The sequence below is a fragment of the Lissotriton helveticus genome, chromosome 5_1 (genome assembly GCF_964261635.1).
Source record: "Lissotriton helveticus chromosome 5_1, aLisHel1.1, whole genome shotgun sequence".
Lineage (NCBI taxonomy): Eukaryota > Metazoa > Chordata > Amphibia > Caudata > Salamandridae > Lissotriton > Lissotriton helveticus.
In genome coordinates this window covers 909,938,705-910,010,793 of record NC_136065.1, presented here as the reverse complement: position 1 = coordinate 910,010,793, position 72,089 = coordinate 909,938,705, and positions in this window count along the sequence as shown.

Here is a 72,089-nt window from a genome sequence, read left to right as displayed (position 1 = left end):
CCAGAAGACGCGGGGTTCGCTCCCCTCTACGATCAGCGAGGGACCCACCCCTCCAAGTTGTACACCCCTTGAATCTGCGTCAGTGCGACCTCCTGCAAGATCTGCACTTCACGATGGCCTCCGGTAAGGGAAATCGTCCCCCCAACCAAAGACAAATCAACAAATTATCGTGGGACTCTAAAGGAGAGCCTAAAGACACTGCCCCTGATACTATACCTTAAACAGCGACTCCCCCTCCGCAGACGAGGCCCCCCTACCCTAGACGATGTCATGGAGGCGATCGCTGGGTTCCGGTCCTCATTAGAGACCCGTATTGACTCAGTGAACATAGAAGTGACGCTGTTACGCGTGGATCTTCGTAAAATGGATACCAAAGTAAAAGATATAGAAATCAAAACCTCAGCACTTGTTGAAGATACCTGCACTCTACAGCAACAAGTGACTCAACTTCAGAAACAACAGCAACAAATGGAGATGCTCCTTGATGATTATGAAGGACGCGCAAGACGCAATAACTCGTATCCTGGGTGTTCCGGAGCGTCTTGAAGAGCCGGCCGGCGATCTCTTTGTGGAGAAACTGGTCTTACAACATCTCCAACCAAAACAACTCTCCAATTACTTCTCCATAGAAAGAGCACATAGGGTTCCCGGGGGCAGGCCGAAGCCGGGCGCTCCCCCCCGCCCTATCGTCGCCCGTGTATTTAATTTTCGTGACCGAGATGTCATCCTCCAGACGGCGCGAGCAGGGCCACCACTGCGAATTGACAACGCACAGATCATTATCTTCCCGTATTTCACTGTAAAGGTACAGGCTCGTCGACGCAGCTTCCTAGAAGTGAAGAAGGCGCTTCGTGCTCAGTCCATCAAGTACTCCATGCTGTTTCCCGCCAAACTACGCATTGAATCGGAGGGCAAGACTTGGTTTTTTTAATCCCCTGCTGAGGTGTGGGATTGGCTTGAGGGGTGGCGCCAATTTATTTATTTATTTATTTAGTATTTTGTAGAGCGCGCAGCTACCTCCGACGGAGGTGTCCCGGCGCTGAAGACATTATCTCAGAGGGGTCGGGGGAGAGTGAAGAGTGAGGTGGGTTTAGATCTGGTAAAAGAACCAGATCTTTAGTTTTCTTCGGAACAGGGGTTCTGATGTCAGGAATCTTAACTCAGTGGGCAGCTGATTCCAGAGTTTGGAGGTGACCACTGCAAGGGCCCTTCCTCCCGTGCGAGCAAGACGAAAACGGGGGCATATCATGAGGCGGAGATGGTTGGATCTGAGGTTGCGTGGTGCCTGTGAAAACTTCATTCTGCGCCGTAGATATGTGGGGCCTCGGTCATTAAGGGCTCTGAAAGCCAGAGTTAAGGCTTTGAATTGGATCCGTAGTCTTATTGGGCCAATCTGCGGCCACTCAGAATCGTTGCAGGAAATCTGCAGATCGCTCTGACTCAGAGATACTACCTGAAAGTCAGGACCTGTTCACGGACAATACTCAGGGTGAGCAACGAATCACATGATTAAGACTTATCTAGCAATTGGAGCATTCTTGTTCTAGACCGTCTACGTTTGCAATGTCTGTTGTGTTGTTCCTACTCGTCATGCGGTTCTTTGCTGGCTCCTTGGATGAAGACCCGCTTCTCCATTGGTCCATCATGACACTGTGATACTGTTAAGACTGTCCACGCTGATTGGAGCTACACTGGACTACTTTATCTCGACTCCATGGGCGTGACCTCCTCAATATTTCAAGCCTCCAGATGTTACTCCAGATCGCCGCCATGAACCCAACCCTTATCTTTCGTGACCCTCCTATCCTGATTGGACTCAATCTTACGGACTGCAGCCCATCCTGATCCATATATATCCTTTTCCTGGTCCTGATGTAATTGTGCATTTTGTTCCGTTTGATGTTTTCCTATGACCTGTGAACGATGTTATTCTTGTAGATTGTTCTAGGATATGATAGACTAACTCACCTAGTACTCTTGCAGTGGAGGCGACTCTTGGCCCTCTGGGCGGCTTATCGATGGGTGGGAGGGTGATGAACACTATGCCTAATTGGAGAGAGAAGCACTACAGAACTTGACTATCTGGATCCTGTTAGTTGTTGCATCCTGTCCGTATACATTAGTTATTGCTACTGGACACTGTCAAATGCCTGAACTGATGTAGATTGGGCCTCCAGCGTGGGGCCGACCCGGGGCCCACTGGGTGAAACCCACTATTTGACTCCGCATACCCTCCTCTAGCTCCGGCCATTATGGCCTACTCAGATTGATTTGTTAATATTTTCTACTATGTGAATGTTGTTCCTGATGCAAGTTGCTTTTAACCGCACTAGACGATATCATCCTGTCAATTGCTAGCGAGGGCACCTACGGCTCTCCACACACCCCATCAATGTTCGGGAGGGCGACAGGCACTCTGCCTAGTTGGGGAGTGGATAGTTTCAAGTCTGCGGGCAGGGAGGGGGGGAGGGTTTGGGGGGGGGGGGAAATGGGTAGTTGGGAAGTTTGCTAAGATACTGTTATTGTTTTTGTCTTTGTTTTTGTTTGCACACTGCAGAGGTTTTTTGAACATGGAACTTACTACACAGCACTACGCGCCCTCACAAAGCATCCCGTACTTAATATTAGAAAACACCGGTTCCCACCTGGGAGGGAGATGGATGGTTGGGAAGTCTGCTCTGATGTTGATGTTATTTCTGATTCAGTTTCTGTTTCCACGCTGCAGAGGTTTTTCAGACACGGGGCTAACTACACAGCACTATATGCCTTCACAAGGCGCCCCGTACTCAACATCAAGATACACCAGATCTTTCCAGAATTCCGCCATAGACTTTATCAGGGCCGCTATGTACTACAGGACATGCTCGGTGCCCCAAAGACCTATAATCCGTACATGCCTTCCATTCTTTGAGCCACCATGACACCCCCAATTACTACGTCTCTCTCCCTCATGACATGGAATGTCAATGGCCTAGGCAGTAGAATAAAAAGAGGGTTAGTCATGCAATATCTTAAATGTCACGCTCCAGACCTGGTTCTCCTCCAGGAAACACACTTGATGGGCAACACATGTCAAGCACTGCACCGGGGAGGTTACAAACTACTAGTACATGCAGGCTTCACCTCCGGCTCTAGAGGGACCAGAATCCTGGTTCGTAAAAATGTTGCACTGACATGCACGAAGACGTGGGCTGACCCTCTTGGTCGTTTCGCTGTACTAGAGGCCACCTGGGAGGGAAAACCGTTGAATGTTATCTCAGTCTACATCCCCCCAACCTTAGGCACAGCTGCTCTGCAGGCCCTGCAGCGCATAATATTAGATCTCCCACAAGGACCCCTACTTGTTGGGGGTGACTTCAACATGACAATGAATAATACCCAAGATCGGCACCCCCAGCGTACGTCACACAGACAAGGCTCTGATCTACTTGATTTCACACAGACAATGGGGCTCGAGGATTTATGGCGTTTTTGTCACCCGACCACTTCTTACTTCACACACTATTCAAATGCCCACAATAGTAGCTCTCACATAGATTATCTGTTCTCCCCCACAACTGATATGGAGCTTTTTCGCCACCCTAAAGGGCTCCCCAGGGGAATCTCGGATCATTCCCCACTCATTGTAGAATTCACACATCACCGCCAGAGATCCCGCGGCCCCATAATCATAAACCCCTGGCTCCTCAAAATCCCCGACATAAAAGACTGCCTGCTAGAACACACGGAATACTACTTCGCAGAAAATGTCGGATCCGTGAAATCGGCTATAACTATATGGGAGGCCTATAAGGCAGTACTCCAGGGTAAGACATTAGCTCTCAAAACTGGCTACATACACAAACAGAGTGAACACCTAATTCAGGTTGAAACGGACCTGACCCACCTGGAATCACTCCACAACGCGAACCCCTCAGACGAAATGGCAACTCGCCTCCGCTCGAAACAACTCGAATATAAAGCGCGGGCCTTGGAGAAAGTGCAGGCCAAACTCTTGAAGACTCGCCATCGTGTGTATGAACTGGGGAATAGGGCAGGTAAACTGCTGACGTGGCTCGAAAAACGCGAGCAGGGATCTCTGTGGATCCCAGAGTTGACCATATCAGACCATTCTACTGTCACAGACCCTGGTGAAATAGCGGAGGCCTTCGCCACCCACCTAGAGGGAATATACACAGCCAGAGCACAATACAGCGCCGAGGAGTCTAAACTGCTCCTGGCCAAGATGAGACTTCCCACTCTTTCCGAGTTTGATGTGTAGGAATTGGAATCAGACCTCACAACAGAGGAGGTTGGCAATGCCTTGTTTGCCATACAATCAGGTAAAGCTATGGGCCCCAACGGTGTCCCTGTCGAGTTTCTGAAGGGCATGGCAAGTGAGATCCTCCCGCACCTCAAGGCAATGTTCGAGGAGAGCCGGGATGCCGGATGCCTGCCACTGGACCAACGGTTGGCATCAATAGTTGTCATTCATAAACCTAACAAACCGGCTAATGATTGCAGCTCCTACCGACCGATTTCCCTTATCAACTCCGAGGTGAAAGTTCTAGCGAAACTCCTCGCTACCAGACTTATGACAGTCCTCCCCGCCTTGATCCATGAGGATCAGTCGGGCTTCTTGCCAGGCCGCAACACAGCGCTTAACCTCCGACGGGTTTACAACGTAATGAGTAGGATACCACATCTCCAAGAGGACGCAGCTATCCTCTCCCTTGACGCTACGCTTGCCTTTGATTCTATAGAATGGTCATACCTTTTCGAGGTCCTACTCCGCTATGGTTTTGGTCCCAATTCATCCAGTGGATCCGACTGCTCTACACTGATCTCTGGGGTCAAGTCTATGTCAATGGACGTACATCCAGGCGATTTCCCCTACACAGAGGTACAAGACAGGGGTGTCCTCTGTCCCCATGGTTGTTCACACTCACCCTTGAACCTCTGGCTCATTGGGTCAGGACTGACAATTCCATCCGTGGCCTCCGATGGAATGACGACACGATTGACAGGATCTCACTCTACGCGGACGACATCCTCGTCTACGTCTCCTCCCCCAAATCCTCTCTTAACAGTCTACTACACGTCATCACTAATTTTGGCAAATACTCGGGCTTTTCCATCAATTGGTCCAAATCAATACTATACGTACTACAAGGCCCACCCCCTCCTCTCCCACAAAGCTACTCAATCGAAGTGGCCCTGGCTGGATTCAAATACCTAGGCATCTTTATCACCCCAGACCCAAAAATATTCTATGACCGTAACCTAAAAGGCCCACTTCAAAGACTCCATAACGACATCTCTCACTGGAGATCACTCCCTCTCTCTCCCGGGCAGAGCAGCCCTCTTTAAAATGCTTGCACTCCCTCGTTTTTTGTACGCCCTGCAGAATTGCCCATTTCCCATAGCCGACTCTTATTTCAACACGCTTGAAGGAGACCTCCACCACCTCTTATGGGACGGCGGCCCTCCCCGCATTGCTCTCCCCTCGCTTACACAGGGGTGGTATGATGGTGGTATTGCCTTGCCAAATATTCGACACTACTATTGGGCTACTCAATTGACTGCCACTAACTTCTGGATACATGGTTCACCCACGAACCCTGCTTTTCACCTTGAGAGATACCAGACGGGCCGCGGGGGCTATCTTGAGGCTTTGTATGGTAAACACTCTCGCACCCGTTATATAGGCCCGATGTCCCACACAATAACAATCTGGCACCGTGCGAACAAGCGACTCGGTTGGTCTGACACTCTTACATTATCCACCCCACTCTGGACCTCACATAAGTTAGGCTCCCTCTGTCACTATCAGGGCTTTGACAAGTGGGACACATTTGGCATCTCTACCTTAGGAGACATACTTCACAAGGGCAAATTACTGACATTCGAAGAGCTCCAGAAGACACACGTATTAGCCTAATCTGAAGCCTTCCGCTATCTCCAAATCAAACATGCCATACTCGCCAATGTCCCTGACCTCTCTTCTCTTCCACAATCCTCGCCCCTCAAGGACAGACTCTTGTCAGAACCCCTCCTGGCCAAAGCGATATCCTATACCTACCGTAAATTATGTAATAACATGCCCAACACCTTCCAACTTCTACGGACAAATGGCAGAACGACCTCGGAGTCATGGATGATGCCGAATGGCAGGCGGCATTGATGTCCCTGCGCGAATCAGCTATCAACCACAGATTTAGACTTATACAATTAAAGATATTGCACAGATCATACATGTCCGCTCCCCTCCTGGCCAAAATTGGTAGATGCACATCTGACCTCTGTCTCCGTAACTGCGGACAGATTGGTACCTTCTACCACACTATCTGGGAATGCCCGGCGATTCAGGACCTGTGGGAGCGTACTGCTCGCAAAATGACTGATGCTCTAGGAAAACCCATCCCTCTGACTCCCAAAAGCGAACTCCTCAATGTGTGGGACCCCACAGATCTAACTGCAATGGAACGACAATGGGCGGCTCTGGGCTTCCTCTTACTGAAACGTGAAATAGCAATGCAATGGGGTTCACCATCTAAATCGCTCTTGATCAGGTGGGTTGCTGCAATGGATGTGTGTATGCTGTCCGAAAAAACGATCTACAAGGTCAGGGGGTGTCCTGGAACTTGGGATAAGAAATGGGGACACTGGAATTGTGGAAAAGTAAATTTTGCCATGTTCTGTGTCCCTACGTGTCATCCATCATATGTTATGTGTGCATGATTAAATATGCATATGCATTCCCCATGTTCGATTAATGACGCAATTACAGTTGTGTCCACCTCTAGTATGCCAGTTTCCAGTCCTCGTGAATACTACGAATATCAGGCCTATGTAAAGCTACGTTGCCACGTTTCTCAGTGTGCACGTTATTCTATTATAAAGTCCCCGTTTCTAGGCCTCAAAAGGGCCTGGACACCAGATTCAGCTCCTGTCTCCTGAAGCCTCGCTGAGGAGCGATACAGCCCCCACCTGTATCCTCGACCCTTCACTTACTTCCTGCCTCGCAGTGCCCGGCCCAGCCTGGCTCAGTCTCTGAGTCTGCCAAAAGTATGTTATGATTCCAGTTATCAGTTCAGTCCTCCTTCTCTACATTCCTAAGCTACTGAACTGCATCAATAGTTTCCGTCATTGTCTAGCCTTCATGTCTCCACGTTAGAGAAATACTGCATTTAATGGTCATTTAATATTCTTCATCACGCACTACATGTAGAATAATGCATGGTCCAGTCTTAGAATCAAGTCAGCCTTTCCTCTCCTGACTTCTAGTTTATATCAACATGTTCTCTAAACATCAGATACTAGATACTGTTTAGGTACATGTCGCCCTGACTCTCCAGACTTCAGTCTCTGCTCCTAGCACAGAGTTCATAGCCCCAGCTTCTCCTAGTGATACGTCATTGCTAGTTTGCGCGCACCATCAGGTTAGAGGTCCCGGCTCCTTAGGTAGCCCCCTCCATGGTTTCCGCCCCATTCATGACATATTCTGTTACGTTTGCATCACATGTCTATGTATACGCCCTGTTACACCTCTTTTCCCCCTTATCTTTCGCGACTGCTACGCGTCACGCCTTCTGCTCCACCCACTGCTACGCCTACTGCAATGTAATGCTATGTGTTTGCGTTATGTATATATGCTCATGTATTGTTATTAAAAGTCAGCGCGCTCATCCCAGACCCAGCCCCAGCAGCTGCTGGGCCCTGTCATCCTATTCCTATGCAGGTTGTTCTGTTCCTGTCCTTATGCTGTATTAAACCTGCAAAACTCCTACTACCTCGAATCTTGACTCTTATTTATTGAGCTATCTGTTATGATATATGTCTAGTCAAAAAGAGAGGTATTATTTATTTATTTACCACATAATGGCGCCGGAACAGGGACTTGCCCTTTCCCCACGCGTCGGTGAAGCCACGCCGACCCCCTGACCCTCTGCAGTCGTGACGGAACTCTTCTGTGCACCGGCAGATATTTCTGCTTCAAGTATCCCTCAGGCCCACGGAGGAGACGGAGGAGGCGGTCCAGCATCCAAACGAGACGGTGGAGGAACGCGGCGAGTCCCGACCAGAGCCCAAGCCAAGAGTTCAAGGTCCGAGGTATCCGGAGGCCCACCCGTAACTGAAGTCCGAAGTTCGTCGTCCGTCGTCGTAGCAGTCCAGTCCAGTCCGAGGCTTTCCGTTCTTGCTGCCCGGTGAGTACCATTACTGGGGTAGTATCTAGACAGGGTCAATCTAAATTGACTCTGGTCCGTGGGTTGGTGGTACACAGACTCACAAACGAAGTGTTCACCTAGGTGGATACGGGTCTTGATGCGTCCCTTTATGGGACCGGTATGTTCCGTACTGTTTCAGCAGTACATCCAGTAACTCTAGTCTGTTCCGTTCTCGAGAATTTCTTGTGTTTCTGTTCTCAGTATTCCAGGTAATATTCTGTCCGAACTGTTATGTTATGATGTTGTTCAATGTATTTCCAATGTCGTGGTATGCCTGAATTGTTCTCCAAATTGTTATTGTTTCTCGTGTATTGTATTGTGTTCCGATTCAAGTTTACAATGTCTCTCTTTTCGAGATTACGTCAGCTAAAAACTAGAAAGGGTTTGTTAGAAGAAGCAGTTCCTGTTCCGCCGAGGGACAGTCCAGGTCACTTTATGTATCAGAAGCATGGCATAAGCGCCATATTGTATCTAGATTTATGGGTAGAGTATACCAAACAGTTAGAAGAAAAGTATAGATGGCCCGTATCGGGTACATGGGATGCCGAGTGCATCATGCGAGTAGAAGAGGCATTATGGAAAAAGAAAGCCAGACAGTCACAGAAAGATGCCATTGAGTTATGGCGTAAAGAAGCTCATAAAAGAACTGAAAAGGAAATCAGAAAGTCAGAATTAAGTAGAGAATCCTTAGAACGAGCACAAGAAAAAGAACTAATCGAGATAGGTGAACAAGTCAAAGCCGAACAGTCAGACAGACAGAGGCATGCCCTTATTAGGGGTATGTATCCTCTCCTTGCCGAGGGCTTGCCAAAAGCGACCCCAGAGGCATCCAGTAATTTCCCGCCACCATTAGTTCCGACCAAGCTACGTCACAAACAGACCGCAGCTGATATTTTCATTTCGTCCTATTTGGACGACACAGTCCCAGAATATGCAAATCCTGTTCGCGCTCCACCAGTCCCTGTAAATCAGGCACTTCCCGCTCCTCCAGACACCGGAGTACCTGTTACGGTACCCCCGGTCCAGCCCGCCATACAAGTCCAGCCTACATTTCCATTTCCCACTCTGCCAGGACGAAGAGCCTCAGTAGACCTAGACTCCAGTTTAGGGGCCGCAGGGGGAGGTACTCCTCAAACCCCGCCGCCACACAAGCGTTTAACGTTAGCCGAATTACATGCACAAGCGTCACAGCGTACGCCCAGACATCAGACTGTAGCAGAAATAAGAAAATCCCTTGCCGAATGCGGCTATGATCCAGTCCCAGGCGAGGATAATATGGTTTTATATTCATTCCGCGTAAGAAAGGTGGCCGAGTATCTAGTCACCTTACCGAATATGAAAGAAGATCTAGACAGAATATATCGTTTCATCCGTACAGGGGATGATCCAGAAAGTATTAGCGAGGCCATGTCTCAAAGGAAAGCCGAGATCCAGCTCATGATATTAAAGTTTCTGATCAATTGTCTAATAAGAGAACAAGATTACCCGTCTAAAGATCCGGCCGAAATGAAAATCCTGACAAGGTGGAGTGATAATATAGCCGAGGGTAAGCACAAGACCGTCGGTGCTATGGAGAGTATGTACAAGAAAATCCGTAGAGAAATAATAAAATTACACGAACAGCGTAAAGCAGCACAAGTAAGCGAGAAAGAAAGTAACTCTGATACTGAAGAGGTAGAGGACGAGAATCCCGTCAGAATAGCGTATGTAGGAAAATCTAGATTTCCAGATCGCCATTTACGCCTAGAACACAAGTCTATTTTTCATTCTCCAGCACCAGAACAAGGTTCACTAGAACAAGTGTTTCAAGCTACCGATCACATTCTGAAATCACGAATCGGTTACAGTGAGTTAAGTACCATGCATGAACAAGAACTAGCCCGATCAGCAGTCCGATGGATTACTGATTCTACCACTTTTCCAGACGAAATAGTGGCACAAATGTTTCTGAAACTGCCCCCAGCCGAGCAACGACTGGTGGGTATGTATATGATCCAGCACCTCATCACTTTGTATGAGGGTCAACACTCTGATCCAGGTCCGTTACATGATGTCCTGAACGAGTTACTCCAGTATAGATGGAAAGGTCTAGGTACCGATTTAATTAGTGTCATTCTAGAACAGCGTCACAAATATAGAACGTTTCTGAACCCGCATTTTGTTCATGCCTCACCCCCAGAAAGTAAACCATTTTATATGGAGAGACAGAATCCGTTACGAGAAGTCCACCCAGTTAAAGGAACGGGTGGCGAAATGCAGCGAGTGTTTGTATACACTCCAATAACAAAGATGGAACTCCTCGAGATGAAGAAATTAATTCCCTGTCATGACAAAGATCCAGCAGGGTTCCATAGAGAATTAAAAGACATGCTCCGTATGGGAGAATACACATACCCAGATATAATTAAAATGTTAAAGGTTCTGCTGCCCGCAGGGGTGTATGAAAAGCTCAAGGAAAAAGAATGGGAGGTGGGAGAGAAAAAGATCGATTGGGCAGTTCTAGAAGCTGAAGACAAGGCACGAGTACCAGGTACCGGTCTTGGAGATAAATGTAAAGAATTACCAGAATTATTAATACAAGTTTTACCTAGATTATTGACAACTAGAAAAGAAGACTGGGATGCAATCTCAGCCTGTAAACAGAAACAAGACGAGGATATTAGTGATTTTTATTCTAGATTTGAAAAATGTTTCAGTATCAACAGTGGCCTCAAGACAAGTAGTGAGTCATACCCTCACCTTTTTGTTACTAAATTAGTCGAGAATTCAAGCCCACCAATTAAAAATCGAGTTTTGAAAGTCGAAAGTACCTGGCAAGCTAATACCCCGTCCCAGATGTTGCAAATGCTTCAATACCACCAGAACAGAATCAGGGAAGAGCAAGAACACGAAAGAAAACGTATGAAAGACACGAAAATGAAAGTACTAGTTGCACAATCTGTTCCTCAAGACAGTCAGAAGAGGGGTCCGAATCAAGCCAGTCATCCTGCAGCTCCCGTTAAAGGGAACTGCAATTATTGTAAACAGCCAGGTCATTTCATAAATGAGTGTGCAGTTCTGAAACACAACATAGCTACTGGTAAGACTAAAGAAAGACCACGTCCGCCTAGACAAGAACAAGTTTCACAGACTCCTCAGCCACAGAATGCACCACAGACAGTTACCGCACCGCAGCCTATCGCTGCAACACAGCATGTTACATCGCAGATGTACCAGTATGCACAGTCTGAGTATCCAGAGTACCAACAGTATTCATGAAACAGCCTAGAGAGGGAGGTAGGCTTGCCTCTCATCGAGATACCTGTAGATCAAGAAGGTCCCTATGTTCACAGTCAAGTATTAGGGAAAGACAGAAAGTTTTTGATCGATACAGGGGCAAGTAGGACCACAATTAGTCACGCCGAAGTTCCAGGGGCTCCGCTCTCAGGCTCAAGAAATGTTTCCCTTGGATTTTCAGGAAAACCTATCGTAAATGAGATTTCAAAGCCAGTTACTCTAGAAGTAGGTCCATTGTCCCGCACTACTGATCTGTTACTTACTAAGTCATGTCCAGAAAACCTATTAGGCATTAAGACACTGAAAGAGTTAGGTGCAGTTATATGCTGTTCCCCAGAGGGAATACGATTGTTCCTACGTGACTTTAAGGGTCACTATGTATTACGAGATTTTGATTCAAGACTGTCTAATGTCCCGCAGCACTTATGGGCGCAAGGTCCAACTGATGTAGGTTACATGCAAATCACACCCTATCGTGTGACTCTCAAGCCAGGTGTAGTGTTACCACGAATCAGACAGTACAGATTGCCACCTGAGGCTGTAGCAGCCTTATCCAAAATTATTGACGAGCTCATGGCTCAAGGAGTGGTTGTAGAAACTGACTCCAATGTATGTAATTCTCCGATCATTCCAGTCATGAAACGTACTGATCCAAATGCACCCCCAGTATATCGATTAGTGATTGACCTACGAGAGCTTAATAAATGTATTATTCCTCAGTACCCAGTTGTCCCAGACATCTCTTCCCTATTAACGGCCATTGATTCCGAAGCCACGTTCTTCACTGTCATAGACCTCAAGAACGCATTTTTCAGTGTTCCTATTCATCCAGACAGCCAGTTCCTTTTCGGATTTTGTTTAAATGGAAGGAGCTATATGTTCACACGAGCTCCTCAAGGTTTCACAGAAAGTCCTAGTATTTACAGTCAAGCACTCAAGAGACAACTAGACAACATTCACATGCCAACTGACACTGCCCTGCTCCAGTATGTCGATGATCTACTGATCACAGCCCGCTCTGAACGTGCTTGCGAGCGAGCATCCCTTACAGTCTTGTATTTCCTAGCCGAGATGGGGCACAAGGTGTCCCCTTCTAAGCTTCAATTCTGTGTCCAGCAAGTGGTCTACTTAGGACACTTACTGTCCAAGAGGGGTAGGCAGTTGACACCAGACCGTATCCAGTTAATAGCGAGTCTTCCTCAGCCCAAGACCCAGAAGGAGGTACGTGCTTTTATCGGCCTCACTTCTTACTGTAGACAATGGATTCCCCAGTATGCATTTCTAGCCAAGCCACTGATACAGTTAACGACACAGGAGGCAGCCGTATCGACTGTCCTCCCTTGGACATCTGAACATACACTTAGTTTCAATGAGTTAAAGAAAGCCCTATGCCAAGCACCAGTTCTAGCAACACCGAACTACAGTAAGTCTTTTACACTTTTCGTTACTGAACGTGAAGGTACAGCATTATCTGTTCTCACACAAGATCAAGCAGGACAATACAAGCCCTGTGCTTATTTTTCGAGCACATTAGATCCTGTAGCCCAGGCTCTGCCTGCGTGCCTCAAGTCAGTTGCAGCCACAGCACTAGCTATCAGACAAAGTGATTCCATAGTCTTAGGACATACCTTGACAGTACAAGTTCCACATTCTGTGGAAGTTCTTTTAAACCGAACACAAACTCAGCACTTGACAATTGCACGTTTAACAGGTTATGAATTGACACTGTTCCAGCCACACATAGAAATCAGACGCTGCAACATCCTGAATCCTGCTACACTGTTACCATCAGTTAATTCAAATCCTGCCACACACGACTGTGTGGAAGTAGTTAACATTATGACTAAGCCAAGACAAGATCTGACAGATATTCCGTTATTAGATCCCGACCTGACACTTTATGTGGATGGTTCATGTATGAGAACTAGTACAGGAGAACTAGTCGCCGCGTATGCAGTGACTACTGACACCGAAGTTATTGAAACACACCGTATTGATACCCTGTCCGCTCAAGCAGCAGAGCTAGTTGCTCTGACACAAGCCTGTATACACGCCAAGAACTTGAAAGTTAATGTTTACACAGATTCACGTTACGCATTTGGAGTTGTACACGACTTCGGAGTGCTCTGGCAGGAGAGAGGTTTCATGACTTCTCATGGAACCAAGATTCAGCATGGTCTCCTTATTCAAGCTCTGTTAGATGCCATACACTTGCCGACATCTATTGCTATCATGAAGTGCAAAGCACATACGAAAGTTACTGACATTATTTCCCAAGGTAATGATCTAGCAGATCGCACAGCCAAGCTTACAGCACAGACTCCAGACATTCAAGTTAATCCGACACAGACACATGCTCCAGATCCGACTACATGTATGACAGTTAAGGACCCTACACAAGATATCATAGATATCCAGTTACATGCTACTCCCGAAGAAATCAAGAAATGGTCCGAACAAGGAGGGGTCCAGACAGATCAAGGATGGTTAACGAAGGGTAGAGCCACATGGTTTCTCCCCGACTCTATGGTTCAAGTCATTATTAATACCGCACATAGTCCAGCACATTTAGGAGAAAAAGCTATGTTAGACAGTATCCAGAACATTTGGTTCAACAAGCATTTACGAGCTGCAGCCAAGCAGAAAGTCCGTACCTGTATGATATGTTGTCAGTTTAATCCAGGTAAAAGTGTCCCGGTGGAACAAGGTGGATTCCAGCCCCCTGACCACCCTTTTGAAGTCCTCCAGATGGATTATATTCAGATGGAGCGATGTCGAGGTTTCAAGTATGTCCTTGTAGTTGTATGCGCTTTGTCCAGGTGGACAGAAGCATATCCAGTCCCAGATTACACAGCCGCGACCACTGCCAAGCAGTTGGTTCGTGAGTTCTTCCCTCGTTATGGACTCCCTAGAGTCGTATATTCTGACAACGGCCAGCCATTCTCATCTGAACTCATGAAGCATGTTTCCCTTTTGCTAGGGTACCAGTGGAAGTTTCATTGTGTACGCCATCCTGAAGCAGCCGGTCTCGTAGAGAGACACAACCAGACTCTGAAAATCCGTATTGCAAAAGTGTGTAAAGAAAAAGGTGTGGACTGGCTAGTAGCTCTGCCAGTCGCTTTGTTTTATATGCGCATGGTCGCACATTCCAGATCAGGTCTGTCCCCGTATGAGGTCGTTTTCGGCCGCCCCCCTAACATGTGGGGTACTCCTAGACCCCGAAGTATTACCGATGTTTCAAGTAATATGCTGACAGATTACCTAGCTTCCTTGATGTCTGCCCTCAACTCATGTCGTTCACAGGTTGCTGCCGCATTTCCAGACAATACCGAGGTGGCACCGCACGAAATCGTTCCAGGATCCATGGTGATGGTCCGCAACTTTGACAGATCAAGTCCGCTGGAGCCTCGTTGGAAAGAGCCCCGACAGGTCCTCCTCACCACCCGTACAGCCGTGAAGTTGGAAGGACGCAAAGGCTGGGTGCACCTTTCTCATATTAAACTTTTTAATGGACTGAAACCCGTCTTAAAGAACATTTCCCAGGATTTGAAGGATTGCCAAAATATTGTTCTCAAGGACTGTCCCGCAAAAGACATTGCTACAACCCCTCCCCTGATAGAGAAAACTCCACAACAGGAGTATAAGCTAAAACTCCGGTCTAGTAAAATAAGTCAGTCAGTTTGATTGTCTAAGTCCTCCCCTAGGTGAAACGGTTAGACTGTTTCTGACATGTATAAAATAGACCCCCATAGTGAGAGAGTTAGTCAAAACTCAATCCGATGTATCGTTTTTCTATGTTTCATATTGTTTCTCAGCCTTATGATTTCCTGCACCAGTTATGCATTTTACCTGTATTTCCCAGTTCTTCATGTAAATAAGTCTGCTAATGCTACAGTAGAGCACACGTTTAGTGATCTGCCTCCTCATGAACTCTCTTACCGCCTCGCCATGCGAAATAACTCATTTATCCGCATGTTACATTACTCACACCAGACCAGCAATGCCACTAATTGTTGGGTGTGTGGTCGACTCCCCCCTTTCTAGACACCGAAGGGAGTTCTGCCACTTTTTCCTTATCCATTTTCACATAATGGTTCGTGTGGAGCATGGTCCACGTTAACGTCATCCTCAACAGATATGTCTTTTCTTAACAGTACATGTTTTCCAGACAAGCAAGGTCTCTCCCACAGAACAGGTTTAGATCTAGAAAATGAAGTGTATAATTTAGGTAATTATTCGTCGAATTTCATGGTCTTGAATGTTCAGTCTGATACTACTCCAGACTTACCTGCTATTTCAGTACTACCAGTCAAAGGCGAATTATGTGTCCGAAATAATGGTTCCGTACATGTAGGACATAGTGATTGTACTACTATTGTCAAGTATAGTGACAGTGGGAAATCTATTTTCAAAGCTTCACGTCATTCTTATTTTATTTGTGGTCAAACCGCATATGTTCGTCTGCCCCTCGATTGGGAGGGAACCTGTTACATTGCCTTCCTACTGCCACCAGTTTTCCTAGCCCCACCTGATTATCATAGAAATACACATCTAGTACACATTAGACATAGAAGGGAGTCCCCAATTGTCGATTATACTGAAACTGCTCTAGAACAGTATACAGATTTCAACAAAGGTTTCTTTTTCTTTATAGGACCTATCCAGAATAGTAAGCTAATCCGTAGGTTAACCAGAACCCTCGAAGCTGTAGTAAATGAGACTGCCTCTGCTCTAGGTAACTTAACCGAAGAGCAATCTGCTATGAGATTTGTCGTTTTACAGAATCGTCTCGTCCTTGACGTCATACTGGCCGATAGGGGCGGGGCCTGTAGAGTCATCGGATCTAGTTGCTGCATTTTCATTCCAAATAACGCGCCGTCTGTTTATTCAGCTATAACCAGACTCCATAAAATTGCCCATCTGATACACCAAGATCCAGGCACCTGGACATGGTCCGGTTGGTTCTGGAATATAATTTCCGCCTGGGGATGGAAAGTCTTGTCCTTTCTAGGTATTGCAGCAGCGATCATATTCAGCTGCTGCCTCTGTATACAATGTGGCCCTGCGATTTGCGGCATTTGTGCTACCTCTTGTATTCCTAGTCCCAAGCCCCGTTCTAAATCCCGTTCCAGGATAATTCGAGACGAGCAAATGATACTGTATGAAATAATAGACGGTATCATGAAAATTGATGTTTCCTGATGGAAACGTAGTGACAAGGAGGGAATGTGGAAAAGTAAATTTTGCCATGTTCTGTGTCCCTACGTGTCATCCATCATATGTTATGTGTGCATGATTAAATATGCATATGCATTCCCCATGTTCGATTAATGACGCAATTACAGTTGTGTCCACCTCTAGTATGCCAGTTTCCAGTCCTCGTGAATACTACGAATATCAGGCCTATGTAAAGCTACGTTGCCACGTTTCTCAGTGTGCACGTTATTCTATTATAAAGTCCCCGTTTCTAGGCCTCAAAAGGGCCTGGACACCAGATTCAGCTCCTGTCTCCTGAAGCCTCGCTGAGGAGCGATACAGCCCCCACCTGTATCCTCGACCCTTCACTTACTTCCTGCCTCGCAGTGCCCGGCCCAGCCTGGCTCAGTCTCTGAGTCTGCCAAAAGTATGTTATGATTCCAGTTATCAGTTCAGTCCTCCTTCTCTACATTCCTAAGCTACTGAACTGCATCAATAGTTTCCGTCATTGTCTAGCCTTCATGTCTCCACGTTAGAGAAATACTGCATTTAATGGTCATTTAATATTCTTCATCACGCACTACATGTAGAATAATGCATGGTCCAGTCTTAGAATCAAGTCAGCCTTTCCTCTCCTGACTTCTAGTTTATATCAACATGTTCTCTAAACATCAGATACTAGATACTGTTTAGGTACATGTCGCCCTGACTCTCCAGACTTCAGTCTCTGCTCCTAGCACAGAGTTCATAGCCCCAGCTTCTCCTAGTGATACGTCATTGCTAGTTTGCGCGCACCATCAGGTTAGAGGTCCCGGCTCCTTAGGTAGCCCCCTCCATGGTTTCCGCCCCATTCATGACATATTCTGTTACGTTTGCATCACATGTCTATGTATACGCCCTGTTACACCTCTTTTCCCCCTTATCTTTCGCGACTGCTACGCGTCACGCCTTCTGCTCCACCCACTGCTACGCCTACTGCAATGTAATGCTATGTGTTTGCGTTATGTATATATGCTCATGTATTGTTATTAAAAGTCAGCGCGCTCATCCCAGACCCAGCCCCAGCAGCTGCTGGGCCCGGTCATCCTATTCCTATGCAGGTTGTTCTGTTCCTGTCCTTATGCTGTATTAAACCTGCAAAACTCCTACTACCTCGAATCTTGACTCTTATTTATTGAGCTATCTGTTATGATATATGTCTAGTCAAAAAGAGAGGTATTATTTATTTATTTACCACAGAATGTTTATAGAGGTGAACTTTGTACTTCCCCTTCAATTGACATGGCGATGGCTAGGACTGGTCCCCCTCGTAATCGTACTTGTGATACACTGCTGTAATGTATGCATTCTATGTCAAGTTTGTAATTCATGACTATCAGCTTATTATTACCTCTGCTTTTTAAACAAAAAAAAATCCACTTTTTCTGCCAATTGTTGCGAACAGGAAAAATAGTCTAACCGTATGTGATGATAAGGAAAAAGTGTACCCTGGGTCCCTAGATCTATGTCTAAACCATACATCTGATAAACCGTGTTCAATGACCATGCCCTGTAGTGCTTTAAACACCTTAGTCTTGCGACCAGGATCTGTTAAAGAGCTCAACAAATTGAAATCATGATCTATGTGAATATTAAAATCGCAGCATATTACGAAAGGGGATGGCCAAGTAGCTAATTCAATATTAACAAAATAGCGGAGTCGTCCAGATTCGAGCCATATATGTAACAAATTGTAAAAATAGAAGCCTTAATATCTACCTCTAGAATTACCCATCGGCCCAATTGATCCTCTTTTTTCCGTTTACAAGTGATAACCCCCTGTTTTGCTAATATGGCCACACCCCGTGTATTGGTCCCTTGGTGAGTGCATGCTAATAAATCAAGACCAGTGTCTCGGAGCCAATTACGATTACACCAGAAGATGTGTGTATCTTGCACACACAGCACCTCTATTTGCATATGTTTGATTATTTTGGCAAACATCCCCCTTTTTTTACGATAATTAAGGCCGCAGATATTAATAGAACATATCAATAATTTGTCCCTAGCCATATTCCAAATTGCATTCCACTCCTTCTACCCCCCCACCCGTGTCCCCTTCCCACCCAGAAGCCCCCTCCCCCCCTTCCAAAAGGCAAAGGGAATTAATTCCCTGGTGATGTGGAGCTGAGGACCTTCCCCCCCATTGTGAGCCAAATCTTCCCCCCTCCACTAAATCAGACTAATGTGGGGTAGGTTACTAAGCTGCTTATCATTATTAACAAATTCCAGGAGAAGCGAAAAGTACCAACACCTCCAGCAAAGTCAAGTCATTTGAATACTCCTGATCTGGTCCAATAATGTACCCACCCCGCCGAGTGTTAGAAAACATAAATTAATGAACCCCCAAAATAAACCTAGGTAGAAGACAAAAATTCCTGACCCTGAATCTCGGACAAAAAAAAATGCGCCTGCCCTTTGACAATAACTTTTAATTTTGCTGGGTTAAGAAGAAAAACCTGGGCCCCCTTGGCTTGAAATGCCGGAATGAGTTGCCGTAAGAGCCATCTTTTCTCTACCGTACCCTGACTAAAATCAGGGCGCACAAAAAAATCACACTCTTTGCATTTAAGCTTTCTGTCTGGTCTGGCTAGGTCATAGAGAGCTTCCCTTGCTAAAAAATTATTGAGTGATATAAGAATGGCCCGGGCCGCAGGTCTGTCTGACCACCGGTTTTCTTACGAACATTAAAAGGAAAACGATGTGCTCTTTGGATTTGTGTTCTCTAGTCCCAATGTTTAAGTTCGGGGAATGCCTCATCAAAAATCTCAACCACAAATCAACGTATGTCTCCATCTTCTCTCCCCTGCGGAACACCTAAAATACGAAGATTGTTCCTCCGAGAATGATTTTCAATGTCCGTATTCTCCGCTCCGTATCATCTCTGATTGATTTTATCGATTCCGTAAGATTTTTTGGGGCAGTTAGCTCATCCTCCAGCTGAGAGATTCTTGTTTCTGCTTCTCCCATCCTGGATGAGAAATCAGCGCATGACTTGGCAACTCTTCCGATTGAGTTTTGGAGTTTCCGATAGGCGCCTTGGGTTCTTGAGCTCTCAGTTCTTGTTTCTTCCCTTAAGGCCAGGATAGTTTGATATATTATAGGAAGTGTAATTCCCTCTGGATTTATCTCAGCATACTGAGTGACATCACATGGTTTACTCTCGGTCGGAGTGTCTTCATCATGCAAATCGGTTGGAAAGGAGTAATCCCAAGTCAATGAACCTGCTATCTCCTTGGATTGACCTGCTAAGTTGGTCCTTTAATGCTGACTGGTCGTAGTGTTTTGGCCCAGTGCGGCCCCCGGGGGAAAGCAGGTCGGCAGACCAGTCTTTTCCCCGGGGTGTTCGCGCGAGGGCATGACGCGCAGGAAGTAGCTAGGGGGTTTAGGTCAGGGGTGGGAGGGGTTAGGAGGTGTATTTAAGGGGACAGGAAGGGGAAGGACTTCCTCTTTCTGTCCCCGGTGCCTCAGGGAAAGAAGTTAGTTGTAGTCGGCGGTGTGTGATTTAGTGATTGCAGGCGTGTTCTGGTGCCCCAGAGCGACTTATCAGGCAGGTTTCATTAGTGTAGGCAGGTGGGCAGTCAGTTAGGCGAGTTTACAGCGGGTGATTTGCTTTTGTCCCGGTGCGGCGCGCGGCGGTGCCGAATACCACGCATCTCGCGGACGGGCCTGGGTTGCCAAACCTCACGCATCTCGCGGACGGCCTGGAATTGAGGTTGCCAAACCTCACGCATCTCGCGGATGGCCAGGAACTACTGTGGGAGGTATGGCAACACCTGATGCAGAGGCAGTGAGGGCTGCACTGCTTGTGCTGGGCCGGGCGGGGAGGACGGACCTCCTGCAGCCTGGTGTCCTGGACCAGGCATGGGTGGGGATGACCCGCACGCCCCGGTCGGCGTCGGCAGGGGTGGCTGCAGTGGTCGCAGCCTGTATGGATGAGCCCGAAGGGGCTCGGGAGGGCGTGCCTAAGAAGGCTAGGGGCAAAAGACAGCAGGAAGCGCCCAAGAAAGGGGGGAGGCGGCTGAGCCTCCCGGCCAAGATCGAGGCCAAGGAGGCGGTTTCCGGTGGGGATGGCGGGGCGGCCGGGACTCCGCTGGCACTGCGTGCCGGGGGGTCGGGGAGCGTGGGCCAACTGGTGGGGTACGATGAGAGCAGTGAGGGCAGTGGGGGTGAGGACCTGGGTGAGTGGGAAGTGGCGGCTGGTGAGGATTTTGCGCTCACCCTGTCTGGGGGGAGTCTGGTGGGGAGGAGGAGTTTACCATTTTGGAGCAACCGGTTACCTTTCGGGGGGCCGGAAAGGGGTTGTCAAGCAGCAGGGTTCCAAGGGCAAAGGCCCTTTGAAGGCGCAGCAACAGAGTGGGGCGGGGGGTGCTGCGGCACCTGCGCCCGGGCGGGGAGGCCTGGGGGAGCCTGGGCGGCTGTCCATGTACAACAGGTGGGAGCGCATGACCGAGGAGGAGAGGGCTCGCGACCAGCGTCGTGTCATTGCTGAATATGAGCAGGAGTGGCAGCGCTTATGCGAGGCCAGGGAGGCGAAGGCGGGCGGAGTGCTAAAGGGCGATGGGGCCCTAGCGCCCGCGTGGGGCAAGGGGGCAGCCGGGGGTAGAGGCAAGGGGGCGCCTGGGACCCGTGGGCAGTGGGTCTGGGTGGACAGTGCAGGGACTGCCTTGACGGATCAGAGACCTGTTGGCACCGGGGCCTCCCCGAGCGCATACGGCTCGGGGGGGGGGGATGTGGGACCAAGCCGGCGGGGCCAGCTGGCAGAGGCCGGGGTGGGCCGGCGGGGCGCATGACGGCCTCCAAACGCCGGGACGAAGAAGCAGGGGGGTCCGCGGCGGCCTGCCCTCCATCGAGGGAGCGGGCGCCAACGATGCTGGAATGCGAGTTTATGCCTGGAGTGAAAGGGAAGGGAGCCAATAGAGTGGTTACGGAAGTGGTGCCGTTGGATGTTCAGGATGAGTGGTTGGACTATGAGGATGAGGAGGATGAGTTGGAAGAGGGTGAGTTGCACGAGTCGGAGGGTGTGGACAGGGCTAAGGTGGCATCCGCCATGGTCGGTGTTTCCCATGAGGCACGAGATGGCGCCAGTCGGGCCACCAAGGGAACCATGAAGCCGGCGGATGCACGGCGACGGGAGACGGACGCTCCTGCAACCTTGTCAGGTGAGGGCTCTTGGTGGGACGCATGGACTGAAGGGGGGAAAGGTGGGAGGAAGAAGCCCTGCCAGTCGGTGGGGGTGGGGGATGGGTCTGTGCGGACGGGGGCCCATGTTGGGGCGGAGCCGGTGGCGGCTGCTGGGGGGAAGCAGGTCACGACGGCCAGTGCGCAAACCGACAAGGTGGAGGATTTGGGGGGTAAAGATGATGGAGTGGGGAAGCTCCCCAAGAAATTGCCATATATGGGTTTGGCCGTGCCCCTGGGTTCGCAGCTGTCCGAGAAAACAAGAGGGAAGATTTGGAGGCACGAATATGTGGATGTGTTTAAACTGCTACATAGAGAGATTCAGGCGAAGGAAGGGTCTAAGGAGGAGGAATGGGAGTTGACCAGACGGCCGAGGGTGGCCGGTTACGATGGAGAATTGGACGTCGGCTTTCTTGATTTACGCGAGTATATATTGTGAAAAGCATGGTGATCGGGCGATTGCTCTGTTCAAGTATATGGACGTGATTAGGAAGGCGCAGCTGCATTTTGGGGGTTTTGCTTGGCTGAGCTACGACGAGGAGTTTAGGGCCAGGATCAGCGTCAATCCGGACAAGCCATGGGGGGAGGTGGACCAAGAGCTTTGGATTCAATGGATGTCTTCGACACAGGCGGCGGCTTCCACTCATACGGCTAGCGGTCTTCCGGTGACTTATCGGTCTTTTCAGTCGCGCCCCGCCCAGTCTGGGGCGGGTAGCCAAGGAGGTGCAGGTAGTTTGGGAAACCAGGCGGTGTGGTCCGGGGCTGCGGGACAACAGTACAAGCCAGTGTCTTCGGGAGCCTGTTGGGGTTTCAATAAGGGCTTCTGCAACCGCCCCTCTTGTAAGTTCAAGCATGAGTGTTCGAAGTGCGGGGGCGGCATGCAGTTACACAGTGCCTCACGTTGGCTTCGCCGTCAGAGCAGTGGAAACTTGCCAAGGGTAGGGGGCAGCCTGGGCCGAAGGGCCCATACTCCGGTTAGGTTGGAGGCCATGTGTCCATGGCTCTCACGGTACCCTGATAAGGAAGCGGCGTTGCGATTATACTGGGGGTTCATGGAAGGTTTTCGGATTGGCTATCAGGGACCGAGGGAGAGACGTGGGCTGAGAACTTGCGGTCCGCCAAGGAGTTGCCGGTGGTAGTGGTGCGTAAATTGGAGAAGGAGGTTTCGGAGGGCAGGATTGCGGGTCCTTTTGCAGACTGGCCGATGTCGGATCTCATTGTGTCACCTCTTGGGGTGGTGCCCAAGAAAGAACCTGGAGAGTTTCGATTGATTCATCACTTGTCTTGGCCGGTAGGAGGGTCGGTGAATGATTTCATTGCTGAGGAGGACTCAAAAGTACTGTATGCGTCGGTGGATGATGCCATAGGCTTGGTGAGGTCCTGTGGAAAGGGGGCGGAGTTGGCCAAATGTGACATCAAGTCGGCCTTTCGCCTCCTCCCCATTCATCCCGCGGATTTTTCACTGTTGGGCATGCAGTTTGACGGGTCCATCTTCGTGGACATGGTTCTACCGATGGGTTGTGCGATTTCCTGCGCGCTTTTCGAGACTTTCAGCTCCTTTTTGCAGTGGGCCTTTGTGGACCGCAGTGGACACCGGCTGGTGTCTCACTATTTGGATGACTTTCTGTTTGTGGGCGCGGGTCACTCTGGTGCTTGCGGCGAGGCTTTGCGGCAGTTTCAGTTGTTGGCACAGGATTTTGGGGTGCCGTTGGCACCGGAGAAGACTGAAGGGCCTAGTTGTTGCCTGACTTTTCTCGGGATTGAGTTGGATTCGGTGGTTTGGCAGGCGCGGCTACCGGTACGGAAGGTGGCGGAGATGCAGGAAGCTTTGAGAAGTGCGATTGAGGTTCGGAAGCTGGAGTTGAGGTCCGTGCAGCGCCTGTTGGGGTTGTTGACCTTTGCGTGCAGGGTGGTGAGGGCCGGAAGGACGTTTTGCAGGCGGCTCGGCATGGCCATGTCGGGGGCAGCCCTCCCGCATCACAGGATCAGGATCACGCTGGGGGTCCGGTCGGACTTGCGAGTGTGGCTGGTTTTCCTGGAGGACTTCAATGGTGTGTCCTTGGATTTTGCGCGTGACCGGATGGTGTGGCAGATTCAGCTCTACTCTGACGCGGCGGGTGCTGCCGGTTTCGGAATTTTCTGGGACGGCCGCTGGTGTGCAGAGCAGTGGCCGGCTCATTGGCTGCGACAGGGCAGGAGCATTGCGTTTTTGGAGTTTTTCCCCTTGTTGGTTGCTTTGCTGGTGTGGGGCCCGGAGTTCAGGAACAGGTCGGTGTTGTTTCATGTGGACAATATGACTGTAGTGGACTTGGTGAACAACCAAAAGGCGAGGGACCTGCGGGTGCTGCGCTTGCTGCGAAGTTTCATGCTGCTGTGTCTGCGTTACAATGTGCTGTTCCGCGCGCAACATGTGCCAGGCGTGAGTAACGAAATTGCGGATGCGTTATCTCGTTCGCAGTGGCAGCGCTTCAGGGAGCTGGCGCCGGGAGCGGAAGCTTGCAAGACCAAGGTGCCGGAGGGTATCTGGGCCTGGGGGGAGTGAGAGTGGTTGGGTTGGTTGAGAGGTGGATAGCGGAGTCCACTAGGCGGGCGTACAGGTTGGCGTGGGCTGAGTTTGGGTCCTTGGTAGGGGGAGAGAAGGGAGTGGGACGATTGTCCAAGGAAGAGTGTGAGCGTGGGGTGGTGCGATTTGTGTTGGATTGCATGGATAAAGGGCTGTCGCAAACGACGATTGCTGGCAAGTTGGCGGGTGTATCTTTATACAGCATGGTATATTTGGGTTTTGATCCGGCTAGGGCAGATCTGCTGAGCCGAATGTTAAAAGGTTGGAGTCGGGTGAGGGCGGAAATGGGTGGGGGGGGGGGAACTGCCGCGGGAGGCGGTCACGTTTGATTTGTTGGTGCAGGTTTTAAGGGAGTTGCATTTCTGTTGTTATGACGGGGAAGAGGTGGCACTCTTTCGCTTATGCATGATTTGGATGTTTTTTGGTGCATTTCGGGTGTCGGAGTTGCTGGGGACACGTGGGGCGCCGGGTCGAGTGTTTGGGGATGTGCGTGTGGATGGGGTTCGTTTGGGTATATGGTTGGGACGTTCCAAGACAGACCAGTTGGGTCGGGGCAAATGGGTGTGGTTGTCGGAGAGTGGGTGTGAGGGTGTGTGCCCGGTGCGTGAATGGCTGGGGTTTTGTGGTCGAGTGCGGAGCTTGGAAGGGGAAATTTTTGTGCATGCGTCGCGAAAGCGCTTGACGTCCTCTCAGTTGTTGGCGGTTTTGCGGATGGCTTTGCGGAAGTTGGGCAGGGACCCGGCGCATTTTGGCACGCACTCGTTTCGGATTGGGGCGGCCACTGCTGCGGCGGGTTTGGGTTGGTCGTGGGAGGAGATCCGGAGGATTGGTCGATGGCGGTCGCGATGCTGCGAGCGCTATGTGCGTAAATGAAGGGGTGGGGCGTGCTGCTTGGCCGGCTGCACTGTTTTGTTGTTGCTTCTCTTGTTCTGCTGAGGTACTAATCTCTTTCTCTTCGTAGGTTGTGTTCGTGGGCCGGGGGCCAAGACGGTCACCTGGGTCGTTGGGCACTCTTTTGTGCACTGGGGGGAGAAGTACGCTGCCAGGCGGGTGTACGGCCATAACCTGGGCCTGAGGAGCAGCCATCACGAAGTACAATGGTGGGGTAAGAGCAGAATGCGTTGGGGAGAATTGCTACCATGGCTCACAAAGAAAGTGGCGCAGCTGGGGCTGCCCGGACATGCTCATCATCCACTTGGGAGAAGAATGACTTAGTGAAGCAATCAGGGGTGTCACTTTTGCACTTGATGCAGAGGGATTTGGAAGCAATGAAACGCAATCTGGCTGGCGCCTGTATTGTGTGGACTGAGTTTGTTCCACGAAGGATTTGGATGGGTGCGCTTAAGCCTGCGGCAGTCGAACGGGAACGCAGGAAATTGAATAGGGCTATGAGACTCTTTTGTGCAGATAAAGGGATCAGCGTGCTGGCTCATGTCGGGCTTCAGCTGGAGCAGCCACTTCTTTTCCGGGACGACGGCGTGCACCTTTCTCACATGGGGAATGCCTTTTACCTGATGGAGTTGCGCGACCTGATTAGCCATCTGTGGAATGAATCTATCTAGTGTCCGAGAGTATGAGTTCGAAAGGTGCACGCTTGGTGGGGCAGGTAACCGCCCTCCGGGGTTCCCTGGGTGGCAGGAACTGGGAGGGGTGGGGAGTCCATGACGAGCAGAATCACCCTTTCAGGGAGGGGGTTACAGGTGCAGGATGGGGGGGGGTGGTAGACGGGAGTGTGATGGATGGAGATGACGGAGGAGTTGGAAAGTGAAAGGGGGAAGTGAATGAGATGCAAAGAGGTCATGGTGTGAATTGGGAGTGGCTGGTGGAACACGTGAGTGGATGATGGGGTGAATGGCAGGATGTTGGGGGGATTGTTCAAGTTAATGTTGTTATGTTTATTGCTGAACGTCATGCCTGTCCTAATAAATGGCCTTTTTTACGCTAACTGATGCGTGGAGTGGTTATTGCGCGATGCGGCCCCCGGGGGAAAGCAGGTCGGCAGACCAGTCTTTTCCCTGGGGTGTTCGCGCGAGGGCATGACGCGCAGGAAGTAGCTAGGAGGTTTAGGTTAGGGGTGGGAGGGGTTAGGAGGTTTATTTAAGGGGACAGGAAGGGGAAGGATTTCCTCTTTCTGTCCCCGGTGCCTCAGGGAAAGAAGTTAGTTGTACCACCCACCCACCCTACAGTTACAAAGGGGTGCCGTGGGCGTTTGTGAAGTTGTCATGTTGGGGCAACGTGCCAGTTTAGGACAGGATGGCAAGATAGGGGTGCTGACGGGAACTGGGAGGGGTGGGGAGTACATGACGGGCAGAATCACCCTTTCAGGCAGGGGGTTACAGGTGCAGGATGGGGGGAGTGGTAGACGGGAGTGTGATGGATGGAGATGACGGAGGAGTTGGAAAGTGAAAGGGGAAAGTGAATGAGATGCAAAGAGGTCATGGTGTGAATTGGGAGTGGCTGGTGGAACACGTGAGTGGATGATGGGGTGTATGGCAGGATGTTGGGGGGATTGTTCAAGTTAATGTTGTTATGTTTATTGCTGAACGTCATGCCTGTCCTAATAAATGGCCTTTTACGCTAACTGATGCGTGGAGTGGTTATTGCGCGATAATGTTTTATCATTCTCCTCCTCCCAGTGCAGGCTGCTATTATCGCTTTCTTCTGCTGCCCAATCATTGACCGAGTGTTCCTCCTCCGAGGAATTAGAGTATTCTGACAGTGAATACAATTTATCGACAACCTCCTCGTCTTTATCCTTATCCTTAGGGGTTATTGAATTACCCCCTCCGGAGCATCCTGCGGATAAAAGGTCAACGGGTGCATTGCTCTGTATGTGTTCTAAAGAAACTACTGGTCCCATCATACAGCAGTTTGGTTTCGCAACTGAATCAATGCTATCATCGACCGCAGGAGGATTACCAGCCAGAGGGGGGTTGATTGCGGGCTCCCTGGGTTCCAGAATGGGGGTTTGAACCATCTTCTGCACACGTCACGGTGCTTGATGTCCCGGGGGGGGGGGGGCTCCTCCTGTAATTTTGCTGTGCCTTGGGAAACAGAGATAGGTGCTATAGAGGTAGCAGCAGTAGTAACAGTCAATAGCTTTACTTTAACAGTGCCTTTGAAGCTAGCAGGGGGCTCCCGTGATGATTTATTTCTCTCACCTTGTTGATTAAACAACGCAGGTACCGTTTTGCTGGGTAGGTTCTTCTTCTGTTCCCCGAAGTTTAAGGAGCCGTCAAGCGTACCAGCGGAGCAGCGTTTTTTCGTATCGATGCTCACCGTCGCCATAGTGTCAGGAGCCGGCTGCTGCCCAGCGGCACACCCAGGAGGAGCATGGCTCTTGAGGTTCCGTGTTCAGGCCTGCCAAGTATCACGCAACGGGCGTGACACTAACGCATTTCAGTGTGGTGTTCCGCAACACCGCACTGAAATGCATTGTCACGCATTAAATGGCATTGTCTCTCTGCTGTACCAGCTGCGCTACCGAGACTGCTAGCGCACGCCGGTGTTCCGTCATTTTTCACTCCCCGTCTGAATGCCCTCCCTCATTGCTTTTGCGCATGTGTCATCGTATGCATGCCTACTATGGAATTCGATGTTTTTTTAAGCTCCCCTTGTTTTTCCGTTTTAGTGCGAATGTGTGTTATTGTACACATGCGCACTAAGCAGTTTTTCATTCATTTTGCTCTACGCGGCAGCAGTACTTTCGGATCTTTCCTTATGGTTTGCGGGTACCCACCGTCGCAATGATGGCACTCGCAGCACTGTCTGCCTGCTCATCAGACGTTCATCTTGTGAGCCCACAGAGGAGTCGATGACCGGCAGTCTGTCACCGGAGTGCAGCAGACTCTGAAAACAGCCCTGAACAAAGGAAGTAGGTTGGCGGATAACAACCCCTAAGTACCAGCCACCCGAGTTTTGAATCGCGCCATGCTGCTGCAGTGCTGAGAACTTTAAACCCGTTTCAATTACAGTTGTTCCCTTTTATGAGCTGTAGTTTCTGTGTTTTGACAACACTTGCCTCCGATATTCTTTGTCTGTTTTTGCTCTTACAATGCGAACTGCACCAAAGAAGCGCTTTAAAGTAGCACCTGTCACATGGCACGGGACACAAGTTTTTTGGGCCCGGCCAGATTGTGTGATTTGACCAGAAATGAATTACGGAATGTTTTGCAGGTCCATCCTCATGGGTGCATTGTACAGACTGGGTCATGATGCCAAGGCCTTGAGATTCAGAAAGCTTAAGGTGCTTTTCTCTGGGCTGATTAGTAGAGTTGTGATGCTGCGCAGCTACAGGTAAACAAAAAGATGAAATATTTAAATAAGATAGTTTGAGAGGAGAAGGGTTTTTACAAATGTGCTTTTTATCGTTTTACAACATCTACAGTGAGTACTTTGCATGCTCTATGAGGCTTCAATCAGCCCGAATTTCTATTGCATATACCTTGCCACAAATTTGAGGTGAGTAAAATATGCATAGATGATAACAGACCCTAGGCTACTCAGGCCAGAGACGACTGATTTGTGAAGCCAAAATGGCATCATTGTACTAATAGTTTCCTGCCTACAATGCCTCTGCTTTAATAAGGGAGTGCCGGATCATAGGTATGTGTGTACACATTTAGAGATAATCCTGTGTGTGTATTGTTGTACACGGGATGCCATGTGTGCAGGTGTACATTCACAAGATACAGAGAAGGTGCAAGTTTCGTGGAAATCTCACATGTGCAGCGATGGCAGGAGTACAAATTCCTTAATAATCTCAGGTGTGTAGACTTCGATGCACACATTTTTGTCTGTGAGTACATATACATTAGAGAATGTAAATTTGGTGCATGGCAGGTGAATGAGCACAGATTACGAGTGCAGACAGTGAGTCCGCAGCTGCAAGTATCATGTGAGCAGAGTTGACTCCTCCGCGAGTACACTTTAGTTTTCACCATATTATACTTTGCCCCCCGGCCTCGCCCAGCCAACAGAGAAATGCCACTCTCTGTGTGCTGCCAGTTTGCTGCCTGTCTTCATGGTGAACATTGGAGAGCAGACATCTTTTACAGTCATCTCTGCTGAGGCAGGATCACAAAATATCTGACTGCCTCCAGTACCGTGCTAAAAGTGCCAACTTTTCAGTGCTTAAAAATAGGCCCTCTTGAATTCCAAAGGAGGAGGGAGGTTGTAATTTCTGATATTTATGTTTCCCTCATCTTATTTGCTTCATTTTGCGCGCGAGAAAGTGTCACTCATAGTTTTTCAAATGTCACTCATAAATACAGTGACATTATGAAAATGTCACACATAGCAATCTGAAACCTTGGCAGCTATGCGTGTTCCTGTCTTTGACGGCATTATCTCCGCCAGGTAGGCGCAGCGTACCGATGGAAAAAGTGCACCGGGAGTTTTCCACGCCGCCAGTAGACCCGGTAGCGGCACTCCCCATGACCAAGATCGAGACCACCAAAGCATGCGGGAGGGGTCGGCAGAGCTCCGTGAGTTCTACAAATTTTGCTGTGATTCGGGGGTCCGGAGTTGGAGAGGAGAGGTTTTGGCAGCGGGGGGACGCGGCGGTCAGCTCATACGGCCGCAGTAGTGGCTGCCATCTTTGCCTGTGTCCCTCTTGAATAACCATTGAAAAGAGAAGTTTTGTGGGTAGGAGGAGGGGAGACAGTAGGTGGTGGTAAGGGAGCAGGAAGAAAGCGTGGGAAAATGTGTGTGGACACCGTGTAGCAATGCATGAGGAAGGGAGACTGAAGGAAAGGGTCTATTTATTTTGTTTAACTTGGTCATCTGGCTACTCTTACATAACACTTAAGTGGTTAAGCATTTAAATATTGCCCCAGCAAGAATTTTGTAACGGTGCCGTGCAAGCAATCCATTCTAATATAGGTGCATTGTACACTTTGCTGCTATTATTTGAATGCTGATCTATATACAAATATAAAGGATATAACTGCAAGTATAAAATCTGTTCCAAATGGAAAACTCTTTTTTTCCTGAGAGTTTTATTCTCATCAATAACTGTTCCACAGTTTCAACCTTCAAAGCAGCTGGCCCTGTACTTTGCGCCATTCAATGGCACATTGCCCTGTCCATCACTCCTTATACTAACTTGCAGTGAGGCAACTTTTCTATTGCCCTCAAGATTCTCCAGTCTCCTAACTAAAAAGGTATCATTGCTTAACATTATGCTTGTTTCTTTCACAAATTGCTCACAGCATCAATAATTGAGCATAATGTGAACATGCAAATAGCGTTCATGTGCCATATCTGCAAAGGCATATTATATTGCCCACAGGGAATGAAAAGTTACTTTTAAAATTACCATGTTGTACAAGCATAGACAAAAAGAATGATCTACAGATGGCAGAAGTGTTGTATTATTGTGCACAGTTGCACACCAAGAGTATCTCTAATTAAAGGTTTGCCTCCTAACCACGCCCATAGCCCCACCCCAGCCATTAAAGTTAGTTAGCACCTGCACTTATTGTTCTCCATTTAAAGCACTTGACATGGGTGCAAACCGGCACATTAACAGGGGCAGTGTTTCAAATCTAAGTATTCTTCTCTTCAGAACTGGAACTTTTCCTTCACAGTTTTGTAGCAGTACAGCTGTTACCTGGAGGCATGGGGCAGGCCTAAGGAATCCATGTGGATAAATGCATGTGGATGAAAGTATGAAACTTGCTGCTATGCTGTGTATTGTACAGTGCCTTTTTCCATGGAACATGTGTTTTTCTGTCCAGATGCCTTATAGGGTAAAATATGTACTTTGAAATTTTTTTCCCTCTTGAAAGTAATGGGGGTAGTTTTTGGAAGAAGTTAGCTAGGCAGATTTCGTTATTGGGTAAAACTATTTCTTCCTAAAATTGAACGCCATGAAGATGTTGCTGCTCCAGCACTTGGGGGGACTATCCTAGTTATTCAGTATGCAAGTGACATCATGTCATGTGCCATCACAACCCATGATGTCATAATGCATGGCATTACATGTGGCAACACAGTGACATCACAAGAAGTGACATCAGATATTAAGATATTACACATGTTTTTATTAGGTATATCAGCGAGTACATTTAAGCGCATTATGAGATTTCACAGATGAGATTTTGCTTTGCGGTTGTGCTAAAAAAGTAATGCAATCCTGATGCAAAATCAGGACCTCAACTCATTTTTAAAACCCCGCCACAAAGAAACTGGCAACACAGAGAAGCATGGTAGTAGACATTATGTTTAATTGGTTGCAAAGTCTGCACATTCAAATATTTTATGGGGTTAAGACATCTGCTACAGAGGTGCCCAGTAAATATCAGGGAATAATAATAATGGTGAAATAACTCTGGAGGTTAAAGTATGTGTGGGAGAGATCTGTGTTTTGTGTAGTCCCAGATCTGAATGAAAGTGGTATAGAAGGTTAATGTGTCTCCTGCAAAGCACATCATATAATATGCAGATGACAGATTCTTTTTTTATTTAGCTAGGTAAGTGGGTCACTGCTTTGAACATAGATCCTTTTGTTACTTGCAGTTCATAAATTGTAAGTCTTCTAATATAGCACAGTGAGCTAAGTAGAATGCGACTGCTGCACCTTTTAACCCTCACTGATTGATGCAACGCATCTTGTACATTGATTTACACACTTGTATGATTTATTGTCAATGTGTATGTTATGTAAAGCACTCTGACACCCTGCATTGGGATGAGTAGCACTATAAAAGAAATACAATAGTGCTATTTAAATTAGGTGTGTAAATGCTGGGACAGACCAACACTTTGCACATTCTTGCAGTGCATGCAGTTACATAAAGGGACTGAACAAAGTAAAAAGCATGCCTCTCTTAAGTACCTGTGAAGAGATAACAAGCTGTGTGCTTTTGTTTCCCCTCCGTCGCATTTGCATTTAAGTGTGGGGTTCCAGGCCACGTCCAGCTAGAATACTCGATCAAATGGAGGCCTAATGGGCCTTTAAGTTGGCCATTATCTTTGGCCCAACTGTATGTGAAAATAACAAGCTGAAGGTGTCCCAGTGTCTGAAAATGACACAGGGACAAGTTCATCATATTTCTGGGGCACCCAGCTTCTTGGTAGGGTGGGCGGTGTTGACCCTGTGAAAATAGTGGGTGGACGCCGTGTATCTGCATGTACCCTAGACCTGTGCCCTGGTTGGTGTCTTCCAGTGGCTGCATGGTTGTTTCAGTCCGAGTCCTGGCAATTCACAAATAGAAAGTAACCTAGACTTTTAAAGGCACATCTGCTAATGTAACAGACAGGGTGAAGCCCTGAGTAGGAAATCAAATAACTATTTGTACAACATCCGGAGTAGTAATTCTTGCAAAATTAATTCGCATAACCTTTTGGACTTTGGAGTGTATTTTTGTCCAGGGCTAGGGGTTAGTAGATCGGTGGCTCTGTCAATTTCTTTTGGTCATAGAAGTTAAGGTGTATGAAAGGACAAGGTCTCGGATTGCTTGTTTACTACATATATTTTGACTCTTTCATCTAAAGATTTTTGCATTGAGACAAGCCATTTCTAATATTATATTTGCTGATTTTCTTTATTCAGTACATATACTCTAACCAGTGGCATTAGGACAGGTGCTCAGTTAACCCCTCCCACTATCTGTGTATTGAATAGAATGTATATTAATCCTTAAAATGGTGTCTGATGACTATTTCTGCATAATTTGAGAGTTGCTACCAAGTTAGGCAGTCAGCAAATTGCTGCATGACCCGTGCCATCCATAGCTGCCAAGGTTTCAGATTGCTATGTTCATAATTTCAGTGTGGTTATGAATGACATGTCAACCACTATGAATAACACTTTCTTGCGAGCAAAAATAAAGAAATGAAGATGAGGAAACATAAATATCAGAAATTAGACCCATTTGAGCAACGAGAAACTCTCAGAAGATCTAATACTGCTGCAGACGCATGCTGCAGCTGACTATAACTAAAATGACAGCTATGGACATCTAGAAAGCAGGTCACATAGCTCCACTAAGAATTAACACCAAAAAGAGCAAGGACCTGCGGTTAGGCTGTAGAACCACTGGATCGAGGTAACTATTAGCGGCGATACTATGTGTCTCTCGGACTTCTTTCAAGTGCTCGCCGTCCTATTTCCCCAGCTCCCCTCCCCCCAGGGGTGGCAATCTGAGGGATAGCCCCGGGCGCCACAAGCTCTAGCTAGGCCTGGAGACTGTCGGTTGGGCCACCCAAGGCCATGGAGCTCCAGGTGCAGATGTGTCTTTAGGCGTTGGATCTTCTTATCAGCTCTTGTCGTGGTCAGTGGTACTCCTCAGGTTGAGGATGCAGGTGTTGGTCTTCCACTCAAGGTAATGCGGGGATCACCAGCTACGGATTGCTGGAGAGACCTCATCGTGGTGTTGGGCTACTCAGGGCGTGGGCATCGGGTGCACAGTGGTGCAGAAATGTGTAGCCGCCTGGATCCGGGTTCTGTATTGGAGTCTTTTAGTTGAGCAAATCCGGTGCTCACAGGAGACCCTGTCTTTTAGCTGAAGGCAAGGCAGATCCTCTGAGTTCAGGATAGCTGCTGGACATGCCGGGGTTTCGTTGTGACTAGGTCGGAGTCAGGACAGGCTGGTAGGACTGGGCCCATAGCAGTTGGTGTCCTCTTCCTGGGTTAGCAAGGCTCTTCGGTCCTTCTTTATTCCTCGAATCTGAGGAGGCAAGGTTCAAGGTTGCCCCTAAGTACTAAATTTACGGGTGATACAGGGATGTACAGGTCATAACTAATAGGTCCCTTCCTTGGGGTGGGTACAGCCCCTATTATGTCACCCTCCAGTGGGAGGGGGACATGAGCCTCTCTATTTGGCTGTGTCCCTTCATCTTCAAGATAGAGGGGACTGAGATGTGTGCTTCACCTCGCCTCCCCACCTGAGGAGTGGGGTAGGCAAAGGTGGGCACACCTCTCGTCCTCACTTGGTTTTCCCACCTGTTCTCCTGCCCAAAGTGGGGGTCAGAACCGGTGGGAGCCATTTGCTGCGGGTAGCAAAAGGCAGGGTCAGCTCACAAAAGCAGCAGGGCTTTGAAGCTTCCCCATCATTGACCCAGCCCATCCTGGGAGAGGAGGCATGACACTTCTGCCCAGGATGGACTTTGTTTCTGGTCCCAGAGAGTGTAGGCCCTCTTCCCAGGGTTTCAGTAAAGCCATTATGGAGCTGTGGAGTTCGTAGTGACCAGCTCTCAGACTATATACTCTTTATGGCTTTACTGCACTTACAATGTCTACAAATGTACTTCGACAATGAAGGGGTACAGTGCTCTTGCACCTGTCCCCTCACCTGTGGTTTAGTGCACCCTGCTAGAGGGGTTAGTGACCTAGGCCACAGACAGTGGATTGCAGGCATGGCCCACATGGGTGTGTGCTATGTCAACTCTTCACTTTTTTCTTTGTACAAAATGCGCATCCTGCAATGGCAGTATGTGGGTGTTAAGGTGCAGGGCCTCTAAGGGTGGCACAATAGGGGTTGCAGCCCTTAAAGGCCTTCCCTGGTCACAGTGCCATTGGTACCCATGGTACCTGTTACAAGGGGTATACCTGTGGCCAGAGAGATGCCAATTGTGGGTACAAAGGTACATTTTCTGGAAAGAACACAGGCCATGGGAACCTGTTTGGCAGGGACCCATGGTACATCATGTCAAAGTGCATCAAGTGTAAGGCAAAAAAGTGGGGGTAACCATGCAAAAAGGAGCACTTTCCTACACCGGTCCCCACTGGTATGTTAATAATTATATTCCCTCAAAAGGAGGCATACATTCCCAAAAGTAACATTATACTTACCCCCTCCATTTATCTGCATTTCTTAATTTTCATAGAAACAATAGTTCATGGTCAATTTCTTTTTGCAGATTTATATATTTAATTCACATCCAAAAACGCACACAACATGTTTCGAGGGTAAACCCCCTTCCTGAAGACTTTATAAGATGGCTATGACATAGTTTTAATATATTTACTCAATGTTTGTTTCATCAATTGCAATATTTTGTTTCAGTTGCCCTTTATTTGGTTGTATGATGGAAATACTTATGCAATCATGCATGCCTTTACAATGCACCCCTTGACATGCAAATGCCTTTACCATGCATTCCTTTGCCACGCAAAACTTTACAACACATATGACTTTACAAAGCATGCCTTTACAACGAAAATGTAAATATTAAGCAGTTAAATTGAAAGTCATATATATATATATATATATATATATATATATATATATATATTTCAGCTCGGGTTTGCACCAAAAGCGACGGGGCACTGATGGTGGGTGCCGCTAACACGGTGGTGCACCGTGTATTAAATACCGCTCCGAATCTCCTCCCCAGCCGGGAAAGAAAAGGCAGCACTCACGGGGTGTTTTGTCAGCTTGTTCCAAATGTATTTCAAGCGCTCTTCACAGACGCGTTTCGGGTCAAGCCCTTTATCAATGTGTCAACACAAGTGTTACACGGGAGCTAGTTTTAAAGTGCAGCATGCAATCTGAGGGAAAAGCGAGGTAGGACTACTCGTCAATATTGTACGAGCGCCATCTTGGAATGTACAAATTAGGCAAAACCATATACATACAATTCATAATCGATGATCGAAATGTTTCAAACAATAATATCAAACATGTCAAATGATAATACATTAAGCCGTGGATCGGCCAACCCGGTTCCTCATATTTGGAGCTGTGGAAGACATCTCCCGATCAAGCCGTGAATCGGCAAAGCTTATTTGATACTTATTACATATGTTCAGAAAAATTTCAAAATTCAGATAACATTCTTAGAATTCGTCTTAATCATTGACAATTTCATTTCAAGACTTTAGACAATATCATCGTAAATATTAGACACATGTAATTAGCCTCGGAATGTTGACATTGAGTAGTGGTATATAATTGCACAGCCTAATATCAAACACATCTCCATTTGTAAATCTTGCCGTGGATCGGCTATGGCGGTTCCTATCACTAGAAACCGCAGAAAAACCTCAAGGTAATGCCAAGGTTGGCAATATAATTCCCTTAAAGATTAATGTGGTGGCCCTGGTAATGTATCTATGAGCTTATTTTCCTAGGTGGATGGCCAATTCTTCCCCACTGTTGAGACCTGTTGGAATTTTGGTTTGCAGGTCAATGATATAGCGGGATTCAAGGCGTCTGAGTTTGGTTAGTCTGTTACCACCCCTTTCATGTTATGGCACCTGGTCAACCCCAAAGTATTGCAGAGCATCCCTGTTACTGCGATGTTTAATCGCGAAATGCTTTGCTACTGGTGACGTCATGTCCTTGTTGGCTATTGCACGCATGTGCTCAAGGATTCTTAGTTTTACACTTTTGATGCTGCTCCCTATATATTTCAACTTACAGGGGCACATATAACAGTATACCACGTATGATGTTTGACAGGTGATGAATGAGTTGATGGATCTACGGTTTTTAAGGCCTGGTATTTCATAGCCTAAAACCCTCTTGCTGTATGCACAGGCTTTGCATTTTCCACATGGGAAAAAGCCTTTCATTTCTGCCACGGTGTTAACTCTCGTTTTAGGAGTGTCTAAATGACTGTGTACTAAGAGATCCATAAGGGATTTTGTTCTCTTGAAGGTCACAAGGGGACCACTCGGGATATCCATCCCAATGATCGGGTCGGTTTTCAAAATATGCCAATTCTTGCGTAAAGTTGCCTTCAGAAAATTGGCACCACTAGAGAAGGTTGTGATTAGACGAAATTTTCCATCCTCACTCTTCTTATCTTTATTCTGCCTCAACAACTCATCCCTTGGTATCCTGGTTACCTTCCTCAGTGTCTGACTCAGGTGAGATGGACTGTAGCCTCTTGCTTTAAATCTTTCAACGCTGTCTCTTGCTGCATTTTGAAAGTCTTCCTCCCGGGAGCAGTTGCTCTTAAGGCGCAGCAACTCCCCGTAGGGAATGCTTTGTTTGAGGTTTGTGGGATGCCCACTGTCAGCATGTAAAATGCTGTTTCCAGCAGTTGGCTTTCGATACAGAGATGTGGTCACCTGGTTGTTTTTTATGGTTATCTGGAGGTCGAGGTAGCTCACTGCCACTGAGCTCACCTCTCCAGTAAATTGCAGATTGACATTATTGTTGTTCAGGTGAGTGATGTAATCTTTGGCACTTTCCGTCGACCCCTTCCACACCAGAAAGAGGTCGTCTATGTACCTATGCCATTTTACCACATTTTCGGTCCACACACGATTACCTCCGGACCAGGCCACCTGCTCCTCCCACCATCCAACGAATACATTCGCGTAGCTGGGGGCGAAGCAGGTGCCCATCGCGGTCCCGGAGACCTGTCTGAATAAGTCCCCCTGAAAAAGAAACATGTTATTAAGTAAACAGAACTCTGTTAATTCCATAATCATGGTACTGTGTCCTGCAAATTTCAAAGGTCTTTTGTTCATAAAATATTCGACTGCTTTGAGACCCTGAGAATGCTCAATGAATGATTATAAACTAGTAATATCCTTAACAATCAGGACATAGGTGGAATCCCAGGCCAGTTCTTTCAGATGTATGATAAAGTCCTTGGTGTCCCTGATGTAAGAAGACAAAGTCAAAACTGATTGGAACAAAAAATGATCAATAAAGGTCGACAAGTTCTCAGTTAAGCTGCCCATTGAAGATACTATGGGTCGGCCTGGTGGTACCTTGAGATCTTTGTGGATCTTTGGTAAATGGTGGAAAGTCGGAATGACCGGATGATTGGATCGCAGAAACATGTATTCATCGGTGTTGAGCATATTCTTATTATGCCACTTCTGAATCAGTTTATCATATTCATACACACTGTCCTGGTATTTTTTCTTGGTGGTACGTTCATAATGTTGTTGGTTCATTAGCTGTCTTTTGGCTTCCCCGACATATAGATCCTTAGCCAGTATAACGACGTTGCTGCCTTTATCCGATGGTTTGTAAATTACTGTGGGATCAGCTTGTAAATTTCTCAATGCCTCTCTTTGTCCTCGTGTTAATGGATTTTTAGTTGTTTTTTTGTTTTTTGTTGTTCGAAATTTTACCAAATCCTTTAACATGGCTTCAGAAAAGATGGCAATGGCATCTTGTGCCATTTGAGGAAGGAATTGAGAAGTTGGTTTAAAAGGACTGCAGGGAGCCTCTTGATCTATACCCACCTGTCTACTTCTCTGTGTGAGGCTTTGTTCACCTGATTCTGTTACTGGAGTTTCAGATCTCATTTCTTCCAGAATCTCAAGGGTTTCCAGATCACCTAGTTGGATAATATCAGTCTCTTTGATCTTGTTTTGTAAACATCTGGTCTCATGTACGGTGGGTTTAGGTTTTTTTTTTGTTTTTTTTTTTTAAAACCTTTATTGTACAAAGAAGCTCACAAATACGGGCCTACAACCCACCAGGGCTGGCCACCACATGGTAGAAAACATAATAACCGAAAATAAGTTCTTTACAGGATACGATATCAGGAGCATAGGAGAGACAATAAAAGACATCGAGCAATCAGAAAGAACAGGATAATAAAAGGTTAATTTTCTAATACGGGGCGGGGAACAGAAGAGCAACGGGCCGTGTAGGAAACAACCAGGGAGGAGGGGCCGCGGCAAGCCGCCATCTTAGGAACACAGAATGAAAAAAGAAGCCATACAAACATCGCTATCAAAAAGTATAAACAAAATCGGAATATAAGGAAACGAGAATGGCAACAATCAAACCGCGCCCATCCATCACCGCCCCCACCCAAAGTGAGGAGGCATGATCAAAGGGCCCCCATTGTAAAAACAATACGATACGCACCCCGACAGAAATAAAAGGACCCTCATAAAGGAGGAAAAAGGGGAGAGAGAAAAAGGGGATAAAAGAAGGGACTCCCACCAAACCACGCACCCCCCGGAGATAAAGCAGGATAATAGAATCCGGCCAGCAACGTATCAAAAAGTCGATATCAAATTACCCAGCGAGCCACAATCAGACACCCACCGGATTACAAAAGTCACAGAAACTCCCCAGGGGGACACAGGAGGAAACGGAGTCCCGAAAAAGTGAACACACAAGAGCCATAGAACAGAAAAAGAGAAAATAAGGGAGGAAAAAGACCCCCCAATGCAGACAGACCCCCCCAACCCACCCCTAAAGCCCACCCTGCACCCCTGCAGAAGGCTACGGCCTACCCCCCCGCAGCGTGCCTGTCGCCCTAATTAGAACCCGAAATATAGCGGAGCAAAGTTAAGTCGGAATCAAAGACAAAAATGGGAAGGGAGGGGAAGGGAACAAGGGATGGGAGACACACACACACACATATACGGGGGAGGGCCGGGAGACAGGAGTAAACGTACCCCATCACCCGCCTGAATGAAGAACCAAGTACCCGGGAAGCCAAAGATCATCGGGTAAAGTCCAGGAGCACCAGCCAGTCATACATAACCATACCGGGACATGTTGACCCTCCAAATCAGTGCAAGACTACCGCACACAAACGCCAGCATACATCAGCCCTGTCCTTGTTTGTCCAAAGTGGAAACGTCCCGATCCAGCGAGGACCAGGCCACGAAGAACAGGAGACAGACAGCAGGAAGATCCGACGGCAGTCCAGAAAAGACACGTGAAAAGAAACACGGAAGATCCAGGAAAGTCACTAAGTGGAGCAAACGATGCAGGCACAAGTCCAAGGATATGTCCAGAGAGACCGACCCATCTGGGCCAGCGCAGGAGACATCGCCGGGCAGCGGCGGCCGAAAGGAAGCGGGAGAGTCATGAAGGTCCGGCCAAACAAAATCCAGCTCCCGGGCCCGAGAAAAAGGAGAGAGCGCAGGAGGAGGAGGCGCCATCAAGTCCCACACATCCGCAGACGCGGTCGTGACCGGGGCCAATCCCGCCAGGATAATTCCAGCCGCACCCCGCGGCGGCGAAGTCACATTCAGCCGTGGGGGCCCCGGAGGCCCGTCGTGAGGAATCACCTCCAAAGCCATAACAGGCGCGGTTATACAGAGTCGCCAGGAGAGCAGGGCGTCCAGGACCTCCTTAAGTGTAGGAAAACCTTTACAGTTTCCGGCACCCGGGCCATGCGGCGGGCCTCCAGCGCTCGCCCAGGCCCGGCCTGGACACCCGGGGTCGGTCGCCATTTTGAGAGTCCAACAAGGCCGCTCGGTTGACAAACTCCGCCGGGGCGGCAGCAAGGCAAATGAAGTCCCGCCGACCGGCAACAGAGCACCCCGGGCAGGAAGGAGGGCCACCAGAAGAAAGGGGTGCGCCGGCCACCCAACGCCGCCGGTCCCGTTCTCTGAGTCCGGGCGGTAAAATCAAAATGGCCGGACCGGAGAACAAAGGGAGAGCAAGCCGGACACACGAGGAGCTCCGACAACGGAAGGCAGCGCCTCCAACATAGGCCTCCTTCCAACGGGATGCGGCCAGGAAGGACCTCCGGCTCACACGAACAACGGCCTTCCGACCACCTCCACAGCGCCCCGAAGGGGAGATCCGCAGGCTCTGTCCGGCCCGGGAGCCGGGAAGAAGATCCAGGCCAGTCCGCCCTACACTCCCCAGAACAATCGGGGAGGCACTGCACCGGAACCACAGCAGCCAGGACAACCGGAGCAAGAGGTAAGTGCCTGCAGAGCGTTGTAGCACTAGCACACAGCAAAAGGGGCTTCCCGGGGCAGGAGAACAGCAGGAGAAATGTGAAAACACAGGCGGGCGAACGGAGCCGAGCTAAAGCGCGGCCATCTCGGTCGCGAGCTAGGCTCCTCCCCGGTGGGTTTAGTTTTAAAGTATTTATGTAATTTTAGTTTTCTTGTAAACTTGAAGAGATCGATTCTTGTTTGGGTGTATTCGAGGTTAGTTTGTGGGCAGAAAGAAAGGCCCAATTTCAATACCGATTCCTCGTCCTTATTCAGCTTTTTAGAACTCAAGTTCAGAATGGTCAGGGTGTCGGCTATATTTACCGTACTCCCCCCTTCTTGGCTTTCGCTGCTTTCGTTTGATTGTTTCCTCTGCCTCTGCCTCGTCGTCTTCCGGCCCCCCCTCCTTGTTTTCCTGTGTCCTGTTCCGGGGGCTTGACTTTCCCCCCTCTGAGCCATGCTTGTCGTATTAGGTCGAATTCCTCGTGAAAAGGAGTTTTCTTCATTGGTTTTGAAGGACCTGCTAGTTCTTCTCCCTCAGATCCTGTGATCTCCGATTCCGAGGTGTCTATTGTCTCAGTTGGTTGGCCAGGGTTCTGTTTCTTCCGGATTAGTTCTTTTCGTGGGCCGTCAAACTTCTTGGCGAAGGTCAGAATTCTGCCCATTGAGTAATCCCTTTCGTCTCTATCAAATTTTTCTTCCTTTCTTTGTCGAATTTTGGTTTCATATTTTACCAGTCTCTTTTTCATTTCTACCATCAGTTCCTGATGTTGACTGTTGTCAGGATTGTTTTCCAATTCCTTCTCAAGTTTCTTGATCTCGTCCAGAGCCTTCGCCCGATCGCTCCAGGCGAATTTCACCAGTAATTGCAGGCTACCTTTGCAAAATTGTGCAGTATGTACATGCCAGCTGGGGGTCTGGGTTTTCGTAGGCAGGAATGGTGTACACTCGCAAACCACGTGGGACTCTCTCTACTTTGATGTAATTTTCGAGAGAGGTAGCTTCCCACCATTTGCGTGTTTCTCTTTCAAAGAGTCTTTCCAGCTTCAAATATTTTTGTGCTAATGGGTCAGCGATCTTCATACTACTGTCTGCAGTAGTGCGTGTTGGCCCACCCGTTTTCTTGTTAAACATTCCAGCGGCCGCCTCTTCATGTGCTGCATCGCTAAACATGAGTTTGTTTAGCTGTGGAGTACCGGTCCCGGTCTCCGTTTGGAAACTATAGTGACAAACACCCCTCACCACGCCCTTGTTCTCCGATATGTACCTTCAAGATAGAGCTTTTAAAGCAACATGCAGCTTACCCGACTCTCCTCCGATGTCGGCGGCGTTGCTATGAGTCCCTTTCTTGTCTTATTCACGGTCGCATCTGCTCATATCTTTGGGCAATTCGAGAATTTCGGCATATGTATCCAAAGCAATCCTCTGGGTTCGGGCGGTGCCTCCGTCGAAAATCAATTCCAGCTCGGGTTTGCACCAAAAGCGACGGGGCACTGACGGTGGGTGCCGCTAACACGGTGCTGCACCGTGTATTAAATACCGCTCCGAATCTCCTCCCCAGCCGGGAAAGAAAAGGCAGCACTCACGGGGTGTTTTGTCAGCTTGTTCCAAATGTATTTCAAGCGCTCCTCACAGACGCGTTTCGGGTCAAGCCCTTTATCAATGTGTCAACACGAGTGTTACACGGGAGCTAGTTTTAAAGTGCAGCATGCAATCTCATAGGGAAAAGCGAGGTAGGGTCGATAGATAGATAGATAGATAGATATAGTCTCAAACTGGCGGTTGCCAGTAGATAATTATAGGTAGGACCTAGTTTCCATAGGAAAAGAGTTTTTACGTGGCTATATATTTGGCACTACTTGGCGAATCTTCACAAACTTTTCCAAAATAGGGTAATTCGAAAAGGGGAGTAAAAAAAAATTGTCTCCCATGTTATTTCCCATAGCATTTTTTAACACTACTACAGACCGAACCGCTGTACGGAATTACACCACAGTTGGCAGAAAAGTAGCTCTTGGTCCAAAAAGCACGCTTTTTGTTATAAATCCATTCAGTGGTTTTCGAGCTATGAAAGAAAATCCAAATTTGTATATCTAGGGTCGCTTCTAATTTGCAACAAATCGAGAGTGTACGCATCAACAGGAATGCCGTGATTTGCTGGCTGCAACCTGAGCAGAAAGTTGCAACTGGCCTTTTATTTACCAGGACACGGTCCCTGAGGCTGAAAATGAAGTACAGTAGTGGTGTAAGGGGTCAGGGTAGAGACCCTGACCCCTTGGCTGGAATATAGTGGTGTTTGTGTGACGCCTTATGTATTCAAAACATCAGAAAACAGTTTTCCACCTTGTGCGATATTCACGAATGCATCGCAACGCTCAGAGCACATCGCCCCACCGCCCGTTCTATTTAATGCCCAAAAAATACACCACACTGAAATACACCACATTGGGCGTCTTTTTTGGAGTGCAAGAAAGGGTTAAAAAACGCAGACCATTTAGAAGTGGGTAAAGAAATGTTAAATATGAAAGCAATGGTTTAATTTGCTATCTTCAACAGTATTACTGAGAGCAAACGTGCAAAGGATGCCATTAATAGTTGCTATGCATGAGAGTGGTGTGCCATTCTTTTGCCTAGTTTTTACATTCATACTGAGCCTACAGTGTAACTGAGAGCCTATAAAAACCCTGATAAAGCAACTCACTTTACAGGTATGGGAATTACAGTGTAGTTTTAATAAAAGTATAAATTTAAATGTACGTTTATTGATGAAGTTACCAAACGTGTATGATATATTTTGTTTTTGAGTGTACAAGAGAATCAGTGAGTAGGTGTTTGTGTTTTGTGGGTTTATGAATGTATGCGAGTGTCTTTATGGATGTGTGAGTGAGTATGTGAGTGTCTGCCTGCGTCTGATAATAGGTGTGCAAGAAGTTCTTTAATCATGTGTTGTCCTGGAACTGTAGATTGTGTGTGTGTTGTTTTGCTGTATAGTCGAGTTGACATTAAAAATTCCTTGCTGAGCTTTAATCTTCTGTTTTACTGTGTACTACTTACCCCCTAAGGTAGGGTGGTCGTTGGGCAGGGGATGGTATGTGCTAAGAGAGTTAAACGCACTTGAAAGTCTCACTGACTCGTGTAATTTGAGACCGGTAGACAGTTAATTATACAGTCTTTCACCCATACTGCAAGTTATATACATATTCACAAAAGCAGAGTTACTTACCTTGCCTGAGATAGACGGAGGCATGTAAATATTCAGTGACATACCCATACAGCACTTATGTATGCAGCAGTAACAGGCAGTTGCAAACACATTTATACAACCCAAAAGTCCATAATAGAGGCAAGTAAGTAATATTAAAGACATTGTGACTTACCCTGGGCGTAGGACTATGCTACGTTCGCATAGTTTACGCAACTACGCGCTAAGCGAATTGCACGTCGCACAGTGCAAAAACGAGTAGCGGGCATTTTTTGCTTGCTCGCGGTCCTCAACGTCAAGTTGGCGCCCTGAGCGAGCAAAATGTCATCCCGGCAAGACTTTTTCCTCGTTCGCGATCAGCAACATCAAGTTGCCGATCGCAAGCATTGAAAATAAACTTCCCAGCGAGATTCTCAATGTGGGGAGGTCAGATTTCTCATTACGAGGTGTTTGCGGATGCTCGGGATCGCTCGCGATGAGAAGCTACCAGTCCGCATTGAGAGAACTGTTGCTCGAGTACAAATCTATTTGAGTGGCAGAAAATGACTGCTTGCACTGTGCAAGATGCCGTTTGCAGTGATTGCACAGTGCAGATAAGCATCCGGCACTGAGCAATCAGTCCGAGCAGCATTTTCCCTACCGCACTACGCACTTGGCGTAGCTACACGTAGCGTGACTACGTGAACTACGCCCAGGGTTAATTGTGACTTAGTTACGTTCACATCTAGGGACACAAACAGAGATGGACTGATACAGTTATTTAGATGTGTACTGAAGTAGTGATACTACTAGTTACTCCACTAGACTAGTAGACCTTTAAATATGTGGCCTGTTCATCATCAAAGGCTGTGGATGCAGTTTGACTGCCAGGTTCAGTTGGTATTTTAAATTACTTACTACTCATACTGTGACTAACATGCCTATTCACAAAGGTATAGAGGCACTCATCCACCCAAAGACAGAAGCACATAGACATTCAGTCACATGCCCATACAGCACTTATGTATGCAGCAGTAACAGAGCCAGTTACACACACAGTTATATACCCCAACACCAACTAATTCAGCCAGTAAGCAGTCCATACAGCCAGTAAGCAGTCCATACAGCCAGTTAGCAGTCCATACAGCCAGTTAAATACACACATAGAGACCCATAGAGATACTAAGATAGCTAGTCAAATAGCTACATATGCACTTACACATCCAGTGACACACCCAGAGGGGGACTAATACACTTATTTAGATATGTACTGAAGTAGTGATACTTCTAATCATCCGTAAAGCCAAGTAGCCCTAAAAATGTTTTGTGCCTACTACTGCAGAGCTTGTGTGCAATTTTACTGCTAGGTCGAGTTGACATTTAAAACTTCTTACCAAGGTTTAAACGTTCCTTGTACTACATATAAGTAACTCCTAAGGTTGGGTGCACATAGGCCTTAGGGCATGGTGCTATGTGCTTAACAAGTAAGACAATGTTTATGGTGTACAAGTAAAAAGCTGAGAACAGAAAAAAGGGAAAATTAATTGTTTTACTATAATGTGATATACTATTACAGCATAAGCAATGTGTTCTGTTTTGATTCTGGAATTTTGTAAATGTAATACTAACTTATGTTTATGATCTTTTTTAACAGTGCTTGGAGTGGTACATCTTTCAACATAGTCATTGTGCCACATGAATATTTCTACTACGTACACTTGAAAAGGGTCTTGTCACATAAAGAGTACTTTATGTGACACATGCTTTGCCGTCACTTTCTTTTGCCTGGAGGGGATGGTGAAAAACTACCATGCAATTGATTGCCGCTTTGCAGGGTGGTTCCTCCTCCTCCTCCAAAGACCTGTGTTCAACAGAGTGGGGCAACTGATCTTCACTGCCACCAGATGTCATTTTATTGGCAAGTGATGGAAAACACAGCTAGATTTTATTTAGAAAAGAAAGAGAGAAGGTGTTGAAATGAAGATGGTTTAACACATGCACTTATTCAACCATACAACATGTCACAGACCCATACAGCCACTGACACACCCATTCACTCATTTATGCAGCCACTGACATACCCATTCACTCATTTATGCAGCCACTGACTCACGCGTAACAGCAACTCATGAACCCTGTTACCTACCCATACAGTCACACAACCATTCACTTACTCATGCAGCCACTCACATACCCATTCAACTACTGTAACACCCACACATGCACTCACTCAAACACTTACACATCCACTTACTCATGCACCCACCCGCTCACTAACGAAGAAACTCACACATACATACATACATAGATACATACACATACAGTTTCTCTTAAACCTAGAAAGGTGGTTCTGTTGAGAAACTTTTTTTCCTTTTTAACATTTTGTATTATTATTATTATTTTTTTTAAAGAAAATAGCTACTGGAAAAAATATTAACAGAAAAAACTCAAAACTGGGGTCACAAGTGCAATTTAACAGGAAAATAATGAGCACTTGTGGTTCTTAGCTGCCTCTAGAACTGCGGTAACTGATTGTTCCTCCACCATTAGCACTTTTTTACAGTCCAAACAAAATGTCCCTATTTTTCGTAGCTCCGTGGACTTCTCTGGGACACACTGCTTAACTTCTGCAGGAATAGGCTCCTCTGACGTAATTGTGTTGTATCTGAAGTTGATGCAGCGTCTTCAGCATGGTTCTTCTGGGCTCTGATCAGTTGTTTGGTATAGTATGTTTTCAGATGACTCAACATACTTGTTGTGCCACAGGAGAGTTTTTTTTATGTACCCCTGGACCATATCTACTCGCATAACGAGCACTTCATGTGCTTCGCCACTGTCTTCTTTTCCCCGGAGGGATTTGTAAAAAGTTTCCAGGCGATAGACTGCCGCTTCACTGGGGGTTCCTCATTGAATGAATTGTGCTTCTCAGGGTGTGCCTCCTGTTCTCCACTGATTTTCTTTTTTATTCCCCAAAGAGTGCTAAATCATATCCTAATATGGGATTTAGTAGGTGCTGCAAGAAATACTTCCAATCTGAGCACTGCAAGTGTGAAGAAAAGAAAACTGGGTGGGGACTTCCTTTCTAGAATAATAAAAAGGGTCTTGGCCAGTGAAACCCCTTTATTTCAGTCATGTGATATTCACAAATGCCGATGTCTCCGTGAATGCCGACTTAGTCGCGAAAACTGGAAATGAAATAAAAGTGTTGCACCATAAAATTACTTATGAAAATCTCACTTTATATGTCAGATCATTGGACTACGGACCTCAAACATTAATTACAATATGTGTCTAGAGGTCATTAACGCCTTTTTGGCGAATACCCACAATACTGTAATATATGTAGTGCAACTTTTCGAAACAAATTCGCAAATATAAAAAGTTTTAAAAAAAAAAGCTGCCTGGGCACATCTCATTCTTGATGCAGAAGAAAATGATACTGTGTTCTTGATGCAACAAAAATCAGGACATCTCCACCAAACAAACAAGCACTTGATTCATATAGTTAGTAGAAAGTAGCTTTGTTTGGTGGAGATTCACCTCTTTGTAGTCTTGTTGTCTTCTTTATTGCGGGATTCATGTTATCACATAATTGTGGATGAAGACAAACAAGGAAACATAACATTGCCAAAACACAGAACAGGTAACAGGAGACATTTCCTCACCATCTATTATGCAGCTATGCTGTACACACCTGGCATTCACCAAACAAGATAGCACTTACTAGTTAGCCAGTATAAACTACTCCAATTGGATAGACATTTTGTAAAAACTCTGGACTCTTGTTTGATAAACAGGCATGTGATGATACTTTCTAGCCCTCATGCTCATTTCACAGAAATTAAATTTAAATGGGAAGCACATACAAATAAACATAGCAGGTGCCTCAGTTGAAGCTTCACTTCTGGAAAGGTCAATGATCCTGACTTCCTGAGCTTGACGAAGGAAATGCAAGTGTGTTTTCTCAGCAATTCCACATTGAAAGAATCTAAAATGCTTTGTGAAGGTGACTTCATTGTTGATCTAGTAGAGTTCGATCCGTAGTGACTGTGACAAGTGTTTTTTTTTGTTTTCCTTACCCATTGAGAGCAGAGTCTATGGCTCTCCCTTTAAATGACTACAAGTATACAAATTAGCAAAATCACTGGAAGCTCTGCCCGTTTGGCCCCGCCCCATTCACCTTAGTAGTATGCATTGCTCTTTCCGCTCTTTGCCGGGATGATGGACAGCTTACCAATAGGCCCACCAGCACGTTCACTTATTTTCGGGACGCATTCCTGGTGCCAAGTAATTTCTGTATATCTCCTCCAAACATAGAATTACTTACTTCATAAAGTTAGGAGGAAGTTCCCTAGTTTGGTGGAGATTTACCTCTTTGTAATCCCGCTGTATTCTCTGTAGAAGGATTCAGGCTATCACAGATTTCTAGATTAAGATGCACGAGAAACAATGACACTGCCAAAACACACACAAGGTCAATAGACATATTTCCTCCTCGTCCATACTACAGCTGTGTAGTATAGAATATGCAAAAGATCTTTACCCATCGAGGTATCACTTATTAATTAACCAGTAGAAAACACTCCAGTTGGGTACACATTTTGTGCAAAGCTGTGGATTCTTGTTGGATAAAGGGCAGGCGAGGTTCTGTTCTGACGCAGTTACTCACACAGCAACTGATGCACCCCTACAGAGACTCGGAGAGCCACTCGCACACCCATTCTCACTCTCACATCTACTCACACGCTCACTCACTGACCCATACAGCCACTCACCAACCTATACAGCCACTCAAACATCCACTCTCAAAGGTTGCAGGTTAGAGTTAGGAAATAACATTTTTAAAAACTTAGTAGAAATTCACTGGAAAAAACCAAGGTCGCAGGGAATTTATAGTTAGGCTCAGGCTTTACTCGTACAAAACCAGTGAAATTTAGCAGTTATAGTCACCTGAGATAACTATAACTTATGTCCCCGTGATGCACAGCAAATTACTTCACATATTACATCACTTATGACATGGTCAGTGACATCACTGATGGCATTATCCACAGACCCACTCACATCCATACATCCTCACATAAACCAACTCACATACCCATACAACCACTCATACTCATTGACAGACCCATGCAACCACTAACACACCCACACCCTCACCCATACAGAAACTCACCCATACCGCCACACGCTGCCACTCACTCACTGATACAGCTACTCTCACACCTACTTATGTATCCCTACAGCCTCTCACACACTCACTCACTCATATAGCGACTGTCAGTCACTTACCCATATAACCACTAACACCCACGGAGCCACTTACATACCCATTCATACATCCAGGCAACCACCCTTAATCAAACAGATGCTCACTCTCCTATACAGGTACTCCCACTCACCACACACACTCAGTACCATCGCATATCGAAGGATCATCTGGTTGTTCTCCAACAGGAAGTTTTGGCACTCTTGGCCAAGGGAGCCATCCAGTGCATTCCTGTCCCGGAAGTAGGGTGTGGTTGCTATTCCCACTACTTTCTGGTGCCCAAGAAGGACAAAGGCCTGAGTCCTATTTTGGATCTCAGGAACCTCAACCGCTTCCTCCGGAAGGAGAAGTTCAAAATATTGATGCTCGCTCAGGTCCTGTCGTCCCTCGACCCTGGAGACTGGATGGTAGCGTTGGACTTGCACAATGCTTACTTTCATATGCCCGTTCTGCCTGCCCACTGGCGCTACCTGCGGTTCACGGAAGGCCACGAGCATTTTCAGTTTGCCATGCTCCCCTTTGGCCTTACCAGTGCCCCTCGGGTGTTCACGAAAGTGATGGGGGTGGTTGCAGCTCATCTGCGCAGATCAGGGGTTCCAGTCTTCCCCTATCTCGACGACTGGCTGTTGAAGGCGGGCTCGCTCCAGGCTGTCGTCTCCCACCTCCAGACTACGGGCGACCTCCTGCATTTGCTGGGGTTTTCCATCAACATGCCAAAGTCACACCTGATATCCTCTCAGAAGCTCCTCTTCATCGGAGCGGTTCTGGACACAATGCAGTTTCGGGTCTATCCTTCCGATACAGCGAGTCCGGGATATTCGGTCTATGATTCCGTTCGTTCAGCCTCTACCCTGGGTTTCAGTCAGGATGACCATGAGGCTGCTGGGCCTCATGGCCACCTGCATCCTGCTGTTAGATCATACCAGGTGGGATATGCAGGATCTGCAGTGGGACCTGAAGTTCCAGTGGGCGCAGCATCAGGGGAACATGTCCGATTGCGTCCCGATCCCGGAGGGCACTGCACAGCAATTACAGTGGTGGCTAACGAACCAGGATTGGTTCAACAGCAGATCCCTCTCCCTTTCCCAGCCAGAGCACACAGTGGTGACAGAAGCATCCCTTCTGGTATGGGGCGGCCACATGGGAGAGGCGGAGATCAGAGGCCTCTGGTCTCCAGCGGATTCCGGGCTCCACATGAATCTTCTGGAGCTTTGGGCGATCCGTCTTGCACTCAAAGCATTCCTTACCTTTGTCCAGGGAAGAGTAGTGCAGGTGTTTACGGACAACACCACCACCATGTGGTATGGCAACAAACAGAGTGGGGTCTGATCGTGGACCCTATGTCAAGAGGCCCTCCATCTCTGGGCATGGCTGGAACACAAGGGCATATCCCTGGTGGTTCAACACATTGTAGGTCACTGAACGCCACGGCTGACAAACTCAGCCGCAGGTGCATGATGGATTATGGATGGCGTCTTCACTCGGAGGCGGTGCGGGGTCTCTTTCAGCAGTGCGGAGAGCCTTGGTTAGATCTATTCGCCACTGAAGAGAACGCGCAATGTCAGCAATTCTGCGCAATGGAATTTCCAAGGCGTCACTCGCTAGGCAACGCTTTTCGTCTTGAGTGGAGTTGCGGTATTCTATACGCCTTTCCGCCTATACCACTTCTACTCAGAGTGCTGAAGAAGATCAAGCACGACGGGCCTAAGTCATTCTTGTGGCTCCGTATTGGGCACGAAGATTCTGGTACCCCGAGCTGCTCAACGTAGCCATCGATCCTCTGATCCGACTGCCTCTTCGGTAGGATCTTTTGTTGCTGCAGCAGCAGGCAACAGTCCTCCACCTGAACCTGTCCAGCCTCCACCTCCTTGCGTGGATATTGATTGGCAGCCGTTGACATCGTTTGACCTGCCTCCCGAAATCTGCAAAGTTATCTTGGCAGCCAGACGTCCCTCCATTAAGACGGTATATGCCTGCAGATGGAACACATTTGTGGCATGGTGCACAGCAAAGGGTGTGGATACCGTTTCTGCTCTTTCTGACGTTCTCTTGTTCCTCCTTTTCTTGGCCCAGCAGGGCTCTGCTCTGGGCACTCTGAAGGGCATACCTCTCGGCCAGTTCAGTCTTCCTTAGGCTTCTTGATCAGCCTTCTCTTTTCAAGTCCGCTGTTGTAAATAGATTCCTTAAGGCCATTACTAATCTTTTTCCTCCTGTTCCCTTCGTAATGCCCCAGTGAGACTTGAACTAGGTTTGTACGTATCTTTTCTGCGCTCCCTTTCAGCCGCTACATAAATGTCCTCTCAGACTTCTCACTTTGAAAACTGCTTTTCTGGTGGGCGTCACCTCTGCACGCAGGGTGAGTGAGCTACAAGCTCTTTTTTCCAAGGCTCCCTTTCTGGCTGTCCACCCACACAGGTTGGGCTTGGTACTAGACCTTCCTTTCTTCCCAAGGTGGCTACTTCTTTCCACATTGGCCAAACCATCACTTTAGCCACCTTCTTTCCGCCTCGCATCCTTTGAAAGAGGAATAGAGGCTCCACCGTCTGGATAAAAATCGTGCACTTCCCTTCTACTTGGATCGCACCAAACAATTCCAGGTGGATGACCAGCTCTTTGTTGGTTACATGGGCACTGAGAAAGGTCGGGCCGTGCACAAATGGACCATCTCCAGGTGTGTCGTTCTGTGCATCAAAGACTGCTACTCTTAGGCAAAGAAGGCGCCTCCAGTGGGGCTGCGTGCCAATTCCACTAGGGCGACGGCAGCTACTACTGCTTTGGGACGAGGAGTCCCCCTAGATTACATCTGTCAGGCGGCTACGTGGGCATCGCTGCACATGTTCACCAAACACTACGGCCTGGACAGCCAAGTCCAGAGAAACGGCTTTGACCGTTCTGTTCTCCAGGACTTTCTGGTGTGAACTTGGTTCGTAGACCCACCTCCGGGGTTGGTATTGCTGGGGTATCTATTCTAAGGTAAGGAATCTATAACTAACTGTTTCTTTCAGATGAACAAGTTACTTACCTTCGGTAACGATATATCTGTAAGAAACATAGGTTAGTTATAGAATCCTTACTGCCCCAACCATCCTTCCCGTTCTGCGAACTGACTTTTAGGGTTAAGGATTTCTTTTCAGGGCCCTGGTTTTGTGCACCAGTGGTCAGTGTCTTGCATGGCTCGGCGCTCTCGTATGGATATTCGTGTACATAACTGACATCAGCGCGCAAGGGCGGCGTCTAAGTAGCTACCACGACGTCATCTTGGCAACCACGTGCCGACGATGAACGCGGGGTCGACCAACGCCACCGTCCGACACGCAGGGGTACTGCTGGCGAAAAAACTTTCCGAATTCAGTCTGACACCTGGGAGTAATTTAAGGTAGGGAATCTATAATTAACCCATGCCTCTTACAGATATATCGTTACAGAAGGCAAGTAACTTGTTCGACGGTCCTTGGGGGCCAACTACCCCTCCTGTTACCTCCAGTAAGTCCCACACAGTGGGTTTGTGCGGTGGGCACCTCAGGACATTGCAGGAGCCTGCCCTGGGGGGTAGTGGTACCCTGGGCAATTTTTGGCTCCTGGAGGGGGGCCGCGCTGCTCTCCTCCTTTGCTGGACACAGTTCCAGGGAGGTGATGGTCCCCGGGTCTGCTGGGGGCTGCACAGCCTCCATCCTTAATTACTTTCATTTGACCTGGGAAAGTGGCAGTCCCCAGGACTATAGGGGGCACGTGCCCCCACATTAATTTCTTATTTAGCCCCAGGGAGGTGGCCGTCCCCAGGGATGCTGGGGTAGCCCAGGGCAAACCCTGCATATATTGTAATAAATGCCCCAGGGGCGTGGCAGTCCCCAGAGCTGTGCGGGGTGCATATGCCGCCCTGCATTAATTTCTTATTTAGCCCTGGGGAAGTGGTGGTCCCTGGGGCTGCGATGGCAACCCCTGCATATATTGTAATAAATGCACCTGGGGAATGCACTCTCCCTCCACATTATTCAAATGTAAAGCCCTGGGGAGGTGATGGCCCCCAGGGCTGCAGGGGGTGGGTCCACATGCCCCGTGTTCAATAATGCATAAAGCCCTGGAGAGGTGAAGGTCTTGGGCTCAAAGGAGGCCATACGGGCCTCCCCGCACTCATTTATGACATAGCCCCGGGGAGGTGGCTGTTCCCAGCATGCAGGGATGCCACATGACCATCCCTCGCACATTTCTATAAAAATGCCCCCGGGATTCGGTCCACCTGCGTGTCTTTTTTTTCAAATGTATTTTGCCCTGGTCCACCCGCGAATTTATGGAAATATAAAAAAATGCTATTATCCCTGGCAGGGCCCCCCCCCCCTTATCTGGGGGTCAGGGTATTCCTACTCTGCTCTATGACAAGAAGCCCTCTTAGCCTGCATGTAATGAATCTCAGACTCAGTAACTTACGGGGTCATACCTCCCGTCCACACACCAAGTGGCCAAATCAGGTCAGTGCTGCGTTACAGGTCCAGACATGCATTCAAACATACCAACAACACTCTGCCCCTTTTTCTTGTTTTTCCTGTTTTTTTACTTTTTTGTGGGATTTGGCTTCAAGCCATGTCCCAAGATGGCTGCCAACACTTCCTGGTTGAACTGTTGACAGTCAATTAATTTTTAGTAGGTTCCACGAGTCCACTGCAAGGGCTTGGTTCCCAGATATCTATATTTTTTAAACTTCATTATCTTTAAAACTACTGAACGGATTTACACCAAATCACAAAAGCACGCTTTCTGGACCAACACGAAATGTAGTGTTCAAAATTTGTTTAATCCCCATAGCCATAACATGGGGAAAACGTGTTTTGGGACCCCCCCTTTTTAGGTTTCGCCTGGGCCGGAGCTCCTAGCTCCGCCCAGGAGAAATCTCATGTTCTTACAGCGTGGGGCTTAGTCCCGCCTTGTCTTTCATTGGCTAGCTCCATAAATGGAGGCTAGCCATTGGAAGACATCTGCGTCAATCACTTTCTCCCCGTGAAAACGCGATTCGGGGGCGTTTCCGTGTCTTTTTTTAAGTCACGCCCTCTCCTCTTCCCATTGGCTGGAATTTTACCTTCCAGCCAATGGGAAGGGGAGAGCACGCCCCCGAATCCCTACAGGAGTGAGTGGTGCTTGCTGCCCGAATCTGGTCCGGCATTGCCGGCACCCGCCGTCGATGCATAATCTCCCCGTGCCTAACAACATGAATTCCCCGGCTGCCATGTATTATTGGGTAGGCGCCACTTCCTATAACAGCATCTTAGAAAGGAATGTATCCTAGACTCCGCGACTCACACCATGAAGGTGTTTAGCTAAAACAATTTATTTGCCGACTATCTTAAAACTGAATCAAATGTTTTCTGTAGTGTATACATTTTTCTTTAATTACATCTATATTTGCATTTTCAATTTACCGTCTCAATGTATGAGTTATATTGGCTACGTTTTTCCAAAATGCTTATTTTCGCCTAATGTTACTGACTATTCTTGGTGATTTTTGCCGACCGTCCGGTTAAACGTCTCCTTTCCAAGATGGCTGATGTTCTCCTGTCGATGATTGGCTAGTCGTCTCAGTTTAGAATAGTCTCTCTTTTATGTCATTGACAGCAGAGGTTTATGGCAGGCCCCAGTGCAGCGAAGACGAGCTGGTTGCAAATGGACAGGAGAGGTTGTGCGGTAAGCGATGCGAGGGCATGGTAATGGTCGGGAGTGGGGCTTTGGGGGTCTCACCGCAAGTTGCACATAGCTTCTTTCAAAGGGTCTCTTTGAATCTCCCATACAATTGCTGTGGATAACTCATTCTAAGTATCCCTCGCGTAGCAGTCCTGGAGCCACATTGAATCCCGTGTTTGTAGGATTACTTAAACACATTGCGAGTGCTGCTATTCTGCAAGTTTCACGGATTGTACTCCAGAGCGCGGGTGTAGAGAAGTAACGTGTAGGTGGGACGCATGTTTCCCAGGCTGAGAAGTATTTGTTTCTTGCATCTGTTTGCCAAGCAGTAGTTTGAATGAATAGGACCCTCTTAATCAAACTAGTGGGCAGGGGTACATCAATTTAACACATAAAGTCATCATTCCTCTGATGTTCCTGCACAGTCGTATGAAAAGCGTGCTGACTCTCTCAGTGCTGTGCAGAGACTTGCATACCAGTATAGGTGTATGCGTGGTGCACGTGTAGCACTACGTGCATTTATCCTCTGCGAGGATATGTGCGCAGCACTGGATATAGCAGACTTGCACGTGTAGTGGCTGGTGAATGTTTGCTTTATGCTCTGCACATGGTTTGCCGAATGAACATGCACTGGTACAACTGTGGTGGGTTGCCGGCCAAGAGGGCATGAACAGTTGTGCATGCAACCTTAACTGCATGAGTGGTGTATGTGGCGCGCTTCCCCCGTGCATGCATATGTGGCCCATGTTCAGCGCTTGCTGCAGTTCTGGGTGTACAAAGAATTGAATGTATATGTACCACGGAGTGCATGCGCTATCGTTGTCATTGGATATATAAGTGGTGCATCTGTAGTTCTTGGATTATAGTACCATAGTATACATGAAAGTATGTGTAGTGCATGGCATGTCGAGGTGTCATTTGTCCAGCACTCAGTATCACGTTTAGAGTGCACGTCTGTTACGGGGCGCATGAGAAGTATACGTGCAGCATAGGCACGTTACATTTGTGAGTTTGGATTGGATCTCCACTGCTGGTTGTGAGCGGTGCAGTGAGCGGTGCATGTAGTGTCTGATGTATGGGCAGTAGTACCCGTCGCATGAGTTGCAAGAGACTGGTTCATGTGCTGCACTGTGGCCCGCAGACCGAGGATGAGTAGGGTCTGCGATGTGTGGGTTTGTCTGCAGCACGGGCAGTATGAGTGTTGCCGATAAATGAAATGCATTTGAAGCATGTGAGAGCAGGATTGGTATATACGCAATGCCAGGTGGAACATTCGTTCATGTTCAGTGCTTCTTGGAAGAATACTGCATGGATAGTGTTAGATTAACTAACGAACCAGTTGTACCAGCAACGAACCAGTTGTACCACCAACTACTTTACGATTTACGGTCCTAGGAGGGTGTGTGTCTGTGTAACATGTGTGCTTGAGTTGCTGGTGCGGAGCATCTGGATTTGCATGCGAAACATTGGACCATACGTAGTATGTGCAGAACAGAACACTGTGTGTGAACTGTACATTTGTAGTGTATTGTGTTTGGTATATGTGTGTGAACCAGTGGGTATATACGTGGTCCATATTCGGCCCTTAGTAGGGTTCTGGGACATGTATAGGATAGTGTTGTACAGAACTGGGTTTACAAGAAGTGCGAGTGTAATATGAATATATGTGCACAATTGCGTGTTTAGGTTCTTCATGCACAACTCAAGCACGAGGTGTGTGTGATACGTGTGCTGTCTGCTGCACGTGTAGTACTGGGTATGTGTGAGGCGTGTTCCGCACTGAGATATGCTTGTAGCACAAGGTGTGCATGAATGATGCCCGTGCGAAATATAGGGACATGAATGGTGACCGCAGCACTGTGGTGTGAGTGATATTGATGCAGTGCTTCTTGCAGAAGTACTTCCTATGTACGCATGTGCAACTTAATGTGATTTATTTGTGCAGCCTCAGGTACATGAGCTGCACTGGAAGTTTGAATGGCGTGGCTGTATGAATGGAGCATGTACAGAGTCCAGTGATGAATATAACTTATTTAGCATCTGGTGTCTGAGTGGAGCATGTGCATCCCTGGTGCATTATGGTGCTTATGCAGCTGCAGGGGGTACGAGGTGTGTGTGTATAGTAAAGGAAGGAGAATTGGTCCATGTTCAGCGCTTGGTGCATTTCTCGGATATGTAATGTAAACAGTATGTGAGTAGTGTCCTACTGCAATGGTACACTGCAACTGACGTTTGCAATGGTAAGTGCATGATTATTGCGAGTGTAGTGCTTTATCACGAGTGGTCTATATTTGATTCTGCCCATGAGTGGTGTTCTAGCTGCATACGTTGTGCATCTGTAGCACTGGTTACACCAGTGGTGTATTTGCTGCACATGGGACATTTGCAGGAGGGATCCAACTTGTGCACTTACAGTTTAAGTTGCTTTTCTGATGATTGTGCAGTACTAGTTCATTCTGTGGTTCTCGTTCAGTGCCATGTATTTCTTTTGTGCTCCTGCAGCTTAGGGTGTGCATGGTCCAGGTGATGTCCCATGTGCGTCTCTGATGATTGTACAAGGCTAGGTTTGTTTGTAATGCTCTACAATGCTTGGCATGTTTATAGTGCAGATGCAGAGCCAAATGCATCCAGTGCATGTACTATGGCAAGTGTTCCGGTGTGCATTTAACATGGCACGGACCCTTGGACAGCTGCGGATGTGTATGATACATGAAAGTAATTTGAAGTACAGAGTGCAATAGCAATTCGTTGTGCAGCATATATATTAAGTCATGTTCGCTGAAAAAAAACCAAAGGTTAAAGCAACATTATAGTTCGGTCTTGTAATATTTTGAAGACGACATTCACCATTTCTACTCACTGACCTAAGTATAACTTGCACCCCAACAATTCACTGCTTATGACCTTCTATTACATCTCTCGTGACATGTAAATGACGTCACTGAGACATCTAAAAATACACCATCAATCAATCACATCACTGATGCAAAACAAAAACTGATCTTTCTCTGGAAACTCTGACCTAATGTACAACTATCTATCTATATATATATATATATATAGGCATTTTGCTTTTTCACATGTGCCTAAAAGTGCTCTACTTCAGTGCCTTTGCTGGTCAGGCCAATCCAATCTCTGCTCTCATTTCCCTTTTTTTTTTCTTTTTTACTCTTGCAGTGGTTTATTATTAAAATGTTCTTTTTGAAAAACTATATACCACATTTAGATGGTGGTATTTTTAAATTGTATTACTTTTTTTTACTCTTTTAATGTCAATTGCATATGCTTGCAAAAAAAAAATCCTAATGCCAGACATATTGCCTTTGCCAATGCTTGCTTTTGCGTTTTTCTAAATCTTACTCTAAACAGTATCTTCAATTAATTCGGTCAGTGGTCCTTTTATAGCAATAATGTTGCCCTTCATCGTTGAGTGCAATGAGTGCAGAGTGACTAGTGAGTGCTAGGGACTGCAGAGAGAGTGCTAGGGAGTGCAGAGTGACTGCAGAATGCTAGGGAGTGCAGAGTGACTGCCGAGATTAAGCTAATGGCAATGTAAATGACAATGCCATTTATTTTTCTTTCAGTGCTGCAAACCTGTACATATGCGCAATTATATTACCCGGTTTAACAATTTTAATTTTATTGATATTGCAAAGGTTACACCTCATCTGAGAGGACTGGAATTCATGATAGGAGATTTCTGGAATACAAGTTTCTATAAGCCAAATGAGAGAAAAAAAAGGTCACTCATTGGTTTTCCTCTGATAGTGGGCACTTTGAATAACAAGCATTTACAATGCAACGGTTTCGCCTTTGGAAAAGTTTGAGCTATTGGCATTGTAAATGACAAAATTTGTATTTATGTGTTGGTTTTGAAAACAGATAAATAAATGGCATTGTCATTTACATTGCCAATAGCTCTAACTTTTCCAAAGGCGAAACCGTTGCATTGTAAATGCTTGTTCTACTCGGCTCCTGATTACGGATCTCCCCCGAAACATTCTACACATCAGCTAAACTGAAAAGGGGAAGTTTTTTATTTAATTTCAAGCGGAGACAAAGTTATTGGCGACACAAAAAACACTTTTCCAGTGGAAACTTTGCTCCTAACTATAACTATCTACTGGTGACTGCCAGTAGGTCACTATATATATATATATATATATATATATATTTCCAGCAAAGTTCGCCAGTCCCCCGGCCGTCTAGCGGCGGTGGGCTCGAGCGAGGAGGCGACCCTCAAATGTTCCAAAACAGCAACTTTTCCATCAAAAAGAAGTCAGCTCGAGCCCAGATTCGTTAGTGTGAAGTTTTATTTAACACACAGGGATGCCAAAAAACACCCGACGCGTTTCGGTGCAGCCGCACCTTGGTCACGGGTAACAATAGTTTTTTCATGCAAAGTTTATAAAGTGAACAAATCATAAGCATAAAAGTAGGACAGCATAAAAGTAGGACTACTTGTTCTCTCACAAGTGTATGTTACACCACAGAATGGCGGCCATCTTTGAATGTCTTTCATAATAAAGCAAAGCATACATATACATTACTAAATGTTTCTTGAGTGACATTTAATAAAGGGATTGTCAACTCAAAATGAGAGTTTGATTAGAGCCTTACTGGCCTGAAACCTATTAAACCATAATTGTTTTTGAAAATCAAATCCCGTACATATGTGATATAATGTTGTTCATTAGACTGTGCAATTCTGCCCAAGTGGGCTTAAGGGCACCTTATTATACACATGTTCAATTTTAACAGACCAAATATTTACACTCTTTTTCAAAATACAATTCTGCCCAAGTGGGCCCGAGGTCAAAGTTTACACTTTCATAATGTCTTAATACTCCCAAAGTTTTATGATAAAGGAGATGCTATTGCTCATGTTGATCCATATCATTCAGCAGCCAATGGTTTCACATCCTCACTGTGTATCGACATATATGTCTCCTACAAACATAAAAATATATGGTCACTAAAGTGTACAAACAATTAAAAAAAAACAACATACAAAGCTTCATATTAGCGATTTTTTCAGTGTTCAGCCTTAAGTCTTTTAAAAGGGGTGATAATTATTAACCTAAATGAACAGATAACTCTTCATCTTTGTTTAACCCCAGTGGTTGCACAGTATCGTATTTAATTATGAACTTAGACTCAAGTTGACGTAATTGTCTGAGTCTGTCTCCACCGCGTTCAGACAGTGGAATCCTGTCTAAAGCGCAAAATTTTAGTGAACTGAGATTTTTCTGATGAAAGTCTTTAAAATGTTTGGCAATGGGAGAATTTTTATCCTCATTTGTGATCGCCCTCATGTGCTCTAGCACACATGTTTTTACCGGATGTTTAGTACTTCCAATGTATGTCAATGGGCATGGACATTGTAGTGCATATACACAGTAGTCAGATTTGCACGTCAAGTGTTTTTGGATGCTGAAAGCTTTACTGTTGTTGGATAGGATAAGTTCTTTCCTATTAACACTATCCTTGCAAGCTTTGCAAGATCGACAGGTAAAAAAACCTTTGATCGCTTTTGCATCCTTCTTGTCTTTCACCATATTACTACATAACATATCCTTTAATGCCGGGCACTTCCTGAAGGTGATCTTTGGTTGACTGCCAACAGCATCTTTCAGTACACAGTCTAGTTTTAACACCTGCCAATATTTTTTCAGACTGTTTCTCACCTCATAAGTCTGGTTAGAATAGGTGGTGATAAATCTGATTGGTCCTTCGTCACTATTAGTTGGTGTTTGGGGATAAGGAGGTCACTCCTATTTACATTTTTGACCTTGATGCAGGCTTGTTCGACCACTTTTGCCGAATAGCCCCTTTCCTTAAACCTTTCTTTCATCACACACATTTCTTTGTTAAAATCTGCAGTGGTTCCACAATTTCTTTTAGTGCGCAATAATTCACCAAATGGTATACTGCAAATCAAGTTTTTTGGATGACAGCTCGACGCATGTAGCAGGCTGTTGCCTGCCGTAGGCTTGCGAAACAGCCTGCTATTGAGTCGCCCATTTTCAACTGACACCAATACACCCAAAAATTCAATAGACTGTTTGTCTATAGTACTTGTGAATTGAAGATTGCAGTCATTTTGATTCAGATCAGTGACAAATTGTAATGCAGCTTCTTTGCTACCTTTCCACAGACAAAACACGTCGTCTATGTACCTGGCCCAGAGGACTACGTTCTGGGTGAAGGCCAAGATGTTACTGGCCACCTGCTCCTCCCACCAGCCCAGGTATAGACCCGCGTAGCTGGGGACGAAGCAGGTTCCCACTGCAGTCCCCCGAGCCTGGCAGTAGACCACGTGATTGAACAAAAAGTAATTACTAGAAAGACAGGTGTACATCATTACGACAAGCATGTTGGTGTGCATTAAATATTTGACATCTCGATGTTTTAAGAAATGTTGATTAGCCTTCACACCTAGATTGTGGGGTATACAAGTGTACAGACTATTTACGTCCAATGTCATGAGCCACATGTTATCCTCCCATTGTATGGGTTCAATAATTCTCAGGAAGTCTCTTGTATCTTGAAGATACGATGGTAGTTGTTCTACATAGGATCTTAAAAAGTGATCCATATATTTCGAGGTGTTTTCATATGTGCTACCCATGGAGGAAACAATTGGTCTCCCCGGGGGTGTATTAGCATTTTTATGTAACTTGGGTAAAAGGTATAGTACCGCAACCTTGGGGTGGTCAAATTTCAAAAAATTCTATTCATCTTCAGACAGTAAGCTATCTTGTCTCCACTTTTGCAATTTTGTCTGATAATCCAAACTGTTCTTTTCATAAGAACTTCTGGAACTAATTGCATAATTTTCCAGATCATCAGGCTGTCTTTTGCCCTCTGCAAGATACATCTCAGTTGGCCACACAACATATATATATATTCACTGAAAACACCATAGGTTTCACACATGTTGTAGTTAGCTGGACATTTCACTCATACAAAACCATTGAAATTCCCCCGTTATAGTTAGTTCAGCTAACTATAACTCGCGCGCCCGGAATCCACTGCTGATGACGTCACATATTACATCACGCATGACATGGTCAGTGACATCACTCATGACATCTCAAATGACATCACTGATGACATCATCCAGTGAATGTGTGTCTTTCTGAAAAATAAATATTTTTTATATATCTATATCTTAAGGTCGATGGAAGAATAAATGGGTAAATAAGTGTCTAAATGGATAGTTTTTTTATAAAATTGATTGTATAACTGACTTATTAAGTGTATCTTAGTGAATACATGTTTTAGCGATTGATGTTTAAATATTTAAATGTCTGTATCAGTGTCTCACTTTGTGTATAAATGGCTGCATACATGGGTTGGTGACTAGCTACATGAATGTGTATATGGGTTATTAGTTGGTTTTTAGAGTATCAGTATGAGTGTCTGTATGGTTCGGTGGGGGATATTAAATAGATGCATGAATGACTGACTCACTGTATGTGTTTTGAAGACAGCATGTGTGCAGGACTGTATGGGTGGATGAGTGTGTGTATGGGTGTGTTAGTGAGTGAAGTACCTATGTTTTAAACTAGTATATGCGAGTTTTGATGTATATAAGTGAGTTTATATGAGAGTAAGAGATAGGAAGAGTTCCTGTATAAATAAGTATGTGTTTCTATAAGTGATTGTTTAAGAGAGTAAATATGTGTACGTTTCTGTAGAAGTAAGTGTAGTGGTGTGTGTGTATAGCTGTATATGGTTGTAAATGGATGTTTGATACTTTATTTGCATGTGTGAGTATGTGTGAGTAACTCTATGTATGAGTGTAGGTGTGTTACAGGATCTATAGGTGTGTGAGTACATATGATAAGTGAGTACATGTATGAGTGACCATATAGAACTGATGGTGAATGAGTGGATGTGTATGTAGATTTTGGAATTACTGTATAGGTTGTTCTAACTGGTAATGGTATCTCCATTGTTTTAAAAATGTTAGTTTCTATTTCTCAATGTGTGTATCAAAGGTAATATTAGGGTGAGAGAAGGTCTGCCACTCTTTCACAAGGATGCTGTCATCAGTGATGTCATTTGAAATGGCATCAGTGATGTCATGAGTGATGTCACTGACCATGTCATGAGTGATGAAATATGTGATGTCATCAGCAGTGGATTGCGGGCGCGTGAGTTATAGTTAGCTGAACTAGCTATAACGGGGGAATTTCAATGGTTTTGTATGAGTGAAATGTCCATCTAACTATAAAATGTGTGAAACCTATGGTTTTTTCAGTGAATTTCAAAGGTTTTTAAAATGCTAATTCCTAACTATGACGTGCCTTAAACCTATGATTTTTTTCAGTGAATTTCATAGGTTTTATACATGCCAATTTTTAAATGTATTAATTGTTATATTTATTTTTTTGATACTGATTTACATTTGTTATAGTAATTATTTTTAGCTATTTTATTTTTTGAGTTACATTACATATTTTTAATGTAAAATAATAAAATAAAAAAATGTTTTTTTTATTTTATATATTTTTTCAATATATGAAAATTAATTTCTATATTTTTTTGTTGGAAACGTATGGTACGCATACCATCCTCGCACACTGCTGCACAACTGTAATCGTACTGTACACGTCCCTGCACATACGTCACAGATACTTTAAAGCATTCCATTCCCTAAAGCCTGCCTCACTACATGAGTACATGCTTACTGAGTGAATGATTACAATAATATAAGTAAAGACACTGAGTGAATTCTTAATTGGTTCACTTTTACTTTACTGAATGAATTCGCAAGACCCCGAAAGGCTTCTCCAGAATAAGTACGCACTTCACTGCCAGACCCCATTTAATGATTATCCCGGCTCTCAAGCCTGAAAACTTCACAAATCATCTCTCATCACTTTCTCTTCTTTTTTAGTATATTGTGTGAGGCAGACTGCGTGACCCTATGCCTAGAGCCCTCGAAGGCCCTGGAGACTGCCATGCCCCAGGGCCAGCTCCTGCAGTGTCCCGGAGCCGCGCGCCCCCCTTCCCAACATTTAAAAGCCCCGGGGGCTGGTGGTAAATTGATCGAGGCTGAATACGTTAGTACAGCCCACTCCGCTTACGCTACCAAGAAAACACAACACTACATGGCCCAGATTTCCATTGTAATGACTTTTTAGTTCCAGGTCTAGTTGTCAGATCGGCACACACACTCCCTCATGGCTGGTATACACCCACACCACACCCATCCAGCACATACGTCACTACAAACGTGACACTACCTATAAAAAAGACGGGGCACACGTGCTATACGCCATTTTAGAGTTTCTCCCATCGCAAGCGCTGTGATGGCCCGTCCTGGTGGTTTGCACGCTTTATGTAGGCCCAAACTGCCGTACAAGTGGGCCCACTATCACATGCGTGGCCTTTTGGTCACTGAGTTAGTGGTACTCGAAGCACTGAGCGGGTGAAGAACCTGCGATGATGATGATGGGAGCACAAGTATACAGATATCAAGACTCTGCACCATATATGAGATTTCTTTGTGGCAGATCGGGACTACATGATGCAAAAGGTGTCCTGTCCACGAAAAGGTGAGCAGTGAGGCTTAGGTACGCATCGGAGGGAGTCGACGGGCAGTAGCAGACTGGATACAAAAAAGTGACACAGCTATTTAGATATACGTCCGGAATATAAACTATACAAATACTTATTTTAAATGTGATAAGGAACGTATGTGAAAGGGCGATGTTCTCCAACACATTAAGATAGTAACAATTACCAATCATAACATCTTTCTTTCACTATCTTTTAGATGCAGAGCTTCAGGGTGCATTATGTCCCAGCACATGGTGAAAAACACACTGGTGACAGAAAGTTGAGCTGCGAATATTCTTTACAGTCACTCTGTCACTTCTTCTCTCCTTTGATAAAAAAATTACACACAATGTTAACTTCCTTTTTATCTTACAGGTTGTGTTTCACAAATTGGCGCCCCCCCCCAAACACCTCTAAAATTCAATGTTCGAAGATTCTGCGATGATGCGTGGCCATCGTAACAACTTCTAAGAAAGCTGCTTCGATACGTAGTACACCCTCTTTGAATCACGCCAAAGGCACAAGGTGAGCAAAGAAGCTTGTTTCCGAAACGACAAGTCATCAGTAAAAGGAGAAAGTGGGACTATAACATTACTAACTATTTTTACTATCTTTCAGATCACTAAAGTAGAGGGTGCACTATGAACCAGCACGTGCTTAGACACACAACGAAGGCAAAAGGTGAGCTACGAGTATTTTCTCCAGTATTGACTGCTCCATCTATAACTTTCTCTCTCCCACGTTTTAATGTCATTTTTTTTCTCTTTCTCTTTCTCACTTTCTCTCACATCGTTCCTCTTTCTTTTTTAAAGTTATGGACGCTGCTGTCCACTCTGCCGTGCACAACATTAGCTAAGTACAAGTAGTGAACTCTGTTGGCCACAGTGAAGCCTGCTTCGACACGTAGTGCACCCTCTTTGAATCACGCCAATGTCACTAGGTGAGCAAAGAAGCTCGTTTCCGAAACAATAACAAGTTATCTGTGAAAGGAGAGAGTGGGTAGTGTCCAGCACATTCACTATGTAGAAATATACAATTGCCTCCGAGCAGTGAGAATAGATAGGTTACAACAGTCTGACGAACAGATCTACAAGCTTCTTGAGCCACTTTTGTGTCACTTTTAACGTGCAAGGACCTTGTAAATATGCCTCTGACTTCTCAAGAAAAACACTCCCTTCCACACTCTGCGAGTCAATGAGGTGCAACAGTCTAGGTACGCAGGGGCGGGTCTACAAAAAGTGCCGCAGCATGGCACCGTAAGCCCTGTGGCTGCACCATGCTGCGGCACTTTCAGAGCGCAGGAATGCGACATTTACAAGAATATGTCGCATTCCTGTGCTCTCCCCTCCGCTGTCGCACAAACTGCTGCCATGCGCCGGAGCAGGCACCCTTGCACCATGGTGCAAGGATGCCTGCGCCAAGGGGAGATTGTTTTTATGCAGGAAGGGGCACCTTCCTGCACAAAAACAATCACTAAAGGCTTTTTCCTCTTTCAATGCGTGAGTAGAATGTAGCACGCATTGAAAGAGGAAAAAAACTAGGAGAAATGAAAACATTTGTCCTCGTTGCTGGTGGCGCAGGGGGATTGTAAATCTGCCCTGCAATATTGAGAACTCACCGCTATGCAGTGGGAGTGTATGTGATATACTACTTTGGAAGAAAAACAGCGCACAGACACCTCCTTACAGTGGAAGTTGAAAAAATACATTATCCTGAGTATGCAAATAACTAAAGCTAAAATATACGTGTGCAGTTGTATGTACTATGCTATTACTAACTGTATATACTATCTTTCTGATCACTAGAGGGTGCACTATCAACCAGCACGTGCTTGGACACACAACAGAGGCAAAAGGTGAGCTACCAGTATTTTCTCCAGTATTAACAGCTCCAGCTATAACTTTCTCTATCTCACGTTTTAATGTTGTTTTTTCTCTCTTTCTCTTTCTCACTCTCTCTCACATCGTTTATCTTTCTCTTTTGAAGTGATGGACGCTGGGTGACTTCAAGTTGTGAACTCTGTTGGCAACAGTGTTTACAGAAGGTAAGCAGAGCGGCCTAGATATACAATACCTCCGATTAAATACGTTAGAAATAAAAGAGCTTATTTACAAGCCACTTTTGCGTCACTTTCAACATGATAAAAGTAACACAAAAGTGGCGCAAGACTCGTGTAAATATGCCCTAAAAAATATTCTACTGCATAATGACTTGATCTCTCACCTAATTCTGTCTCATCTCTGAATCATTTTAAAGACCTGTTGATCTGTAATTTAAATCTGAGGCAGTAGGCACTTCCATACAGACACCGCTTGAACGCAGACCTATAAGACAAGTGAAATGTATCAGGCACACTGCAGACATAAAAATTTGAAAATATCGCCAAGTGTTACCTTGACTTGTAATGTTTGACCTCATTTAGTCACATCGATCTAATTTTAAACACTAATTTTCTTTTTTGTTTTGCAGATTACCTACCATACTTCTATTGGAGTACACATCACATTTTGTTTATTATATTGTTTTATTAAAGTTATGTTTCTAGTTCTTTATTGTATTGTTATCTTAAGTTACGTTTCCAGTTATTTATTGTTGTTTTAATAAAAGTTAATAAAAAAAAGTATATACGTCTTTTTTTAGGGGGGGGGGGGACCCCAATAGAAATGATATTTATAATTTGAAGTATAATTCTGAGACTATTTACCAGATCTGAACCAGAGTCTATAGCTACGACTAACGCTTCCAATTAGAAAAGTTTTAAAACTCCACAACAGTAACTTTTTTCAATTACCAACATAGTGTGGTGAACTTCTAACCTATGTGCTCACGTTAGTGTTCCATGAACTGTTACTATGGTAACAGGCAGAAAGCCGTTTGGGGTAGAGTTGAAAGGTACTGGCTGTAAAAAACCCGTTATATTTACCCTTGATCCTCTACAAGACAGAAAGGAAAGCAAAGTAAAACAAAACACTGTACCAGATTTACAACCCCCTTGCGCCACTTTCGCGACCAAATTAAAAGTATGTGGGCCTCAATGACGCCACTCAAACCCCGGAAACAACCACCCCCGGAGATTTCTGTATTGTGTGACGGGGGCTGGGTGGCCTTCCGCCTGGTGCACTCAAGAGCCCTGGAGACCACCACGCCCAGAGCCGGATCCTCCAGTGTCCCGGGGTGCCTACCCCCGGGACACTGCTGTTTGCTATGAGAAGATGGAAGTCTTCCGGCTCCCTCCCTCCCTTAGCAAACTTGGGGCCATACTCTCAAGAAAGGGCGATACATTATCGCCGCTTTTATCGGCAGGAAACTGCCGCTAAAGCGGCGATAATTGGCTTGATAATATGCCCTTGTGAATTCCCATAAAAGCCCAGGGTCTGGTGTTCTGGCAGGTTCCTGCCAATAAAAGCGACAATAATGTATCACCCTTTCTTGATAATATGGCCCTTAGTTTGCATTTTGAAAGACAGAGCAGTGAAATCTGTTCTTACTTTTAAAATCCAAACAAGATTGCATTTCCACATGCAAGTTAGCATCTCCCCATGTGTAAAAGCAATGCCGGCTCACGAAGAAGGCGGAAAGCCGGCCGGACCCATAGTGGCTCCCCTCACGGTCCCCAACATTTTTTTATAAGACCCGGGGGACACGATCCCCAGGAATATTAGAAAGTTCTGATAGGGGCTATTTTTTAACGGAAAAAGTAAAAGTTGCGCACCCAGCTAATGTGCGACCCCCTGTTGTGCACGCCCTGGATGCACGACTTATAATCTGTAGGGTGCGCGACTGCAGCACCTTTGGTGCACAACTTCTACGCGTTTGGGAGATGCCATTACCTTTCCATAGCAGGAACTACTAACATGCAGCTCCCCATCTGCAAAAGCAATCTGAATTAAATTTTGAAAGAGAAAACATATTTCCTTCCTATGGGACGTTGGGATGAGCCCCCCGGGACACTACAAAATCCGGCCCTCCCACAATTCATAAAGCCCCGGGCAGTGGTGGTCCCCGAGGCTTTGGAGAGCGTACCATTTTACCATTAAAAAAAAAATAGCCTCATTCACTAATCTTTATTATCCCGTTTGGGACCGTAGGGGAAGCCCCAATGCCCACACGGTCCCACCCGGTCCCACCCGGCTCCCCGCGTCCTTCGGGAGCTGGCATTGCTTTTCCTCAGGGAGAGCAGCTAACATGCTGCTCCCCCTGAGGAAAAGCAATCTGCTTTCCTATTTGAAAGAGAGAGCAGTTTAATCTGCTCTCTCTTCCAAATAGGAAAGCAGTTTGCAATGACAGGGTGGTAGCCGCGACGCTCCCACCCTGTCATTGCAAACGGGAGTGTCCCAGGGGTATTGTATTGTATTGTAATTGCATTTATATAGCGCTTACTACCCCTGACGAGCCGTCGAAGCACTTTTTCGGGGAGTAGCATGCTACTCCGGGACCCATAGAGGATTAGTGTTGAATTAGTATAGTGAAACATGCAAGTACATTTTAAGTGGTGGATACGATAATCAATTATTTGGATTTGGAATGACAGCAGAAGGATAGAGGAGGACAAAGATTTGTATTTATATAGCGCTTGTTGACGCACGCTATTCAGGAAGCCTACAAAGGATTAGTGGTGAATTAATATGGTGAAATATGAAGTAATTTCAGTTCAATGTAGAACTAGCATTTGCAATGCAATAGGTCTCGCATTAGGAATGTTTGAGCTATTGGTATTGTAAATTACACATTTTTTATTATGTGTTGGTTTGGAAAATAGTGAAATGAATACCTTTGTTATTTACAATGCCAATAGTTTTAACTTTCGCAAATGTGACACCTATAGCATTTGTAATGCAATATGTGTTGTATTTACGTGACTTAGATGTATTGATATTACAAATAAAAATTGCTTTTATTTTTTTAATAATTAATACTTTAAAGTTATTGTAATTTATAATGGCAATAGCTTTTGTAAATAACTTTTGTGAAGATTATGTTCATTGTATTTTATTGTGATGAAAATCCAAGAACAGAAGTGAACTATTAACATATTTTTGTGACATTTGTAATGAAGCTTGAAACAGTGAGAGAACATATTTGAACCAGTTGTTGTTGAATGGTTGCACAGATTGATGCTGTGGTGGCGCGGAGTGATGTTGTGGTGGCGACAAGTGATGCTGTGGCGTTCAGTGATGCTGTGGTAGTGCATAGTGATGTTGTGGTGCCCCTGAGTGATGCTCTGGTGGTGCTGAGTGATGCTGTGGTAATGCGATAGATAGATAGATAGAGTGAGTGCAATAGATAGATAGATAGATAGATAGAGTGAGGGCGATAGATACATAGAGGGAGGTGATAGATAGATAGAGTGAGGGTGATAGAGAGATAGACAGATAGAAGGGTGATAGATAGATAGACAGATAGATAAAGTGTATTTATGTTGCATTGAGTAGAGTGTAAGTATGAGGCATGTAATTATATGGCACTGAGTGGTAATATGGGGAGTGTATATTGTATTCAGTAGAGTGTAATTTTGTGGCGTGTAATTATGTGGCACTGAGTGGTATTTGGAGTGTATGTTGCACTGAGTGCAGTGTAATTATGTAGCATATAATTATGTGGCACTGAGTGGTATTGTGTGGGGAGTGTATGTTGTATTCAGTAGAGTGTAATTGTGTGGCGTGTAATTATGTGGCACTGAGTGGTATTTGGAGTGTATGTTGCATTGAGTGCTGTGTAATTATGTGGCACTGAGTGGGATTTGGAGTGTATGTTGCATTGAGTGCAGTGTAAATATGTGGCGTGTAATTATGTGGCACGGAGTGGTATTTGGAGTGTATGTTACATTGAGTGCAGTGTAAATATGTGGCGTGTAATTATGTGGTACTGAGTGGTATTTGGAATGTACGTTGCATTGAGTGCAGAGTAATTATGTGGAGTTTAATTATGTGGCACTGAGTGGTATTTGGAGTGTATGTTGCGTTGAGCGCAGTGTAATTATGTAGCATATAATTATGTGGCACTGAGTGGTATTGTGTGGAGTGAGTGTTGCATTCAGTAGAGTGTAATTTTGTGGTGTTTAATTATGTGGCACTGAGTGGTATTTGGAGTGTATGTTGCATTGAGTGCAGTGTAATTATGTGGCGTGTAACTGTGTGGCACTGAGTGGTATTTGGAGTGTATGTTGCATTGAGTGCAGTGTAATTATGTGGCGTGTAATTATGTGGCACTGAGTGGTATTTGGAGTGTATGTTGCATTGAGTGCAGTGTAATTATGTGGCGTGTAATTATGTGGCACTGAGTGGTATTTGGAGTGTATGTTACGTTGAGCACAGTGTAATTATGAAGCATATAATTATGTGGCACTGAGTGGTATTGTGTGGGGAGTGTAAGTTGTACTCAGTAGAGTGTAATTGTGTGGCGTGTAATTATGTGGCACTGAGTGGTATTGTTTGGAGTGTATGTTGCATTGAGTGCAGTGTAATTATGCAGCTGCAGCATATAATTAGGTAGCACTGAGTGGTATTGTGTGGAGTGTCTGTTGCATTCAGTAGAGTGTAATTATGTGGTGTGTAATTATGTGGCACTGAGTGGTATTTGGAGTGTATGTTGCATTGTGTGCAGTGTAATTATGTTGCATATAACTATGTGGCACTGAGAGGTATTTGGAGTGTATGTTGCATTGAGTGCAGTGGAATTATGTTGCATATAATTATGTGGCACTGAGTGGTATTATGGGGAGGTTATGTTGTATTCAGTAGAGTGTAATTGTGTGGCGTGTAATTATGTGGCACTGAGTGGTATTGTTTGGAGTGTATGTTGCATTGAGTGCAGTGTGATTATGTAGCATATAATTATGTGGTATTGTGTGGAGTGTGTGTTGCATTCAGTAGAGTGTAATTATGTGGTGTGTAATAATGTGGCACTGACTGGTATTTGGAGTGTATGTTGCATTGAGTGCATTGTAATTATGTGGCGTGTAATTATGTGGCACTGAGTGGTATTTGTAGTGTATGTTGCATTGAGTGTTGTGTAATTATGTGGCACTGAATGGTATTTGGAGTGTATGTTGCATTGAGTGCAGTGTAATTATGTGGCGTGTAATTATGTGGCACTGAGCGGTATTTGGAATGTATTTTGCATTGATTGCAGTGTAATTATGTGGCACTGAGTGGTAATATGGGGAGTGTATATTGTATTCAGTAGAGTGTAATTTTGCGGCGTGTAATTATGTGGCACTGAGTGGTATTTGGAGTGTATGTTGCACTGAGTGCAGTGTAATTATGTAGCGTGTAATTATGTGGCACTGAGTGGTAATATGGGGAGTGTGTGTTGCATTCAGT